Below are 72,089 nucleotides of genomic sequence, written 5' to 3' on the forward strand. Positions count from 1 at the left end.
TTAGCAACGTACCCACTACGCCACAAAGCGTAATTTTTGGGAAGTTGGGAAGCACCCAGCACGACATTATTCGTTGTTCTGCGGAGAAGCGAGGTACCATACGTAAGCGATTGTGTGCAGTTTGTTGATGCGGCGGTTGATGACGATGAATAATCATGGTTGCGCCCTTTGTAATGGGTTGGAAGCTTTAAACGACCCACTAGTTACGTAATGCATATTGTGTGACGCCCGGTCGTTATTTAACTGTCCCACCACGCTTTCTAACATACCTTAACCGGAGAAACGTAGAGCGAGAGAGAGAGAGAATTGACTTTATTGAGACCCTGAGGAAATGGATCATCGGAGCCTTATGGGCTTCCTTGGCAACCAACAGAAGTGCACTTGCGAGGAACCCACTACGCTATAAATCATTGTAATTTTTGAGAAGTAGGGCAGTAGGCACTGTGCCATTTTTCGTCATTCTACAGACAGCCGTGGTACCTGCTAAACGCATGTAAGGCATTATGCGCACTTTGTTGATGCTGTGCATGATGACGATGAAGAATTATGGCAGAGCTCTTTGTAATGGGTTGGAAGCATTCAACAACCTACTCGTTGCACAATTCGCATTTTGTGACGCCTGGTTACAGAATTCGCGTTGTGCGACGCTTGGTGCTTATTCTACTCTTTTACCATGCTATATTGCATATGATAATGTGGTTCCTTCCCGACATGATGCCTGTATAGGACCTTTTTGCAAAGCAGTTTCAAGCACCGGCATGGCTCAGAGGTTGAATACTGGGCTCCCACGCAGAGGGCCCAGGTTCGAACCTCGTTCCATCCTGGAATTTTTCTTATTTAGTTTTTTTTTTCTTATTTCGAGCGATACTGGTTACGGACACCGGCGGCGGCGGTGGCAGCGGCGGCGGCGGCGGCGGCGGCGGCGGACAACTACGGCACCAAAAACGGCCGGTGAAATGATCTCATAACAGCTTTCGCTGTAAAAAGCACCATGAAGTACGCATGTGCAGGGCATCTCCTTAGGTATAGGGCCAAGTTTCACCGCAGGGCCTCCCTCCCGGCCGCCCCCCTTTCTTTTTCGTTGTTGAGTACTAAAAAAAAGCAACGGAAAAACAAAAATTAAGCGAGCTAGGTTCTTTGATCGAAGGTCGCAAGATCGATGCTGCTGCAGCAGCATCGACCCCGCGGCTGTCGACGGGGTAAATGGGAAGTTGACAGTTCTTTGAATGCAAGATCAAAGGTTTTTCTCACCATGAATTGTCAAAAAACATGCGTAGCCATATGACCCGCTTTGACGGATCGTGTCGCGGTCAAGTGCGACACTTGCATTTGCTTCAATGATGCGCTAAAATTTTGCCTTCCGAGATTAGCAAAAATACCGTTGATTCAATGTTTATCGGAATGAGCATTCAATGCTTTGACAAGCAGTGTCTTTATTGTTATTATTTTATTACTATTTATTCATGAGAAGTACGATAAAAATGCGGATCGAACACGTCGTGGTAGCCGGCTCACGCGAAAAGACTGCGGATTCGACGAACGCGTCCTTCAATGGTCGTGCATTTTTGCTGCTCGCCCCCGTGGGGGGAAAAGGCGCGCCCTATTGTTCCGAAACTCGCCTGTCTGGTAAGTCGCGGGCGGTATTCTTTGCACGTGGCGGGGACCATGAGGGGTGAAGAATTCGGAGAACACACGTCGCAAACTTTCACTGCACAGGTGCAAGGAGGCCCGTCTACTGTTGCGATCAAGAAAATAACGCGGGTGAAGATCAATCTGTATTTTATAGGGTGCTAATATTGCGCCATGAATACTTGAAATTTAGTTCAAAAATAAGCTTCGCAGAATTTATTGGGAGTTACACCAGTCTAAATTTCTGAAGGTCACTTTAGCTCTTGTGTATCCCTCCGCGCCGCACTTTCTTCTTCAGAATTGCTCACCGGCGTCACGAATGCGGTTCGTGTTCGTCACTTGCGATCTCTCTTGCTCTGATTTCGTGGACAGCGAGTACCGCGATTTACACAGGCTATCAGCGAAAGTGTGAAGAAGTTTGTTTCGGCGGAACGGTTGGTCATCTGACCCAGCATCGCAACATTCCTGCGGCAAAATGGACACCTCAGCCTACGTGCAAGACACCATCGCAGCGTCCTTTCTGCAAAGCTGCAGAGACACACCGTCACCTTGATGTGCGATCAACATTTTCTGTTTTTGCTGGATCTCCAAACCACGTGCCTCTGTTGATTATCTTTGAAGGTAAGTTTATCATTTTCACTACCTTCGTACGTTCTGTTCGAAAGTTATGAAAACTGAAAAAAAGTATTGTGCGTTAGATGTTTTATCAGTATGCTACTACGTAACTATTGTGGTTTACATTATTAAACCGTCCTCTTCTACCTATTTTTATGACAAGATTTTCTCTCTTTTTTTTGTATTCCTTACAGGCAGGCTTCGCCCTGGTTATTCGGAAACAGGCGCAACGCAAACTAAATGATGGCATTCGTCTCTATTGGAGTTTTCGTAAAAATAAATATATATGTTAACAGATCTGTGTTTTCCATTTTGGCTTGAACACTTTGCAGAACACCGAAGGTCAGCTGCAGCTTACACAATGAATAAATCACAACATCGGCATCACTGTACATGTGCGTGTATGGTGCCGTTCATGTGGGCCCGTGTACTAATTTGCGACTTCTCTCCCAGTTTTTACCTTGTTCGTAGGATTGAACCATTGAAACATCAGGGCACGCCAGGAAGAACTCTCGCTAGGGCAAAGCATTGAAGGCGGCATGCAGAATTTCTTTCATGTTCGGCGCAGTAAATTCGAATGATCAGTCTTATAGCTAGGAAATGCCTAAAAAATACACTGATAGCATTTAATGTATATAATTGGGTACCACTTCTAAAACACATTTACGTGGCTAGTTTTCAAAAAATGTCACAAATAGCCTACGTTCCTAAACGCGGAGGAACTCAGCCACCATTTTTTACAATTGCGTAACGCGCTTGCATACCAGATGGTTTTTGCTGAACACAATAAGGGTTGAATATACACTCTCCTAAGCTGTTTCAATTGAAACTGAGTACACACAGTCAATAGCTGGTCAATAGCTCCTTTTGACTCGCACAAAAGACGCTAAATTGACAAGCAAAATATGATTTTCAATAGAAACACGGTGGCCAATATCCTTGTGTGACTCAATAGAAAAAGTCAATTGGCGCTCAATTGAAACACAATACATCCTATAGAGAAAAGTCAATTTAGCCTTAATTAAACCTCTATAAGCACAATAGCGCCTTTTGACTAGCACAAAAGACGCTAAATTGACACGCAAAATATGATTTTCAATAGAAACACGGTGGCCAATATCCTTGTGTAAATCAATAGAAAAAGTCAATTGGCGCTCAATTTAAACACAATACATCCTATAGAGAAAAGTCAATTTAGCCTTAATTAAACCTCTATAAGCATTTTTGTAAGGGCGAGCGTGGTGTGTGCCGCCTTGAGCGGCGGCGCCATCTAGTGAGCATTCTTGAAATCACCGGAGAGAGCGCAGCTGCGCCGAGCGTGGTGTGTGCCGCCGGCGGTCACGCAACGCGTGGACAAGGCGCGAGCATAGGAAGCTTGGCGAGCAGGCTCTTAAAAAAAGCATGTAGAGACACGGTTATTGCCATTTATGGGGCCGGAGCTGTATACATGAAACAGTAAAACTCATAAAGAAGCCGGCGGAAAATAGATTTTGCTGACCGGAAGGACGCGGGATCGAATCACGGCCGTGTCTGCCGCACTTTGAATTTTAGGCGAAAATGCTTGAGGCCCATGTACTTAGGTTTAGGTGCACGCTTAAGAACTTCAGGTGGTCGAAATTTTCGGAGCCGTCCGCCAAAGCGTCCTTCAAATCACATCGTGGCTTTGGGGCGTTAAACCCAAAGAAATATTATTATTGAAAATAGACGTCTTTTTGTTGACGTAGTTTACCAGCTTCTCCCGTCGTCTTGTTGTCATTGTCTTTTATGCTTTCCGCTCAATTTTTTTAGTTTGACAATTTATCAACTAGCTCAGTTCAGCGCCTCATTATGAATCAGTTTTGCGGCGTCGCATGCAGCTGCACTAACCGTAAGGTATTGTTCAGCGTTGTTTTTATCCGTACCACGCATCTGCGGGCTGACGCATGACTGATCATCAGAAGTGAAGCCCGTTTTCTTCTGAGAACTCAAAAGAATTGAAATGCCAGGCAGTCTCTACCAAGAAGTGGAGGATAGCGGGCATCTACCTTCGCATACCGAACACGTCCGGGTTCTTGGCACATCGACGGATTAGAAAGAAACAAAGCGGCCTTACATGCCCCTCTTGAAGAGTATGCTGCGCTCTGAAGCTGCACAGCTATAATATACAATATCCAAAATCCGCTGCGCCATAGAGCCTAGGTTGGACGATTTTAAGGAATAAACATATAGAGCTGTGCACAATATTGGTCCAAGTACAATTCGAGCGAGTATGCACACTTACGAGTAATTTCATAATGTAGGAGAGGAAACGATGACATTGTTGGGATGAGTACAAATAGGCTCACAAATGTACAGGAGGCATGCTTCAGCTCTGCAAAGCACAATGCGTTTCGGTGGTCGCGGGATCCGCCTTCGGGAGGCCACTCAAGAAACTGCCTATTGCTAGAAAGTTGGAACGATGAGCAGGCCATATCGATGCCACTCAATGCAGATCCAGACAGGAATTGATTTCATACTTTTGTCGAAAATTATTTGTAACATCTGTGTCGAGTGTCAAACAGCTTCTCTGATCGTTTACCTCCAGAGTCACATCTTTGAAATATACGATATGGTTCGCTCCCAATTTCTGAATTCCACCTGACGTTTCCTCGCGCACAACGTCGAAAGCTGACTCAATATCTTCAGCTGTTTCAGCTTTTCGAAAGCCTCCTATACCGACTACACAAGTGCTGATTTCTCGCATGAACACGCAGGTTTCTCTTATCTGTCTTGCCTGACTGCGGTTATCTTACAGGCCAGCAGTGATTCAAGAATAATAACAATAAAGCACGTGAAGGACGGAGAAACAGCAAGAACCCAACACGGGCGCTAACTTTCAACATGTGACATTTCCTTTTTTTGTTTTGCGAGGAATAGGGTGCTTACTCAGTTAGTACCCAAAGCTGCTATTTATTCGTATACCTATTTTTTTTGCAATATACTCAGAAATTCTCAGAAAAGGATGCCTGCTGATTTATCGAAATATCGAAAAAAGCTTCCTAAATAGCGATGGCCATATACCAGTTTTTCAGGTACGGAAAGTGTCCCTGTTTCAGTGAAATTAAAAAAAAATATCTCCTTGTTTAATGAGCCATTTGCAAAAGTCGTAAGTGTGGGCTTCAACCATAGGGACCTCGTTACCAGGCTACAGTGGTGGCAAGCCTGGAGAGCAGGTGAGTATATATTGTCTGCATATTTGCTCTCCTTGATTGTTTTTAACCGCAGAGCTGTTGAAGCCGGCCTTAATCTGCCCACCGCTAATAAAAAACTCTGTGTCACGATGACCTCGCCGCACGTTGCCGAGCAACCGGTTGCACAGCTGTGCGCCTGCTTCGCTAGCCCATACACCGCTCCGCCACCAGCCCGCCTGCCTGAACATTGCGTGAAACTAGAGTTACTGTACATGCTACCTTTAGGTAGCATAGTTGCGCGTTGGTCTTGCTAGCAGCCACAGCTCTGCGGCACACTCCGTTTTTTCAGGCGACATGCCTACCGGGTCACCGATCGACATGTCTGGCGTGCATGACCAGGTTTTAGAGACATGTGCACGTAGCGCCATCTGTCGTTGGTGACAGCGCCGGTCTGCCGTAAATGAAAGGGAAATAGGCGAAAAAAATCATAGCTCTTGAAAATACCTAGTTATCAAACACGACTCCCGGTTCTATACCGCAGATACTTATTTGAACATTCTGGTAAAACTACACTGTCGCAGTACAAACCGCGTGGCTTCCCAGAGTGCTAAATATGTAGCAATGGGGCCCCACGTGTTTCCATTGGGCGGAGGTCAATTGTCGTGGGAAGCCACACGCTTTGTAGAGCGATACTGAAATTTTACCAAAATGTTTCAGTGGGTCTCTGCTGCATATAACCCGGAGTCGTTTTTGATAACTTGTTTTTTTTTTTCAAGAGATATGTTTTTCAACTAATATTTATACAGTTATGACAGGATGCCGTTGATGTCGCCGATAGATGGCGCTACGTGCAAATGTCCCCTAGAGTCACTGGAAAATCAGAGTACCGCAAAGGTAGGCTGCACGCTGGCAACATTGGGTGGCGGCGGCCATGTCCCTTCCAGACCGTCCGGCGCGTTGCTAGCGTGTGTTGAGAAGTGACCGATCTTTTAGCCTCAGTGCCGTGTTACGCTCGGCAGAACGCCATTATGTGTGTGTGTTTCTTCAAGAGGATATTAGAAGTGATTTCGAGTCATCGACAGGTATGGATCGACTGCGCGGTTAGCGGTGTAACTGATGAAACGTACGGCGAATGTTGCCATGTGCTCGCGAACTCTCTTCATGGCTTCATCGGTCTCTTTTCGTGTCACGCCCGGGCGTGTTCGCTACACTCTAATCACGGTAACGTTTAGGACAGCATAAAAAGACATGTGACCTACAATTTATAAGTTACATGGCTGTTACAGCAATTTTATCTTTGTGTTTTCTTCATTTCCCTCTCTCATAAAGGTTACATCGACAGTAGCGTGCCAAGTTAAAAGCTAAAGCACCGCTATGAGCATTGTAACCTTTAGATTGTAACTTATATAAGCGCAATGACTCATCCGTCAGGGGACCTACACTATGGAGTGGAAGTTTATTGATCAATGTGTCACATCGCGATCTGTCTTGTTCAAGGCTGGCTTTATCAATTGAACAGCGGATGACGTACACACAGAACGGGTCTTGACAGCAGAAAAGCAAATCACAGAAGCAGCGATTTTACATTGCGGCATACTGAGGCAAGCGATGGTGGGGTATGAACTAAAACTGAAGTTCAATAAGGTGAGCCCGCTTCCAAAACCCATAATTTATGAAGTGACATAATCTGCACAGACATCGGCAGAAGCACAAGAACGAAAAACTATCGTATGTTGGTCAAATGTTTGTGCTAAACAACTTATTAAGTAGCTCTTATATCTATTTTGCTTTTAAGCCGCAGAAGTAATTAATTTGCCTCCGGGAAGCTTCGCATATGGCGACAAGATAAAGTACTGTGAGCACACGACAACCGACCAAATTATACTGACGATGCGATCGAAGAACCATCCCGTGGCGCGAGAAAAATATTTTTCCGAGACTCGCAATAAAATTTATTCGAATTTTGCTGTCGTGTTGTCTAGTTTGTTTCTTTTTTTTTCGCGTTATAATTAACGGATCGTAAAGTGCAGCAAACGTCACGGGACAGCATAGCACCAAACACGCTTAACCGTCATCAATTCGCCAACACGGGAGAAAAAGATGCCGCTGAGTTCACAAAACAGCGTGGGTCGGCCGCTCCAGTAGAGAGGCCGCGTAGAGAGATGTATGAGCTCGCGGTGAGTAACAAATGTGACGTCCTCGAGGCGCCGCTTCAACTTTATCGAACCAGGGACGGCGTCATCTCTCCTAGGTTTTGCACAGCTTGAGGTGTATGCCGGGAAGAGCATTCGAATGATTCGAATGCGAGGCGGTTGGTGCGGTTGTTGAAGTCGCGTTTGTGCAGTGCTGCTCTTTGTTTCATCGATTTATCCAGGTTTTACACTCCGCGCTTTGTTGACGTGCGTGGTCTAATCGTGTTGTGTACGTGAGTGGCGTGTAACTAGTGATACAGCACGCAAGGGCAGTCATTAACGTGCGCGATCCGCCGCAAATTAGCCACGAAGCATTGCAACGGGCACGTTCAGTGGGCTGCGCGGCCGTTGCGACGAGGTGCATTGCTGATTCTTCGCTTGAGACTGGCAACTGTCGAGCGGGTTGCATCCGTTGTTACGTTGCCCGAAGACAGTAGTAAATGTGATTTGCAGGTAAGCAATATTCTCTCTTCAGTACGTTATTTGCTTGTGTATATGTACTTATGTCGCGTGTTTACCTGAATTCATGCTCATGCTTACGCTACTGTGCGAGATGGGTCGTGTCATACTTTTATGTTTTAAATAAATCGTGTCATACTTTTATGTAATGCATTGTTATTGGCAGTATTTGCTCTGCGTTTGACATTACAAGATGAGTGTTTGGGCGTATATTATCAAACATCCGACTAAGATCATTCGTTATCATACACGTTTATGTGAGAAGAGATGAAGGACAGAAGTTTAACCCTTCTTGCTGTCGCCGTCTTGGTACCTTCAACACCTCGATGAAGGCTGCAATCACGGTGTGAAATACTGTAGGCGGCATAAACAAAGTGCCCCAGATCAGCTTTGCCCAGACGAGCTCTGCGTGCGCAGTAACTCGCTCCTGTCAATGGCAGTCTGGGCTGTTTGTCATGTCCTTGTCACCGGTACATATTTCGTGGCGTCTATACGCAACCTTTCGCCATGCTTCAAACTCGGCTGCGGTAGTTTTAGGTGGACGAGTGAGGGTTTAAGGCGGTAATGCGGGCTAGTTGGTTGTGATCACTGGTGTTCATTTCGGTAGCGCAAAGAAAATTAGACACATTAAAAAAAAAAGCCCTCGTAGAGTGATGTAAACGGGTTTTTGTGTGTTTCCTTGCAGTAAAGTCAGTTGATCTCTAGCGTCCGTCCTGTCTACGTGTCCTCTCTTGTCTTTATAAATTTTTTTGCGCTACCGAAATGAATAAAGCTTTAAGTACACGAAAGACAATGAAATGGCGTTAAGAGTGCGTTTTAAGTGTAGTTTTAAGTGTCTTAAAGGAAATCACAGCATCCTTCCGTGTGTAGCTGAATGTAGCAAACCCGAGGCACTGAGCCGACCGAAGTAAACATTTAATACACACACACACAAAAGGACGTTTATGACGTGAAAAAATAAATTGCTAAATCCAGTGCTTTGGCTGAGCACGTTTCAGGGGACACGCAATCGACTGGGGGAATGCACGTGCTCGCGCTAGAAAAAAATGACTGTCACGACGTCTTTATCTCGAGTCGCTCTTGATACCGACTACTCCATGTGTGTGAGTGCGTACGTGTGTGTGTGTGTGCACCCGTGCGCGTGTGTGTGTGTGTACTCGCGCGTGCGTGTGTGCTCGTGCGCGCGTGTGTGTATGCGCTCGCGCGTGCGTGTGTGTGTGTGTGTGTGTGCTCGCGCGCGCGTGTGTGTTTGTGTGTGCTCGCGTATGTGTGTTCGCGCTCGCGCGTGCGTGTGTGCTCGTGCGCGTGTGTTTGCTCGCGTGTGTGCTCGTGCGCGCGTGTGCGTGTGGTCGCGCGTGCGCGTGTGTGTGCGCGCGCGCGTGTGTGCTCGTGCGCGTGTGTACTCGCGTGTGTGTGTGTGCGCGCGCGTGTTTGCTCGCGTGTGTGTGTGTGCTCGCGCGTGCGTGTGTGCTCGAGTGTGTGTGTGCGTGTGCGCGTGTGTGTGTGTGTGTGTGTGTGTGTGTGTGCTTTTTGCTTTAGTCGGCTCAGTGCCTCGGGTTTTCAACGTCACCACGTATCAACCCAACTAGACGGGCTTCCGTCAGACTTCAAACTTCTGCGTCTTGACCTAACTTGGAACCTTACCACAAATATATGCTGAAGTCATCTTCATTCCATAGTTGCACTCATACAGATCACAATGTACGGCATTCAAAATTCAGATAATTCATGCTCATACGCTGCTGTAAGAGTTGGGTCGAGTCAGAAAAATAAATTGTCATGCTTTTACGCATTGTTGCCGGCAGTATTTGCTCTGCGTCGTTCGATTACGTCTAACTGCTTCGCTATCAAAACGGGGCAGCTGAGAATATGTTACGCGATAAGCGATACGCTGTGGCTTAACGATTTTTCAGATAGCACGAATGCCAGCAATCGTGCGACGTAGGAGTTCAAAGGGGGACATGGTCAGTGCGGTTGATATGTCTTTCGATGTCCTTAGTTCCTTGGCGATAAAAATTTGTTCTCTGGCACTGAGATAACTTTTTTGTGTTCTCGTTCTGTTCTAGGGTGCAAGCAACGTGTCATTGTGGTTAGAAAGAATGAATCAGTACACATGTGATTTAACTGTCAAAGCCGGAATGTTTAAAGGTACGTAGACAACACAAATGATTTTTTTCCCGCCATATTAAATGTGTTGCGTTGGAAATGTTTACAGCATACATCCCGCCCAAAACATGCTGGGATGATCTCCTATCAGGCAGCTTGGAAACTTCCAGACGCCGATATGCCTTACGTTCGGTGCAGCCGAGGTTATGAACTGTCAAGTGGAATATGCCCCTTGAGGAAAGCAATTAGGTACGAGCATATTGAAGCTCCACGTGAAATGCCAAGTATGGTCACTGAAAAATGTAAATTGCAATGTTTCTGTTTCTAATCACCTGCTGTCGTGTTTCTGCTGCTAAACTGTTACTTACATTATTGTATTGCTGACTCTTGTGCTAAACAGAAGTAAATTGCATTTGGGATTAACGTGCGTTTTCAAATAAGATTTTTGTTTTCCGATAAACGTATTGCACAGGATAGTAGATTTGAGGAACGCGTATGTATTGGTCAAGTAACACCCTTTTTTTTGGGGGGGGGGGGTTGGAGTATGTGTCGCACATTACGTGCTATCGGCAGTTGTGTGCAAAGTGGCAGTAACCGTTGGAATAGTGCAAAATAACGGTCCTCTCCATTTAGGATCGACTGTCCAGCGAGGAGATTGCGGAATCAGCAACTGACATATTGACTGATGAAACATGATGGTGCGTGCAGCAAGAGAGGGTTTGACTGCAGATCCTGACCACCTGCTCCTGTAAATTTGTACCAACCACAGGCGAAAACAAGAAGAAACGCTTTGAATACCTGCGGTCTTCTATCAGCGAGACAAGTCCCTGAAGCTATAAATCATTAAACTTTGATGTATTCTGCTTTGGAGGTATAAAGCAATGAAATATGAATTCTTTTCGAATGGGGCTTGTTTTTTTTTTTTCTTCAGAAAATTTCTTGTGAGCACGCACAACCCGAGCAACAAAAGTAAAGGACTGACAATCACCCTCTTTTTGGCTGCCCTCTGGGTTTCAGCTGTCCTGCAGTACCAGCATTTATGGTATGCCGCACACACTAGTGTCTTAAGGAGAAGCACGATGCTGATCACGTATTATTTGCAGGGGGCTCCACTCAGTGTAACAGCTCTACCCGTGGCCCAGACACCCAGATGTCGCCTAACAAAGGGTATGTGCCTCTTTTTTCTTTCGATCTTCTTTCTGCGACACATTTCGGACCACTCGCTACACGCATGATCGGCCCAGCCAAGTGTCGTCTAGCAAGAGAAGCGTGGCTCTTCCTTTAGTGCTTCTTTCTGTGCACGCCTAACCTTTTGTACTTCTTTCTGCGGCTTTATTATGCAGCGTACAATTATGTACACAGACTAATGAGAACTTTCACGGCGGTGTCATATGGCCTGCCCTGTACTGAATACACACGCTGGAGCTTTGGAATAATTCTGGTACATGTCTGCATAGATCACGACAGTTGCGGTGTCCGTGGCAAGAGATGTACGCTTCCCTAATCGCAAGAAAAAACACAAAACAATTTCCTTTGGAGTTGGCTTAGAGCTTGCATGCATCGTAACGTCACACCTTCGCCCACAAGCATCGCGTCGTTCAAATGCGGTCTGCCACTAAAACGATAATTAAGAAGAGCAGGTGATCGACAGATATTCTTAATCATGAGTTGTGCCATGTGTATCAGACAAGTATCCTCTCTTGATCTAATTACGTAGATGCTTAAGCATTACAATTTGCATCTCTCGAGAAAACCGCGTTCTGGCTCTTGATATGCGCTCTTGGTATTATTGTATGTTTTGCGTAGGCACACATTTGCATTTACTGCGTGTTTTTCTGATAATATCATTCAGCATTCGTATATAATATGCACAAACGTACCAGCCAGCTACTTATTACGCGATGATTTCAGACATTTCTTTGGGTTTTGCGAGAAGTACGTAAAACTGACTTAACGTGGCGTATGGCGAGTGGTCTGTATATCAATTTTGAATATACTCTACGCCGTGAGGAGCAGTGTTAATTCTCCGCGCACTTCTTTACCGCCTTCAGCAGCTTCCCTGCTTTGTCAACTTCCCATTTTGTCAGTATCCACGATTCCAATGCTGATCCCATATTTGAAGGTGAAAAAAATGGCAAATAGCCCTATAACAAATAGACGGCTGGTATTTATTATCGGATAAGACACAGTTTGATAAGCGAGAATCACAGAGTCAATGAAAGTGCACGAGCAGCAGAAAAATAATTGAAGTGTTATAATCACGCCAGCCTATGCTTAAACTGCAAGAAGTTGGACCAAGAGAGGATGGCCTGACACGTATACCATGATACTGTTATAAAATCTCTGGTCTTCACTGATATTGACGGGTCGACCACATTTTAATAATAATCGCGGTTCATCATTGCTGCAGTGCATGCTAACTCCAAGTCGCCTCGAATATGCGAATGTTTTGTTAGCTGCCTCTTCTAATGAGCGAAGGCGACGCGTTTGGCCTCGGTCACCGCAATTGTCACGTTCTATAAGCAGTCATGCACTTGATTTATTACAATGCGCCATCGCCTGTGTTCCGAGAAGCACCTTCCATGTGACACCTTCCGCAAAGGTTCGCATTTCTTAGCGTACGTATATGGACGGTGTATTAAAACCGCACAAGGAAGCGCGGAAAAAACACGAGGCATGCGCAGCACGAAGTGCGAAAGAGTGGAAGGTAGTGCTTCCGTTGCTGTGGCACAACTGGCTGATCCGTGTGATGAGCGTAACCTCCTGGAATGCGTCAAAGAAAGAAGAGCGTAGGAAAGAAGAGGCGCAGAGCGGTGGCCGTATAAAATCTCCTGCAAGCCGTTTTGTGTAAACACTATACCGTGTACTGTACAACGTAACCTCTATTTTTACGTGATGTGGCCGTATAAAATCTCCTGCGCGCCGTTTTGTGTACACAGTATACCGTGTACTGTACAACGTAACCTCTATTTTTACGTCATGTGGCCGTATAAAATCTCCTGCAAGCCGTTTTGTGTAAACAGTATGCCGTGTACTGTACAACGTAACCTCTATTTTTACGTGAGAATGCTCGATACTGTGAACGGGTACTAAAGGTTACTAGATGACTTCTATTTTATAAGTACACAAATTTGTGAAAATGTGCACCTTTAGTAAACGTTACCGTGCTTAGAGTGTAGGTCCGGGGCTGTAAACATAGTTGCACTAGCGCTGTGACATCGTGCGAGATGCCATTTACTTCTACCTTTGGTGAATCTTGATTCTTTGCGCTAGCTTTGCAGTCGGTGTTCAGGTTCACTGCACTCGAGAACGTTATCGAACAACATCGAGAACATTCAATATTGCGTCCTTCGACTGATCGCTGACGCATAGCTTGCTTGCGCACCGTGCTTGCTGTTCAACTGGTTGATATGTGTAATAGAAGTTGTGTGTGTACGGTAATTGGAAGTTGTGCGCGACGTCTTGATTCGGATCGCCAGCAGCCGAACGCACGGGCGAATCGGCGTGCGGTAGGTAAGGTGCATCTTATCTTGCGATACGTAGAAGGCCATAAAAAATGATTGACATCACTACTTATTTTATTTCCTATTTCTTGTCTCAATATTCTCAACGTTGCAATGAATTTGCAAATATTTTGCTCTGTTCCGACAAACAGTTCTTTTTTTGGCGTTGCCAGCGCGTAAACAGCTGGGGTTCGGTTTCTGCACTGCTGCACTTTTTTTTTTTATAATGCGCTCTTATGAAAACTTCCTCGGCACGGTGCTTTATGTTCTTTTGATCAGAAATAGCGCATCCCGGAATTTTTAAAGCGCATGCTATTGCAGCACAGTATGTATATAGACCTAGGGCTCGCATAAAATTGACTCCCTGAATGCGTGGGATCTGCTTTTTTTTTTTTTTGCTGTGACCATTTCTCACCAACTATACAGTATTTTAAGGGTCCGCTCGCGCAATGCAGCATTAGCAGCATTTTTTTACAACAAATTTAAAAATACGCTTGATAACGTTGCCTTATACCAAGTTTATCAACATCAACAGAGTTTCACGCTTCTGTTTTGTGCAATGCTAAATGACCATGCCACAATTGCCTTCAAGGTATACCAGTAAACAGTTATTATTTTAATAAATCTTCGAATTCGCTCTCGTGCGTGACACGCTTATAACTCGGATAGCATGCCTAATCTGTTCAACAGATCGAGATATAAACAGCCGAGCAAATAGAAAGATATGTAGTTTTCAATATTGCTGACCATAGCGAACCGAAAAGGTGAAGTATCCTGTCGCATAAGATTTTTTCCAGCAATCTTAGTGTAGTTCACTGTAGGAAGGAGTGTTATTCGAGGGGGCGAATTGGTTCAGGCCAACTATGTAGCCACGTAGAACGGCGCTCTTTGACATTAATTTTTCCCACACGGCAAACGAGATTCCCTGAGTAGCTCATCAGTAACGTTCGATTGATGGAGAGCTACTCTCTTCTGGCATCTGTATGCAGTGGCATAGCCAGAGGGTAACACACCGGGCCCGTGCCCCCCCCCCCCCCCCCCCCGCCGAAAAAAATGTCTGCTTACGCCCCTGTCTGCATGACGCGTTTAAAAAAGCGACGAAGTTCTTCTGGGGACCGTGGTACTGCTAAATGTCCGGCCACGCTCTGCATTTAACGCGCCTGCACCCAAAGCGCTTGGAAGGGATATGGCGGCGAAAGGTCACGTGATGCGAGTAAGCCAATCGCGTCGGCGGCGGCGCGCGGAAAACAGATGCGATACTCTGAAATTTTTCAAGTGACTCTAATGTCCCCAATTCCTGGGAATGTCGAAGACTGGTGATTAGCTTTACTGTAAATGAATAGTGTCAATCCAGTTCGCTGCAGCGGCGGCATCGAGAAATGCAAAAATTGGCCCGAGCGTCAGCATCTCGGCAACGCATGGTTGCTAGCGGCGTTCGGAAGACAGATGCGCAAATATGCTACCTAAAGGTAGCATATACAGTAACTCTACGTGAAACCGCTCGGTCGCGCCAGACGTGATGTAACGGCTAACCGCGCATGCCCTGCTTCATTCTATATAAAACAGGCGCGCGGCGCCAGATGCAGCCATGGGGAGACCGAAGAAGGTTCGCACTGCCGATGAGGCAGCCGCTTACGGGGAATCGCGGCACACTGCCAAGCGAGTATGCTGGACCCGACTCGCTTAATGTAGTCCACGACGTAGTACGATCGAAATCGCGAGAGGTGACTGTGCTGGACTCTACTGGCACTTGGCATCACTTCGTATGAACGTTGGAGGCAACGCGTTACAAGTAACCGCGTTACCAGTAACGCGTTACTGTTTTCAGTAACTTAGTAACGTACTCGTTACCATTTCAGAATTGTAAGGGGTTACCTACTTAGTTAACGTTTTTCGGTAACGTGAGGCGCCACGTTAATCGTTACTTTTTATTGCAATCACTCCAGGAGTTTTAGACAAATATCTTTCGTCTCCTAGGCGGCACTTTCCCAGAGCTCGCCCCGACTTTCTTGTGTCGCAGCGGCGGACTGCTGCTGGCCGGCCAGGCGTTGACAATAGGAGCATACGTGAAGCTTCTATTTACCGTAGGCGCGCACGTATTTATTAAGAACCAATGCAAGCATTGGGCAGATTTGAAATGCAGCTCTTAGATTTTACAAGAAGTTGTATTTATTAGACAGTTGTACAAGCAGTACTATACCGCTGTTCATCAACATTGTTTTCAAACTGAAGTTTCCTCTTTCCTACCTGCTACGGCAAGTATACGTTTATAGGTACTGGACTGCGGAGCAAACGAGGCTGGCCTTAAACACGCTCGCATCAACGCTCGTAATTTTTGAAATTATACAGGCTAAAGGGGCAAAAATTGTATAGGTGTCAAAATATTTTTTTCCCGTAACTAAGCCGTCTTGTTAGTAGGCGCACACCGTCCAAATTACCGGCAATTTGTTAAGAGTTGTATCATGCTTTCTTTGCAAAGAGCGTTGGCGATGACATCTCAATCTGTGTTTAATGCCGCATTGAGACAGATGGCGTTAGCATAACACCGTTTTTGTGTAGCTTGTTCCAAAGATTTTTACGCGTGGTTTTTACGTGTGCGTCAGGTCGCGCAGTTATCCCTTTTGTTTTATATCCATCATAGGCAGCTTCATAGGCGACTATATTATCCCTGAGGGCCAACGCATTTATGTAAAGTATTCTCATTAAACCAGAATTTCACGTAAAATTGTTGTTTGCGCTTATGTAGCGAAGAAGCACTGATTTAAATTTGTGCACAGGTTACGTGCATAACTGTTTTCCGGTAACGATAACGGTAAAGCTTATTCTTTCTTTGTAGGCAACGTAGGGCGGTAACGCGTTCTTTTTTTTGTTAGCGAAACGAGTAACTTATTTAGTTACTTTTTTTTAGGCAACGGCCACAACACTGCTTCGTATGGCCAGGATCAGCTAGGAACCGATTAGCTTCGCTGTGCCTTTGGCCTTGCGATATTAGTGCAAACCCGGCTTGCATTAATGGACAGATACTACTGGCCCCGTCTCTCCGCCGATGTTGCACGCTACGTGAAGAGTTGCCAGGAATATCAGCGCCGGAGAATACCACCAACAAGACCAGCTGGATTCCTACAGCCAATTCAATCACCGCTGAGGCTATTCCAGCAGATCGGTATGGAACCTGCTTGGCCCCTTCCCCATGTCAACATCAGGTAACAAGTGGATCATAGTGGCGACTGATTACCTCGCACGGTACGCCGAAGCGAAGGCCTTACCAAGCGGCACAGCAGCGCAAGTCGCCAAATTTCTTGTGGAATTCATTTTTTGCGACACGGCGCCCCTGAGGTACTCGTTAAATGCAGAGGAACAGCGTTTACAGCGGAGCTGACTCAGGCCATCCTTGTTTACAGTCATACAAATCACCGGAGAACAACTGCGTTTTATCCGCAAACAAATGGCCTCGCGGAACGCCTGGACAAGACCATTGCCGACACGCTCGCAATTTACGTGTACCCACAGCACAAGACCTGGGATTGAATTCTACTACCAAAATGACGCCCTTCAAGCTTGTCCGCGGGAGGGACGCCATCACTACTCTAGACGCCCTGCTGCCATGCACCGCCACGCACCGAGGAGCTAGACGTCGCCGCCTACCTCCAGCGCGCAGAGGAACCCCAACTTGCGGGGCTACGCATAAAGGACCAGCAGCGCTCTGACGCCCGACGCTACAACCTGCGAAGACGCTATCATACAAACCAAGTGAGAGAGTATGGGTTTGGACGCACATTCGCAACCGCGGATTTGGTTAAAAATTACACATCATCTCCCCCTACGGGCAACCATGGTGCGATGCGAAAGCATCGCGCGCGGTGCGCATCGAGTTTCCGTTTCTCTTATGTGGCTTATGAGACGGTGGTTGTGAAGGCGTTTGAATTACCGCTTGCCGACGCTGACGTTTACGTTCGGCTTCCCGAGCCTTCCTCTGCTTCGCGGCGGTGGCGCTGCCGCTGCAACTAGCGCCGATGTTGACGTTGTTCATGGTGTTTCGCGCACCGTTGCACAGAGAGAGAGTGACGGAAGCATAGCGAACGCGCGGTTTCGCAGCCTCGCACCTTCAAGATTCTCTTGCCGGCGTTGCCTTTTACGTTCAGCTTCGCAAGCGTCCATAGCGCCGTTTCGAAGGAGAGTGCAACGCTTGCCGGCGTTGCCGTTTACGTTCACCTTCGCGAGCGTCCATAGCACCGTTGCGAAGTAGAGTGCAACGAGAGCGAGCGCGCGCCGCATTATATACGAGCGCAGAGCTGTGGCGGAGAGGGAGAAACGGGAGAGGAGAAACGAAGCAGAGGCAGCCCTCACGCAGCCTCCTCCAAGCGAACTCCTCGCGCTCACGCTAGGAGAGGGGGGAGAGTTGGCGCATCTGCAGTATGAATACGGACGCCGCAGAACGGACACTGCCCCGAGCATTAGATGCTTTCTCATGTAAAAACTCTTGCAGTGTTATTTCGGCCCATACAAGGTCATCCGTTCAGTTCCTGAACTGGACTACGAAGTGGTCCCTTATAGTATCAGTACATAACAGCGACGCCGCGCATGACCAGAAGTGGTGCACGTTGTCCGTCTAAAGCCGTACAATGCGCGCTAAAGGACGCTCCCTGTCTGCATTTCTAGTTACTCTTTTTTGTGCGATCCCTGCTTATTTGCGTGTTCACCTCTGTAGATAGTCTTTTTAGCGTCCGGTCAATGCTATTAGGGGCGAAGCTCCTTCGGGTGTGTGTCTGTCCCTCCTCTGTAGTATGTAGTATAGAGGTGTGCGCCGCCGTGCCGCGCCGGCGCCGCCGCCTGTTTTTGGTCACGCCGGTCGCGCCGCCGCCAAAGTCCCAAGATAGCAATAATTGCGGCGCGCCGCCGTTAGTCCTCTCTTTTAATTCGAATGGGAAATCTGGAACCAAAATGCAGCACTTCACCGGAGCAGCTCTTCTCGATATGTCCATGTAATGAACTGTCCATTTCAGCGGGAGCTCGGCGAGAAGCGCGCCCCCTGTTTCCGGTTCTTGTTCTGCAGCGCCATCATGACATTACGAAGCTTTCAAACACTCTCGAAACAAATGTTACGGACGGAAGGCGCTTCAGTGCAACGAATGCAGCCCTCAGAGATCCGATTTTCGCTGCACATGTCTTCGGATCGTGTAAGCCGTCGATTTAGGTTTAATGCGGCCGCTCCTCTAACGCACCTGTAAGGTCGGTACGCATCCCCTGCATCGTTCTCAAACATCTGGAACACATTCATATGCAAATTCAGACTTCAAAAGTTCCTGTTTCTGTGGATTTCGTCCACTCCCTTCTTACGCTAGGAATGTGCTGGCGGGTTCGGTGCGGCGACGCGGTCAAGAGCGAGGTGACATCACGGCTCACCGCTTTTTCGAGTCGCTGAATGCGCTCTGCCGAAACGGACTGTGGACATCTCCTTTGGATGAACGCATCGAGAATAACTCCTCAGAAGTTGTAGTATCTTTTTCTTCTCCAGAAATATCACGAGTATTGCGTACGCTTAACGCTGCCGCGTCCTCCAGCCTTAAAGGGCGACGACCCAACTCGCTGGATAGCACATTCTTGGAGTCTTGGACCTAGTACACTGTGCATATATATATATATATATATATATGCACAGTGTGTATTAAGCAAAATGTGTATTACCGCACCGATATATATATATATATATATATATATATATATATATATATATATACATATATATATATATATATATATATATATATATATATATATATATATATATATCGGTGCGGTAATACACATTTTGCTTTCGTTCTTACTCGAGTAAATCGATAAATAAATATAGCAGAGAATGGCAAACTTAGAATATAGCTGAGCTAGTTGGTAGGTATTCATGTTAAGAAGACATGACATGGAAACCGGACATATGAGAAAGGTCGAGAGAGAGAACAAATATCTCTCACGTAGACCACTACTCGCACTTGAGTGATAGGTATGGCCTCTTATATGGGAATGTGCAGATAAATATTTGTGTGACATTCGGATCGGTCGCTGTGTGATTTTTCAGTTGTTGGCGGCGTTTCTGGTGTCTTGACTACTTTCCTGTGTCCGTGTTTGGACGCCCTGTTTTTATAAAGGGCCCCCAACAGCCTCTGAAATGACAACAAAAAACAAAAACAACGAACGCGTTATTCTCTCTTGGCGTTTCTTTTCTTTTGGTGCACTTTGTGATGCCAGAACAGTGATTCACGTGAAATCATCAGGGTCACATCAACATACTCTCGACTGGTCCATATACGAGAAATAACAGCTGTGAATTTTCTCCTATACTGCTTTGCTATGCAGCCGCCCATCCGCTCTTGCTTTTCTCGCGCGAATATTGTGCGCGATTAGCTGATTTCACTCCAATTGTGCGTTTGCGACCGCGCATGCAGAGATAACGGACTGTAGCCGACGACCGCGAAACCATGATAGTGTTCAACGCTTATTGCTGACATTGTACACGTGCTTTATGAAGAAATAAGTGGCGAGGAGATGTCTTCTGTAAGAAGGGTATTGAAGGCGAGAACAAACCCAATTTAAAAGGCGCCGGATTATATGATTGTTAGAACGGATGCACTCTTTCCAGCGGAGACGATGCAGCTTTCCAGGAAAAAGGCGAGCCCGCTTTGACGGCTTTTTGTATATTTTTTATTGCGTTAGCAATTGTATGCACAATCAGGACAGGTTTTCACCGTCGCCGTCATGTTCCGTATAGACTCTAAATCGATAACATTACTCCGCGCATTGTATGTCCTACCAGCGAGTTAAAGCTCGCTAGCTTTGGCAAGAAACATGGCTAAAGCAGAGATGAAACAAGGTGGCATCTCCGTCACACGGAATAACATCAACCCGCGTGCGAGGCCTGCCGTAGATTGCTCCTCAAGCAGAAGGAAAGGGCCCGCCCGTCATTTCCTGGGCGAAGGAGCAGGAAGGGTTGTCTGGGCAGGGGGACTCGAGCAGCAACTGTGAACTTTGACTATAAGGGAGCGGTCGAGAGCGCTGGCACGCGCGCTATTTCCGCAGACATCTCCCAGCGAACGGCTCGTATACCTTCTACGCGCTGTGAGCGCTGTGATCTCACTGCTTTGCGCTCGGACCACTGATGCGACAAACTGACCGAAAATCGCTTCTCTCCCGGGAGCGGCCGTATTGCCATTCGCCAGCGTTTTGTAGAGTTGAGATCGGAACAAAAAGAGTTAGCTGCTAGCCCTTGTTCATGTAACATTATGGCGTGTACTTATCGCACTCACTGCTTCACCCTCCCCCCCGCGCCGCGCCGGCCCGATGAACCCCGCGCCGTTTATGCGCCGCCGCCGGAGGTGGAAACTCCGGCGCGCCGCCGCCGGTGATTTTGGGTCCGGCGCACATGTCTAATGTAGTAGTTGTAGTAGGTAGCCACCTCTAGTTCTTGGAGTGTTCACTAGATGGCGCTGTCGTAGCCACCTGTAGTTCTCCGAAAGATCCCTAGATGGCGCGGAGGCGCTCGCTGCGTTGCAGATGCGTGCTCTAGTCCCCCCCCCCCCACCCTCTTTCGCCTCGCGAGGCCGACGCAGGCAGCGTCTGCTAGCGAGTTTCTTGACTGAAAAAACCGACAGCTCGCGCTGTACAACCGTTCACTGACCACCCCATATATATGGGTAATGGATTTTGACCTCCAAGGTAGTGCCTGTTTGAGATTTCTCCTGTGCGTGATTAAATAATAAAAATTCACAGCGTACATGTAAAACAAAGTGAGCTGCAAGTCGCCATGACTCTCATCGACCCTCTAGTATAAACGCGCCCGATCTCACGTCGTTGATGATGTACTGGGCAGAATTCACGGAAGATTCACATATGGCGCGTGTCATTGGTGGAAGGCAATCGTTCGATTTAGTGCGGCGACGTACGCTAGGGGGACCGTTGTAATGAAGAGACCACGTAAACCAACAGTACAAAAAATCACAGCATATCCATGGAGTGAATGATGATGAGTGGGCGAAGCTGCGGAGGTTCATCGGTAAACCGTGAATCTTCCGTGAATTCTGCCCAGTACATCATCACCGACGTGAGATCGGGCGCGTTTATACTAAAGGTTCGATGAGTTATGACGACTTGCAGCTCACTTTAATTTTACATGTACGCTGTGAATTTTCATTGTTTAGAAAACCATTGCTTTAGAAAACATCTGGCGTCTTTCGTTAAGCAGCTGGCGTCTTTTCGTTTTGCTTTAGAAACATCTGGCGTTCTTTCATTTTGCTTTTACAAAACATCTGGCGTCTTTCGTTGGTTTATTTCATCAATCAACGGCGTTTTGAACAAAATTTTTATTGTTTAATCACGCGCAGGAGAAATCTCACCAGGCACTACTTTGGAGGTAAACAATGGCTGCTAATAGGAATGAGAGACAAAAGAAGTCGGCTTTTAGCTGACACTTACACTTCTACTTCTACTAACGTTTCCTACTGGAACATGCCAATGGCTGCTAATGGGAAATGAGAGACAGAAGAATTTGGCTTTTAGTTAACGCGCACACTACGAATTTCTTATTGTTCAACAACGCACAGGAAATATCTCCCACCGGCACCACCTTGGAGGTCAAGATCTGGTACTAGCGTTACGACTGGTTACGCACTACGACTACTGCGACTACGAAGGACGAACGGGTGCCGCCTTAAGGAGCTTCGCCCCTAAAAAAGTTTCATGTTTAATATACGCACGGCGTTTCTCACGTGTTTACTTGATCATATACTGGGCGAATTGCTCGGAGTATTCACGGTTTACCGACAATTTCCTCCGGAGCTTCACCCCACTCATCATCATTCACCCCGTGGATATGCTGTGGATTTCTTTAGATGCGAAGCACCTTTTGATCTGAGCTGTCTCCGTCGTCGGTGGTGGCGTCAGCGCTCCACTGCGCATGCGCCTACTCTCTCTCCCACTCTCCTCCTTTACGCAGGTGTTCGGTCGCCTTTTCTCCTCTCCGCCCCCGCGCTGCAGCCGCGGTGCAGCTTCTCCTCCCACGTGATGCAGCCGCGCCGCAGCCAAATAAAGCCTGTAACCCACTCTCTCCTCTCGCTCCTCCATTTCATGTATATATAAGCGTGTGCGCTAGGTCGGCTTCCGTCATATTCTCGCTTCGCTCCCGTTCACATTAGTTGTAACGCCAACGTCGGAGCCACTCGTTCACTCGGCGCTAACGGAAAGCAACCCACAAACACAACGTAATGATAACACAAACACTAAATACAATCATCACACTAACGGAAACGCCGAGTGAACGTAGTGGAAACTTGGTGCGCGCCCCCAATGCTGCTTTGTATCTTCTTATGGTTGCCTTGAGTGGGATAATTTTGAGGACGGGAAAGTAATGCCGTGAAGCATTTTACTGTTTGTTTTGTGCATGACGGCAACCGCCGACCCGCAGCTTTACCGTCTAAGTTCGTGCTAAGAGGCGTGTCGCGATTTATCTGGAGTGATCGCGGCCACGCGCATTGCCTTCGAGATAGTTCCAGACCGTTGCCGAAAGTAGGGGCTGTTTCAGGAGCGTATCTCGCATGTTCCATGCCGCCTTTAAATTGAGCGCTGGTGACAGCAGCGGGCATTCCTGTTCGTTAACGATATCTGCGCACGTTGTTTGCTGCCACCGGAGAAGAGTTGTACAGCTTCTTTTAGTGGGCGCAAGTCAGCCTAATAAACGGATTCTCTTCTTTTCTTTTACAAGCCTTTCGGCCTCCTGTCTTCCGAACTACCGTCACTGCTACGCGACAATATAATTGAGGGACGCTGTAGTGGATAATAATTAACATTAATTGTTTGAGTTTAACGTCTTAAAACCAGGATTTGATTATGAGAGACACCGTATTGGAGGGCTTCGGAAAGTTTGACCATCTGGTGTTCTCTAACGTGCACTTAATTCTAAGTACACGGGCCTCAATCATTTTCGCCTCCATCAAAAATGCGGCCGGGCGCGGTAACGGGGGCTCCGGAAATTTCTGCCACCTCGTGTTCTTTAATGCGCACCTCAACGTAAGTAAACGGGCCTCAAACATTTTCGCCTCCATCGAAAATTTTGCCACCGCGTCCGGGATTCGATCCCGCGACATGTTGGGTCAGCATACGAGCGTCACAACCACTGGACCACACAGTGAAGAAGGTGGGAGCGGCAAGGGTGCAGGGGCGTAGGGAGAATTTTTTTCGGGGGGGGGGGGGGCACCTCGTTGAGTTGAAGTGGGGTCTGGGCAGGCAGATGTGGTCAAGTGTCATTTTGGACTCTGTATGCCATAGCAAAAAAATTTCGGGGGAGGGGGGCACGGGCTTGGTGTGCCCCCTCCTGTATACGCCACTGCAAGGGGGGGGGATAAAAATAATGTCAGCTAACGTTACCATTTGAAAGAAGGCCTTCGCCATATATATTATATGGATAATTTCTGAAGGGGATCTGTTGTCAAGGTTTGAGAAACATATCGACACTGATCTATAGACAATTTTACGTAAGAAAACTGGCGGTTCCCATCTAGGGCTGTTGAAGACGAATGTCTCTTTTTTTATTTTTGTATATCGCGATGTGAATTAGCAAGGTCGCGCAACGTCGAATGCACAAACCAAACCGTTTCCATGTGCATACGTCTACCGTATCAGTGTTTGTTTAGTTCTTAAATACACAAACAACCAAAGCTAAGAGCCCAATACGGGGACACCAAAACGCATCAGTAAAATAGTCTATTTAATAAACGAAACCTAGATGATGCCAATACTGAAGGATAGAGCTTTATATCGCGGTTAGGATTAAACGTATGGTGACCGCATGCGGTTTTTCACGAAAAAAATGCTTAGACCAGTCTCGCCTGTCTAGCTTATGAACATATGTATTGAAAATTAAAGGAAATATGGGACGAGGACAGTCATGTGCTTGCTGGGCCGCTGGCTAGACATACGCGGACCTCATGCTTCAGACTTTTGATTTAGTGGTGCGGGAATCTTACTGGAAGGCAACGTATTTGTGTGAATCATGTGCTGGTACTAACAGTAAGTGTGCATATATGTACAACTGGAAACGTAATTGGAGTTAGTACAGCATGTACAGATAAATTATCATTGACGGACGTGTGTGCCAGTTCAGTTACGTCATTAAGCTTGCGCATGCTGTCCTTGTTGCTGTATTTCATGGGTGTCAAACGTTAGTCTTGCCAATACATATATTTGTTTGACGACCCAAACATTTTCTCTCTAATACTAATTCTTTTAATGGTAAAGTAGCAGCATTGCTTAGAATGAGAGCTAACAGAGCTGGTTCGCAGGTATTCATGTTGCCCTGCCACGGTTGTCTAATGGTTATGGCGCTCGACTGCTGACCCGAAGGTCACGGGATCGAATCCCTGCCGCGGCGGCTGCATTTTCGGTGGAGGCGAAAATGTTTGAGGCCAGTGTACTTACATTTCTTCCTTTAAATGACGTTTAGTCCTTGAAGAAACTGTGACAGCGCCTTGAATTTCCTCCCTTGAAACTTGCATGAATCTGCCTTGCGTGTAGGACGCCAGGCAAGCTTTGTATAAGTGAAAGCGCAAGATCTATTTCATTCGTCCAGACTTAACAGCAAGCAACAAATTCGTGTATAGAACACGGAATCTCGTAGCATACACAACCATGGAAAACGAAATCGCTGACTGCAAAAGCCTGACGTTACGGGTAATTTTCGCAGCACAGTTTATTAGACATACACCTAAATAAATGAACTTCACAAACAGACAAGGGTATAACAAACGAGATCGGTTATTTTGATATCAGTGAGCAGTTTGATTGCGTGTACAACGCGCAAAGCCAATAGCACGTGATTTCTCATGCTCTCATTTAACGCTTGCTTTTATCGAGGCTATTTCGTCCAGGTGCATTTTTTGTCATCCCTGAGACCAATATTTCTAACTCACTGCCTAAAGAATACAAAGTGACATGTTGTAAAACAAACGCATTCAAAATGCCTTCGGAGCAGGCAGCCGCGGAGAGAAGCGAGCGCGGTTGCCGGCCAACAGCGACAGCAGCGTCACACCGCGAGAGGAGAAGGAAAGGGGACAGTTATCGCGCGTGGCTCGGGCGGAGCTTCTAAACTAAAGCTAATCTATTAACGTCGCGTTAGACAGCGCCCCCTAATGACGGTTCTCACGCGTTACGTGTAAAGTCCCTGAAAAAGATAGAGTAGCGCCAACTGCCTCCCTCCGCCGCTGCCTTCTCTCTTAGAAGCTGCAGCAGCGCCTCTAGGGTGTCCACCAGGAAACTATGGATTTTTCCCGCTGTAATGAAAACCTCTTTCTGCTGTTGTACCTGTTTTAGATGCGTAGCAGCTCTTTGACTAGCCTGTGTAACGCTGTCCGTCCGTCCGCACAAGCGCGAGGCAACGCGCTTCCCCCGGCGCAGGTTTTGGAATGGTGCCAAGTAGGTCACTCCGCAGCTGAGCGTTGACGTCACGCACCCCTCGCACGCTTCCCTCGCAGGTGCGCGCGTACGTCACTCTCTCCCTCACCCGCCGGAGCACCGCAGCTGCCGGCTCCAACGCCCGATCGCCTCCCGTGTCCGCGTTTCAAACAAACGTTTACACCAGTAAACGCTACACCGAGTTTCGCTTCAAACGAATCTTCCAGCGCTCACCGCAGCACCCGCGTTAGCGCCGTTCAACCCGTGACGCCACCCGTGCGCAACGCTGCTGCTTCGCATCCCATCAGCGTTCGCCTCGCGGAGATGGGCCAATTTTTTTGCTACCGCTGCAACAACAGATCGGCAGAGTGAAGCATGCAGAACCACCGTGCGAACAGACTCAAGCGCGGTCGACCACACACACTATGCGCCGATTATGTAATGAGCCCTCGGACGCAGACAAACAAGATGGCGCTTGCACGGCCTCCTTCATAGTCGGTCGCATCTCGCTTGAAAACTGGAGATAACTTAACGCTGCCGAGATTGCAGTGGCACTTTCATGAGTAGCGAGCCCTTTATTCATTTATTACGTACTGTACATTTTCACACTGTCGGACACCACGAATATACACCACTTGCTTCTGTATACATTAAATTGTCATATTTATCGTTATTTTTAACGCGTTCTTAATTTTGCGGATTTTTCGATTGCGCCGCATAGAACCGCAGTGCCCCCGGGCGCTCCAGTGGAAGAATTGCTCAAGGCCCTCCTTCCGGCCAAGTGTCATGCATCGCGAGCTTCGCGTCTCAACCAACTTCATTTGCAATTTAGAAAGCGCCAGAGAGAGGAGATACCTGTACACTGATACGAATGGCGCTAGTTTAGATATTTTTCGGGGACTATAACCCTGTGAATCGAAGTGATGCAAAGCATGCGGCGTGTACGATCCTCAAGTAAAGATATTTTTGTCATGACATGCCATTCGTGTCGCTCATGCACTCATGTCGCGCTATGCAATTTTTTGCACATATTAGGAAAAACATTTCTGCACATCTAAAGAAAAAAGAAATGAAAACAGCAACGCGCTTTGGGCGAGCAAACCGAGCACACGGTAGCAACCAACGCTCTTAACGTTGGACAGCAGCGGTAGCACCGCCAAAAAAGCAACAACATGGCGACACACGTTGACGCTGGTTCCTTGCGCCTCAAAATTATGAAGTCACCGTCGTGATCTGTGTGGCTCGTAAGTTCTAAACCAACGCTTGTGTTTGCGTTATATTTGCGTCCTGACACGTCAACAGCAATGTATCCGTGTTTAGTTTACACTGTTTCGCAGAATCATTTTCAAATTCTCGGGCTCAAGACTTAGCAGGCGTGGCTCAACAAGCAGCTAATGCCAATAATAAGGACGAAACGTACCTGATACTTGGTCCTCAGCGTGACATGACACAAAGCGATAGCTGTTTCCATCATTTATTCATTGTTGTCAGGAGAGTGGGCAAGTAGCGATCTCCAGTCCGGAGCGAAGCGGGCGATCGCGTGTGCATAGGAGCTGCCATGTTGGTTCGTCATCACAATTATCAGCTGTTACTGACACAATAAATAAATGATTACGACATGCATGCCAGTCTTGATTAGCGTATGATGTATTGCTGTGACGTAGCAAGCGCCAAACAAACGCACTTTTCTTAACCTTCTCCAGTTAAAATGCAACTAGAAATAGAACTATGTTTTACTGAGCAAGCATTTGGTTTGTTTACGGGTCATTCCATGCCAACTGTCCCAGTTTGGGCGCTCGACAAAAATCGATTTCTCTGAAAAAATCTGAGAAAATTACAGACATGTAGACATTAGTTCTACAGTATTTTCCCAAAATATTTTGAGCGGCAAATATTTTTCGGGCACGTGAGCGCCATTTGAACTTCTCGATATGGTGAAAAACCAGGTACGAAAAAAAATTCGCATAAATGGACCATTTCACGCATTCATTCGAAACTCGCTTTTTTGTGTTTTTAGAGCATTGCGTTTTTGTTATAGACAGTTGATTAGAGCAGCTTTATATTTTTCACTCCTTGGCGCGTAGGTAAAATTGAGTAAGTTTCTGCGTTTTCGGGAATTTTTTTGCAAAATAAGATTGTAGACCAAATACATCAATTATTTTTATAGAACTCTCCATAAAACGCACTATCTCCTAAAATTCTTGTTTTGCCTGTGTGCGGCGCACAGGTTCTAAAATACAATCCTGAACTTGGAAAAAACGCTACATTGGCCTATGTTCAGACGTCTGTGGCACCCTAAGGTGGTCCAAGAAAAAATAAGCAGAAAAGCGCATACGATTGAGAATCATAACACCTTTGTCCATAAAAAGTTTAATCGAAGTAGTTTTTGTTTTAGCCAAGAAAAATTTTTTTGAAGTTTAGTCCCATCATTGCATTATTTTGCTATGGGGGCAGTGCAAACCGACTGAATTTAGGGTGCCTGAATGGTTTCCCTCGCCCGCCCGCTCCGTATAGGGTGGGGACATTCCTTGAGGGGGTGCTCGCCGCCTCGACCGGTTTTTCCCGGCTGTCGCCGCCATTGCAGATCTCACTTCGCAAGGCGACGGGAGCGAGCAACGAGCTGTGGCCGCTTCCTTTTTCAGTAAATCAGTGACTGGCTGCTGCGTGCCCATGTGCACGAACAATTCCAGAAATGGTTGGAAGCTCTACCATTGTCCGACAGAGCCCAAAAGAAAGCTGCAATAGATCGTGAAGATTAAGCGAGACAAGTGGCAACCTACGAAGTCGTCGTGTGTATGCAGTGTGAGTGTCACGACATATGTCCTTTCTCCCCTCGAAAAATTTGATACGTATTTTTACACGTATGTATACGTGTCTGTGGGTCACTTTCTCGGTGCTGAAAAGGCAGCACTTCTAAGTTCTTTTTACAGCGAAAGCTGTTATGAGATCGTTTCACCGGCCGTTTTTGGCGCCGTAGTTGTCCGCCGCCACCGCCGGTGTCCGTAACCAATATCGCTCGAAATAAGAAAAAAAAAACGAAATAAGAAAAAGTATCCAGGATGGAACGGGGTTCGAACCTGGGCCCTCTGCGTGGGAGACCAGTGTTGTACCTCAGAGCCATGCCGGTGCTTGCAGCTGCTTTGCAAGAACAAGCTATACAGGCTTCATGTCCAGAAGGAACCACATTAACATATGTAATTTAGTGTAGTAGAAGAGTGAAATAACAACCACGCCCAACACAACGCGAATTCTGTAACTAGGCGTCACACAATGCGAATTGCGCAACGAGTGGGCTGTTAGATGCTTCCAACCCATTACAAGGGGCTCTGAAATAATTCTTCATCATCATCAGGCACAACACCATCAAAGTGAACCAACAGAGGCATTAGCCTTACATGTTTTTAGCGGGTACCACGGCTCTCCGTTGAATGACAAAAAATGGCATAGTGGCTGTTTCCCTATGTCACAGAAATTATGATGAGGTATAACGTAGTGGGTTCCTTGCAAGTGCACTTGCATTGGTTGTCAAGGAAGCCCATAAGCCCATCATCCATTTCCTCAGGGTCTCGATAAAGTTCTTCTCTTCTCTCTCTGTCTCTCTTTCTCACGTCAACGTATGTTATATTGCATGGTGGGAGAGTGAAATAGCGACCGGGCGTCACATAATGCGAATTACGAAACTGGTGAGCCGTTGAAAGCTTCCAACCCGTTACAAGGGCTGAGCCACAATTCTTCATCGTCATCAGTCGTCACGTAAACAAAGTGCACATACTGCCTTACATATGTGTAACCTCGCTTCTGCGCACAATGATGAATATGGCGTTGTAGGTGCTTCCCAACTTCACAAATATTGTGATTTGTAGCGTAGTGGATACCTTGCTAGTGTACTTGTATGATAGCCCCAAGAGAGTTTACAACGGGCTCTAGAAATGCCGCTCTTCCAGCTTTCGCTCTGACTGTGTTGCGCTTTTCGCGCAGGCCTCCGTGTTTTTTTTTTTTTTTTTTTTTTTTTGCGATCTCTAGACGAGCTGCGATGGAGAACAGGTGTTTGTAGGCCGCAGTATTTGAGGCTGTTGGCAATTTTTAGTCACTATAAACGAAATTGGCTGCTTGTTTGTAAACTGCGTATTCTTCCAAAAAAGGTTTTTTTGTTTTCGTTTATTGAAATTCGCAAAATTCATGGAAAGCTGTGTGGTACACTGTGCTTCTCACGTTATTTTTTTAATGCCAATCTAAGCACGAAAATTCATGGTTCACAGCAAACGTACAGGCTCACTTTAAACCAAGGAACTTCGAGCAGCACCGCGCTGACCGGTGGAAAAAGCTGAAGCCGCACGCTGTGCCAACGGTGTTCCCTTTCAGGGATGAGTTACTGTTTCATTGTGCAACCCAACAGGCAGCAACAGTACAAGGCTAGACTAAAATAGTTTCGAAGATTAAGATAAGACGTGGAGTTTCTCGTTTGTGGAGATTAGGAAAACTCAGGCTACTTGCAACCTATGATACTCCTAGAAGCCTGTCCAGGCCCCTAATTAGAGCTGACTGCCAACTGTAATACCTGCAGCTTGTGACGCTCCTTTTTTGTATTGCAGATTTGCCTCGCCAAAGAAAAGCGCCAAAGTATAGGGCAGGACCTGCTGTGTTGCCGGAAGCATGCCAAGAAACGCGCGATGACGATTCTACGGCCATTAATTGTACAAGGCTCGCAAGCGAACAGGTGGATACAGATTCACTGGCAGATACCGTTGATGCGTGGCGACCACTGAGCTGCAGTCCGCAGACGCCCGATTGAGGAGATGTACCACAAATTATGGAAGATCAACAAGTTTTGACCTCTGCCGATGCACCTGGCGGGGCATGCGAAAACAGCTAGGCAGCTAAATAAGCAGCTCTCCGGTATGGGCAGGAAATACACTCAACTTCATCAGGTCAATAAGAAAACCACCTCCACCATTCAAGCACTAAAAAAGCAGGTAAAAAATTTGGAAAGCTAAATGGAATTATTCGGACAGCGTTTGAAATTTCTCAATGATGACCAGCTGCAGGCTCTTGGGCGCCAGAGTAATAAGGGAAGCACTTGGTCCGCAGAAACGATCAAGCAGGCGCTTCAAATTAAGTTTTCGTGCGGAAAAACTGGTGACCGACCGATGTGGACGACTTTCTTTATAGTTTGCATCGTCAGCTTTTTCTTTCAGGTCACTTTAGCGTTTAATAAAGTATTTTGAGTTCATAGAGATTTCTCTTATTCGTGATAAAATATTGCCGCAAGTCTTATATTTCATGAGTTGAAGCTTCACCCACAAAGACTGTGGGCAACGCGCTGCGCAGGCCTCGCCGTGATGTGTAGGAAGCTTCGCGATTGTTTTGGAACAATCCGTTAAGATTGCGCGCCGCACGAGAATGTTCCAGCTTTGTCGAGAGATAACGCCGCCAACAGCGATATCGCTGGAAACTTCGATAGCACCTGTATAAAAGCCGACGCACTTCGCCGCTTGTCAGTTGATCGACGGACGACGCCCTGTTCGCCGCTATCATTGTACAGCGTGTATTGCTGTAGTTCTAGTTCTCATTTTCCCGGCCACAAGTTCGGCCAAATAAACAGTTTCATTCTGCAAACGCCGACTGCTTTCTTCGTCGACGTCACGACCACGTGACATCTGGTGGAGGTGCTGCTCGTTCATGTTCCGGACGCCCCCGACAAGCCTTGAACCCAGCCCACGTCGCGAAGAAGACACCGACACCATCAGCGGCAGTCGAGCCAGCCGCAGACTGGAAGGACTACCCCCACAATACGGACCCCTACCGGACAAGACCAGGATCACAACGAAGAAAACAGCCACAATGACAACCGCTGTGGCGCCTACAACGGTCGTCATGCATCAACCGAGGGAGCCGCCGACATTCCGCGGATCACCATGCGAGGATCCAGAAAGCTGGCTGGAGGCATACGACCGAGTCTCCACGTTCAACAACTGGGACTGCGACGAGAAGCTACGCCATGTCTACTTCGCCCTTCAAGATGGCGCAAGGACCTGGTTCGAGAATCGAGAGTTCACGCTAACATCATGGGACCTCTTCCGCACCGGATTTCTCAACACCTTCACGAGCGTCATCCGGAAAGACAGGGCTGAAACCCTTCTCGAGACCCGTGTACAGCTCCCCAATGAAAACGTCGGACTGTACACCGAAGAAATGACTCGACTATTCCGCCATGCCGATCCAGCCATGTCCGAAGAAAAGAAAGTTCGCTTCCTGATGCGGGGAGTGAAGGAAGAACTCTTCGCCGGACTTGTGCGCAACCCGCCGAAGACGGTCTCGGAATTCCTTTCAGAGGCCACCACAATCGAAAAGGCACTAGAAATCCGCACTAGGCAGTACAACCGCAGCATTCCTACGACGACCTACAGGGAGGTTCAGGCGCTGCAGTCTGATGACCTGCGTGACACCATCAGAGCGATTGTGCGGGAAGAGCTGCGCAAACTGTTACCTTCGCCGCAGCATCAAGTGCATTCAATCGCCGACGTTGTCCGCGAGGAAGTCCGGCAATCGCTTGGAATTCCCGAAGCACCGCAGGCTCAGCCGGAAGCAATGAGCTATGCTGCTGCAGCCCGACGTAACGCCCCACCCCCTCGCCCACGTCAAGACGCCGCGTCGCCGCAGCAGTTCCGCCGCCAGGCACCGCCGCCACCACCACCGACGCCATACCGCCCACCGACAGGACAACGCTGCGCCCCCCGAAAGACCGACGTTTGGCGCGCCCCTGACAACCGCCCGCTCTGCTGCCACTGCGGGGAGGCCGGCCACACGTACCGCCGATGCCAGTATCGACAGATGGGGCTACGCGGATTCGCCGTTAACGCGCCGCGCCCGCAGCCAGGCGAACGGCCTCGCGACATCGACTACTACCTCACCGGAACACAGTGGGAAGAACGACGAGCTTCCCACTCGCCGTCGCCCGGCCGCTACATGTCACCGCACCGCCGGCAGTACACTGGCCCAAACCGGGGCCGGTCGCCTATCCCGTATCCGGGAAACTAAGGGCAGCAACCGATGAAGGTGCGGTTGCTGTACGACGAAATGCCGAAGATCCTCCGCGGCCGCCGACGACGACAACGCGACGAGACCTTCAGAACACGACGCAAACCGGACGGAGCCCTCACAACGAAATTTCGCGGCCCGAAGAAAACCTGACGACGCAACGTCGAAACAGCGGGACCAATCGACGAAGCCGTGATCCGACGCCACGACCTAACCGCAACGCAAGGCGACGTACTAGCGACCTCGATGTTCTTATCGACGGCCACAGCGTCACAGCTCTCGTCGACACCGGAGCCGACTATTCCGTCGTCAGTGGGCCATTCGCCACCAAGCTGAAGAAAGTAAAGACCGCTTGGAGTGGACCCGAAATCCGGACAACTGGAGGCCACCTCATAACACCGATTGGTGTCTGCACGGCGAGAGTCACCATCAATAACCACACTTATCCTGCGAGCTTTGTAATCCTACAAAACTGCTCCAGGGATGTGATACACGGAATGGACTTCCTAAGTGACCACGGCGCCGTTATCGACCTGAGGTCTGAGTCGATAACACTAACCTCAGACAAAGCGCTCCCACCCCACGCGACGCCAGGGAACCATGCATTGATGGTGATAGAAGAGCAGGTGACCGTTCCGCCGCGCTCCAGTGTCATTATTTCCGTCAGCACCGAAAAACCTACGAACCTTGAAGGCGTAGTCGACGGCGATCAGCAACTACTCCTGAACCGTCAAATTTGCGTCGCAAGAGGTATCGCCGAGCGGCATGACGGTAAAGCAAAGGTACTGCTGACAAACTTCAGCCACGAATATAGGCACCTCAACATGGGTACGACGGTTGCCTACATCGACGAATGTGTAGCCGCCAGCGATGCTTTCGCCCTCTTCGATGCTGCCGAACCTGCTTCGACGAATAGAGGTCCCGAACCGGATTTTGACGTCAACCCGAGCCTTCCGAAGGTCAAGCAAGACCAGCTCAAAACCCTGCTCCTGCAATACAAGCACTGTTTCTCGTCGTCCTCGCGGGTCCGACAAACGCCCCTTGCTAAGCACCGCATTATAACAGAAGAAAATTCTCGACCACTCCGACAGAGCCCCTACAGAGTTTCGACGCGAGAACGTGAGGCCATAAAGAAACAAGTCGACGAAATGCTACGCGACGATATCATCCAGCCTTCAAAGAGTCCGTGGGCGTCACCCGTGGTATTAGTGAAGAAGAAGGACGGGACACTGCGCTTCTGCGTTGATTATCGGCGCCTGAATAAAATCACGAAGAAGGACGTGTACCCCCTCCCACGGATAGACGACACCCTGGATCGACTTCACAACGCAACGTACTTTTCGTCGATGGACCTCAAGACCGGCTATTGGCAGATCGAAGTAGATGAAAGAAACCGAGAAAAGACCGCTTTTATAACACCCGACGGCCTCTTTGAGTTCAAGGTCATGCCTTTCGGTCTTTGCGCGGCACCTGCGACGTTCCAGCGCGTCATGGACACCGTACTGGCTGGATTGAAGTGGCAGACGTGCCTTGTGTATTTGGACGACGTCGTCGTGTTTTCCTCGACCTTCGACGAGCATCTCCGGCGGCTTGAGGCAGTACTTCAAGCAATCAAGACCTCTGGACTGACCCTGAAGCCAGAAAAGTGCCGATTCGCATACGACGAGCTCCTGTTTCTCGGTCATGTGATCAGCAAGTCTGGAGTGCGCCCAGACCCGCGGAAAACAGCGGCCATCGCCGACTTCGCGCCTCCCACCGACAAGAAGGCCGTCCGCCGATTTCTCGGCTTATGCGCCTATTACAGACGCTTCGTCAAAAGCTTTTCACGCATCGCCGAACCACTGACGCTTCTCACGAAGACTAACCTGGAATTCAGGTGGGAACCGGAGCAAGTGCAAGCATTTGAGGAACTTAAACAACGCCTGCAGACGCCACCCATACTTGCGCATTTCGACGATTGCGCCGATACTGAAATACACACCGACGCAAGCAGCGTAGGACTCGGTGCCGTCCTTGTGCAAAAGACGGACGGGCTTGAAAGGGTTATCAGTTATGCTAGCCGGTCATTATCCAAGGCAGAAGCCAACTATTCCACAACAGAAAGGGAATGCCTCCCCATCATCTGGGCTACGTCAAAGTTTCGCCCCTACCTCTATGGCAGGCCCTTCAAAGTTGTCAGTGACCATCACGCCTTATGTTGGCTAGCTAACTTGAAGGACCCTTCAGGTCGTCTCGCACGATGGAGTCTGAGGCTTCAAGAATTCGACATTACCGTCGTGTACAAGTCCGGACGAAAACACTCTGACGCCGACTGCCTCTCTCGTGCCCCCGTCGACGCGCCGCCGCAAGACGACGACGATGACTGCTTCCTCGGAACTATAAGTGCCGACGACTTCGCCGAAAGGCAACGAGCCGACGCGGAACTGGGGGGCCTTATGGAGTACCTGCAGTGCAAGACCGCCGTTGTTCCGAAGGTATTCAAGCGAGGACTGTCGTCGTTTTTCTTACGGAACGGCGTTCTCCTGAAAAAGAACTTCTCGCCACTTCGAACGGACTATCTTCTTGTCGTGCCCTCATCAATGCGACCAGAAGTCCTCCAGGCCCTACACGAGGACCCGACGGCTGGACACCTCGGTGTTTCCCGCACGCTCGCCAGAATACAGGAAAAGTACTACTGGCCACGCCTTGCTGCCGACGTCGCCCACTACGTCAAGACTTGCCGAGATTGCCAGCGACGGAAGACACCGCCGACTAGGCCAGCGGGACTTCTGCAGCCAATCGAACCACCTCACCGGCCGTTCCAGCAAATCGGGATGGACCTACTGGGGCCGTTCCCGACGTCGACTTCCGGCAACAAGTGGATCGTCGTAGCAACTGACTACCTCACCCGCTACGCCGAGACAAAGGCATTGCCCAAAGGCAGTGCCGCGGAGGTAGCCAAGTTCTTCGTGGAGAACATCGTCTTGCGTCATGGCGCCCCAGAGGTCCTCATCACAGACAGAGGTACCGCCTTTACAGCGGACCTAACTCAGGCGATCTTAAAATACAGCGAGACGAGCCACCGCCGCACCACCGCCTACCACCCGCAGACCAATGGCCTCACCGAGCGTCTAAATGAGACCATCGCCGACATGCTCGCCATGTACGTCGACGTTGAGCACAAGACGTGGGACGCCGTCCTTCCGTACGTGACCTTCGCTTACAACACGGCCGTCCAAGAAACGACGCAGATGACGCCGTACAAGTTGGTCTACGGAAGGAGCCCGGCGACGACGCTCGACGCCATGCTACCCAACGTCACCGACGAAGAAAATGTCGACGACGCCGCTTACTTACAACGTGCCGAAGAAGCTCGACAGCTGGCCCGCCTGCGCATCAAGACCCAGCAGCACACCGACAGCCGTCGCTACAATCTTCGACGACGCTTCGTCTAGTACCAGCCCGGCGACCGTGTCTGGGTCTGGACGCCAATACGACGACGCGGACTAAGCGAGAAGCTTCTTCGACGATACTTCGGACCGTACAGGGTACTTCGACGTCTCGGCGCACAAGACTACGAGATTGTCCCCGACGGCATCACGAACTCTCAGAGGCGCCGAGCTCGACCCGAGGTCGTGCATGTGGTGCGCCTTAAACTGTACTATGCTCGTTAACGCACCTGAGGTCTCTAATGTTTGCTTTCTTTATTAGTTTTCTTTAGTATTGCATGTATTCATGTTCTGTTTTTAAGCATCGGGACGATGCTTTTTCAGAGGGGGGCATTGCCGCAAGTCTTATATTTCATGAGTTGAAGCTTCACCCACAAAGACTGTGGGCAACGCGCTGCGCAGGCCTCGCCGTGATGTGTAGGAAGCTTCGCGATTGTTTTGGAACAATCCGTTAAGATTGCGCGCCGCACGAGAATGTTCCAGCTTTGTCGAGATATAACGCCGCCAACAGCGATATCGCTGGAAAGTTCGATAGCACCTGTATAAAAGCCGACGCACTTCGCCGCTTGTCAGTTGATCGACGGACGACGCCCTGTTCGCCGCTATCATTGTACAGCGTGTATTGCTGTAGTTCTAGTTCTCATTTTCCCGGCCACAAGTTCGGCCAAATAAACAGTTTCATTCTGCAAACGCCGACTGCTTTCTTCGTCGACGTCACGACCACGTGACAATATCACATGCGCAGTAAAAGCAGCATTGTGATCTTTGAGCTGACTAATATTCTGATCTTTGAAAGATGGTTATTCCAAGTGAATATTGTTGTCGAAGCGATTCCGACACAGCGCCATGGAGGCGGGAATACGACAGGGATACCTCTGGACAGATTAGATCGCGCACTTATATATATATAAACGGTGTTGAAAAACGCAGCAGATCTATGGCAGCAACAACATCGTTATTACTCTATTTCATGTCGTATTCTCCAATAGATCAGTAAGAATCTTTTCTCTCAATATGGCCGCAAAAAAAACAACAATAACAACGAGAGATTCAGTCATGTGAACGCTGTTTCACGACATCCATCAGCTATAAAAGAAAAAAGAGCAATGTAACAAACTTGAATCTTCCTCCCTCAGATTTGTCAGAGCTACGAGGGCACGCATCATAGGTGCCGAAAGAAAGCAAGTTGAGGTAGCTTCCAAGCGCACAATGAGAACACTTCCGAGCGGCTGGCGCGCTGCACGGCCACAGAGGAGTGCGGTAAGCTTCGGTAACAGGAAATAGCATGCAAATACTGAATTAATGTAGATTTATCCTTCAAACAGTTTCCGAGCACAGATGCGCGTATTCAGACTGGTATCTATTGCACGAAATGCTCTTGGTTGCACAAAACTCTTGCTATACGCGCGCGCCAGTAGTGCGCTCAGTTGGGGGTGAGATATGTAATGGCGGACGCAGTAGCAGACGATGCGGTTGTCCCCACCCTGTACGGAGTGGGCGGGCGAGGGAAAACCATTCAGGCACCCTAACTGAATTTACTGCATAAAAAAAAGAGGTAAGGTATTTGTAGCACATAGTTTTCAGCTCCTATTGTTAGTACTTTATAATGTATGTTACATATCAAGGAGATGATAAACAGAGGTAAAAAGATAATAATATTGGCTTAGATGCCGGAATTCGCCAATAATGAATTGCGTTACTTATTTTACGCACATCGGAGGCGGCGGCGGTGGCGCCGGACAGCTACGCCACAGAAATAGGCTGTGGTTATCTCATAACAGCTGTAAAACAATGCATGTTACCAGACAGACAAATTCTACTTTAACCAAAACCTGCTGCCTGCAACCATCCAAATAAGGATGTGAAAAAATTGCTTGGCATGTCCCGTCCGTAGTGTCAGGGACGACGGACGGAATGCGTGAATAGGCGGCGCGTTGTCACATCATGTGCCGTTCGTTGCGGAATACTGTGATGAACTCCGTTTGGATCCGCTATAAATGACCACACTCACGCCTCCTTTCTCCGGTTTACATGAACTTTGAGACTTAACTTATTTTGACGCCAATTGATTCTCAGAGCCGCATGCAATAAGTGACGCGATTCATTATTGGGGAATTTCGGCATGTAAGCCAATGGTGTTGTTATATTTTTACCTCTGTTTATCATCTCCTTGATATGTAATATACATTATAAAGTACTAACAAAAGGAGCTGAAAACAATGTGCTGCGAATACACTACCTCTTTTTTTATGCAGTAAATTCAGTCGGTTTTCACTGCCCCCATAGCAAAATAATGCAATGGTGGGACTAAACTTCAAAAAAAGTTTTCTTGGCTAAAACAAAAACTACTTCGATTAAACATTTTGTGGACAAAGGTGTTATGATTCTCAATCGTATGCGCTTTTCTGCTTATTTTTTCTTGGACCACCTTAGGGTGCTACAGACGTCTGAACATAGGCCAATGTAGCGTTTTTTCCAAGTTCAGGATTTTATTTTAGAACCTGTGCGCCGCACAGAGGCAAAACAAGAATTTTCGGAGATAATACGTTTTATGGAGAGTTCTATAAAAATAATTGACGTATTTGGTCTGCAATCATATTCTGTGAAAAAATTCTTCAAAACGCAGCAATTTACTCATATTTACCTACGCGCCAAGGTGTGAAAAATATATAGCTACTCTAAGCAACTGTCCTATAATGAAAGCGCAATGCTCTAAAAACACCAAAAAGCAAGTTTCGAATGAATGCGTGAAACGGTCCATTTATAGCGAATTTTTCTTTCGTACCTGGTTTCCAACCATATTGGGAAGTTCAAATGGCGCTCACATGCCCGAAAAATTTTTGCCCCTCAAAACATTTTTGGAAAATACTGTTGAACTAATGTCTATATGTGTGTAATTTTCTCAGATTTTTTTCAGAGAAATTGATTTTTGTCGAGCGCCCCGACTGGGACAGTTGGCGTGGAATGACCCTTACACCTCGTAGCTTCCACCCTGCAGCAACCACCTTGTGAGATGGGTGGGCACGTCAGCTGGCCTTTGGTCAACACGGCCTCAAATCCGTTCATGTTCTTTGTACAGATTTTCCTTCTTGGCCTGACGGCGAGTGCCAGCGCAGATCAAGGCACAACATGCTTCACCATCGACGCTTCGACTTTTCAAGCCCATCATGCGCATGCGGAAATCTACGCCGAGGAAATATGGGCGGCAACACGTGGGACCTCGTCAAAGTCACCAGCACGGAGCTTAAATAGCCTGTCCCCGCCGCGGTACTTCAGTGGGCACGTCAGCTGGCCTTTGGTCAACACGGTCTCAAATCCGTTCATGTTCTTTGTACAGGTTAGTAAAACCACTTCAACATTTAAATCTAGCAATCCTTACTTGTTCCAGCTGACGTGCCCCGAGTGTATGCGTATTCTGTGTACCGTTGCTTGCAACTTCGTTTCCTCGTTGCTCATGCTCTGTGGCGATGTCGAGCTTAATCCGGGCCCGTCATCTGAGCAGATACTGAGCGAACTACTAAAAGGGCAGAAAGAGATAAAAACTAGGCTGGACGAAATCGAGTCCCGATTCAAAAAGTTTGAGGATTCGGCTTCGGCTATTGCTGATGTATGCTCCATTGCTCGAAACTTGGAAAAAAAGGTCGTTAGCTTAGAGCTCAAACTTGCTGATTTAGAAGACCGCAGCCGGCGTAATAACCTTCTTGTGTTCGGCGTCACAGAAAAACCAAACGAGACACATGCAGATCTTGAGGAATCTGTCCTAAAAAACGTCTTCTCGGAAACATTGGGCGTTCACGCCGACTCAGTAGAACGCATTAACAGGATCGGACGGAAGCGAACTGACAAAGTGCGGCCGGTGATCGTAAAATTTTACGATCATCGCGAGAAAGTAAATATCCTAAAGAACAGTTTCAAGCTAAAAAACAAAGGTATATCTGTCTCTGAAGACTTTTCCGTAACCACACGAAATAAGAGACGACAACTGTGGAAAAGTGCAACCGTTAACAAACAGAGTGGCCAAAAAGTCAAGCTCATATATGATAAACTTAAGATAGACAACGATATATTTGAATGGGATGAAGAGCGCAACGTGCGGGTACCGCTTCACCAACAGGATAAGCGTAGTTCATGAAATACGCCCGCGGACAATAAGCCATTCGTATGTATCCAGCTAAATGCACGTAGCATCGTAAATAAAGTGGCCGAACTGGAAGGCATCCTGCTTACACACAAACCACACATCGTATGCCTGACAGAAACATAGTTGCACACAGATATTAGGAGCGACGAAATAGTACCGCCCGGTTATAGAATGATCCGCAGAGACAGAAATTCTCGGGGTGGTGGTGTGGCAATTATTTTCCGTGAGTCACTGCATGTAACTAGGCTTCCTGACATTCCTGGTACTGAAAGCATAATGATTAAGCTTCACCTAACTGAGTTTTCGCTAATCATCGGAGCGTTTTATCGTCCGCCAAACAGCGACAGAACGTTTTTTGATACGTTGAACGAGTTCTTATGTTCTAGTGCTATTCCATCTTGTAACACTTTACTTGCTGGGGATTTCAATGTGCCTGCTATAAAGTGGGACAGCGAAATTCCCGAACCCCTGAGTACTACAGCGGAACCGTTTCTCGATCTAATCTTCTCCCACAATTTGACACAAGTAGTGATGGAACCTACTCGCATTCAAAATGACACGAAATCAATTTTAGATCTTTTCCTTGTAAGTAGAAGTCTGCTTTGCCACAAGCCCACCACGCATATCTATGACGGCATTTCTGATCATAGGATGATATTGTTAAACCTTACATGTGGTTCTTCTGCTCAGAAAAACAAAGATATGCACGTAGTTCCAAATTTCGGACGTGCCAATGATGTAGCGATAATAGACTTGTTGGACCACTCCTTCTCTGATTTCGTTGCGTTAAGTGACTCAACCGTTTGTGCCGTCGACGCATTATGGCGTTTTTTCAAGGGCGTTGTGCTGAAGTGTGTGAACGATTTTGTGCCAAAGATGACGAAACGAACACGAAATACTAGTCCTTGGATAAATAAAGAAATAATTCAGTTACAACGTAAAGCAAAAAGGTTAAGAAAGCGGACCAGGTTGTCCCCCTCGACTGCAAACAAAAACAAGCTTTCGTTGATACGTGCAGAGGTAAAGGACTGCATTAAGAAAAAAGTCACAGTTTCGCCGCAAGGGCGAAGCAATGAATGCGATAGCAAGAAAAGCGGCCCGCGATGGACGCGCTGCGACTACCGTGCGTCCATCACTACCCGGCAGCTACTAGACAGCTTTAATTTCACGTACGTAGGGACTCCTCATACGCAAACGTGAAAAGTACACATACGTTACGTGCACGACATCTGAAACGCTTTTAGCTGCACGCACGCGACGCGCGGTGAGAGCTACCACGTAGCTCGATCTGCTGAGAATCATGAACACTGCGGTAGTTTGTTCGAGCGCCCGCGCGAGCAGACAGCGGAAGGGCAAGGTTCTCGCTGCGCAAATATAAGAAGCGAGAGAGCTGGCCGACACCTTTAAGTGCGCCCGCGCTCCTAGCGCCATCTCGCTGGTAATGAAGAAACGCTTATAAGCGCCTCCGTCTCGGAGGTCTGCAAACGGTAAAGGGTGTGTATATAACGCTCGCCGTTAGCTGCCAGAGGGATGTACGCTTTGTGGAGTAGTGCTTAGCGCACCGCGCTGCGAATTCAGAGGTCGCTGGTTCGATTCCGCGCTTCGGAAGCATTTTTCTGGTTTATTTTTCTTTGGGATATTGATGTATATATACATACTTATACATATACGCAGCATGACGGCGGTGACGGCGACGGCAAAAATCAGCCGAGACTGTCCATATAATTGCTATCGCAATAAAACAAGGACTACTATTTCAGCGTGACAATGCGGAACTTCCTGCTCACGGCACCGGAAAAATTCTATCGGCACTTGGCTACTAAAAAAGAAACAACATACAAATTATGTATAAATGGCGAGACTATCACGTCACAATCAGAAATCGCATCAGCCTTTAATCAATTTTTTTCTTCTGTATTTACAAATGATGACTGCAGAACGCCTCACTTCATCGCACTATCCCAAAGTCAGCCCGTTGATAACGTTGTCGTATCCGAGCAGGGCGTTTTCTCGCTTTTGCTCAATATTGACACCAAAAAATGCTCAGGTACTGACGGCATACCCAATGCCTTCCTCGTCAGGTATGCCGAATGGTGCAGTAAATACCTGTGCATCATATTCAACCTATCCCTATCTAAAGCGGAGGTTCCTTTTGATTGGAAATGCAGCAAAATTGTACCGATTCCTAAAGCAGAAGATTCTTCATCAGTTTCGTCTTACAGGCCAATATCATTGCTGTGTGCATTTTCCAAGGTTCTTGAACATATTATTTTCAAACATCTTTCTACGTTTTTCGAACATAACAATATCATTGATAACAGGCAACATGGATTCAGAAAAGGATTTTCAACCGTGACTGCACTCGTGGAGCTAATTCACGATTTCTCAGCAGTTATTGATGAACAAAGCCAAATCGATGTTATCTTTCTCGACTTTGAAAAAGCGTTTGATCGCGTCTCACACCCTAAACTCCTTTCAAAGCTAAAACCTTTGTTAAATAATGATTCGCTCCTTGCATGGATCGAAGCTTATCTTTGTGGTCGAACCCAGCGTGTCAGAATTGATGATGTGTGCTCAGAACAAGTACTTGTTAAGTCGGGCATTCCACAAGGGTCCGTGCTGGGGCCCTTGTTCTTCTTAATATTTATTAATGATATAGTTAAGAACGTACCCGTTAAAATTAAGCTCTACGCTGATGACTGCATAATCTATCACCACATTCAGAGTCCTAGTGACCAGGCTCTACTGAGCAGCGCTTTAGCACAAGTTGCAGTGTGGTGCACGGATTGGCAAATGAAAATAAACGTAAAAAAATCAGTTGCGATGACCGTGACACGAAAACGACTACCATTAAGTTTTTCATATAGCATAGGCGGCAACACTCTCGCTGTTGTAAACAGATATAAATACCTCGGGGTTGCAATAATGTCGGATCTGAGATGGAATGAACATATATCGGAAGTTGTGAGGAGGGCAATGCGGAAACTTGGTTATTTACAAAGAAATTTGCGGCAATGCACACATGAGGTTAAATTAATCGCATATAAAACTTTGGTCCGCCCTGTGTTAGAATATGCATCGATAGTTTGGGACCCATACACTCAAGGCAACATAAACAAGATAGAATCTGTCCAAAAGAAAGCGGCTAGGTTTGTATATCGTTCTTATAGTTGGCGCACTTCTGCGAGTGCCTTGGTAAAGAAAGCAGGTCTAGAATGTCTACAAAAGAGGCGCCAACGTGACCGATTAAAATTTATGCACCTGCTATTCCATGATAAACTTGGTATACCTAAACACACGTACATAGAACCAGTGTCCAAGCGAGCCACCCAGTCCCACCATAATAAAAAAATAAAAGAATATTCTTGCCGCACAGAAACATTTGCAAACTCTTTTTTTCCGAGGACAATTCGAGAGTGGAACCGCCTTCCAGCCGGCGTTGTGGAATGTCCGACCACTGATTCTTTTGTACAAATTCTTCAGTTGTAATCGCTTTCACGATCATTCACGACCATTATAGTTTCGAACGCTGTCTATATGCCTTACACTAATTTTTATTTAGACCGCATTATAACCCCTTTTGTTTAACCCCTTTTAGTTGACGTGATATGGCTGTCGCGTCTCCGCTTTCTTTTTTTTTCTTTTTTTTCATCCTTACGTGAAAAGAAATACTGTCATATCTATTTGCAATCAGTTTTCGCCTACCAGTGCTTGAAAAGTTGCGTATACGGTTTTGTATCTTAATCTTCTGGAGCGCTGTTTCTTTTCTTGTTCTTGTGACACGACTGTTGTATCTTGATTTGTTCACTTCGTTTAGTGCTTGTTACTCCCACTCCTGCTTACAGCCTCAGTTAGAGGATAGCAGTACTCTATAAATAAATAAATAAATAAATAAATAAATAATAGACGCCCACGGGCACGGCAGTACAGTACGTACTGTTCAGCCTTATTGTTATCAGCAATAGTAGGCAACTGAAATACCGACCATGTACGCAAGACAACTCATGAAATGGGTCACTTATTTTACGTACTGCTTTCAGTCGCGGTTTGCTTTCAAGCTACTGCTCTTGTTGAAGACTTGCAGGTCGTCGGCGTCACCGTCAATGTGGCCATCGCGATGAGAGACCCACTTGCGCTGGTGGTACCACTTGCACACAACTTCGTTCTCAGTGATTGTATGCGGGCCAATGAACAAAATTCTTTCTGGTCGATGAGTACAGATCACCTCAAAAACACGCGCTTATGCTCGCTAACAAGCTTCCACGTGCACCCGTTGCAACCGAGCGACGCGATCGTTGTTTACTTGGGCAGGAAAACTTGAAATCGACACCAGGAAACCAAAAAACTCGGCATCGCAAACTTTCACGGGATAATCTTCGTTATTTTCAATACAACCAATCTTGTCGTCAGGTATAGCTCTTTGAAAGACGTGATCGGAGAAAATCACTGAGCAGGCACCGCCGGCACTATATTTTATAAAGGAACCTAATGAGAACCAACTGCGAGAAAATATATTTACACATAATGATATACCATTTTCGTATTTAATAATGCCTTACATCTACGAACTATATACGAAATATAAACGTATTATTCCAATATACTGCAGGAACGAACGCGTGAAACGGTGGTCCAACGTCCAACGTCACTAGGGAGGTCAGAAGGAAGTGGTGGCCAATTGCTCTAAGATGGGAGATAAGTACGAGCCGTTGCTGCAGCTTCCCTCAAAGTCGTCCAGGTCAATGTCGTACACCATGACGGGCGCAATGCCCATTCCATCATCGTAGGATCGTCTCATACGAGTGCTCACTGCGTGACGAGGAAGCAGTGTAGCAACCTGAAAAAATTATAAGACGCAATACACTGAGCGATAACAAAGACTCTCTAAGTTTTATTACGTTAGCAACTCTATGGACACTCGTGACACACTTTTGCCAACCCCGAAGGTTCCCTTTGTATACAGGTAAGTACATAAATATAAAGAAATTTTTCTCAGAATAATTGTCAGCGGCGCGCAGCGCGAAATCAAAACGCCGACCCTTCGCTCCGCAACGAGGCGCATTAGACAATACAGCCACGGACACGGATGTGCTCTTCTGTGAAAACGGCGAGCCATTTAAAAGCATTCATTAGGGTTGGCAATGCACGAGTCTCTGAGCTATTACAGTCGCAGAGGCTCGTTCACAAACTGCCCGCAAGGTGGCGCAAAGGGCACGGCCTTAGACAAACGACTCCGCCTCGGGTTCCTTTCTCTATGGCGCGGCTCGCGGGCCCTATCTTGAAAGTCATCTGCGAATCGACGAGCTCTCATGCACAAGCCAGCAGCGTTCCGATTGCGACTCGGTGTCATTGAAGAGCGCGGGAGCCCTGCTGTAAGTTCACGTAAACACGCCAACAGCCTTCCGTGGCACTGTATATGGAACATTTGCAACCTATAGCCACCATTTTCAGGTACCCGTGCGATGGCGTGCTCTGTGTATTACGTCGTGTGCATCTTATGTTTTACGAGCTAGATGACCCACCGACGGGAGACGCTTGTCATAAAAATTTGGCAGATACCACGCATTGTGAGAATCGATGTAATGCGAAGCAGCCAGCAAAGAGCTGCATACATCGCCTTGTTTGTCTTTGAGCCAAATGAAATCATTCATGCCATGGCATCTAGTCCACCATATATCGCATGTTTGCCATGCACGCATGCATGCACAATCTAGTATACACCATGTCAATGAAACGGATATTCTGGTATATACAATGCATGACCTGTCGTTTATGTTCATCAGGCGTTCGTGTCATGCCATACCAATTTTGGTATATATCCAGTTAACAAAATGGCCGGAAGCGCACCATGACAGTGGCATGTAAATCATACCGTACATGACATGCATAACATGATTCGCATGTTAAGACCTCTCATTTGTGTTCGTCATACAGTCACATCGCGCAATACCAATTTTGGTATATATCAAACGAGCGAAATGGCCGCGAGTGCACCATGAGTATGGAATGTAAATCATGCCATAGGTGACATGCATATCATGGTTTTTCATGTTACCACCTGTCACTAATGTTCATCATACAGTCACATCGCGCAATACCAGTTTTGGTGTATATCAAGCTAGCGAAACGGCCGCGAATGCACCATGAGCGTGGCATGTAAATCATGACACACATGACATGCATGTCATGGTTTTCATGTTACCACCTGTTATTCATGCCCTTCATAGTCACAACGCTATATACCAATTTTGGTGCATATCAATATAGCGAAACGGCCACGAGTGCGCCATGAGCATGGCATGGAAATCATGTCGTACATGTCATGCATGCCATAATTTTCATGTTAACGCCTATCATTTACGTTCGTGATACAGTCGCTTCGCGCAATACCAATTTTGGTGTATATCAAGCTAGCGAAACGGCCGCGAATGCACCATGAGCGCGGTATGTAAATCATGACAGACATGACATCATGTCACGGTTTTCATGTTACCACCTGTTATTCATGTTCGTCATACAGTCGAGGCGCGCAATACCACTTTTGGTATATATCGAGCTAGGAAAACGGCCGCGAATGTATCATGACTGTGGCTTGCAATTCATGTCGCACATGACCTGCATGTCATCATTTCCATGTTGCCACCTCTCATTTACGTTTGTCATGCAGTCGCGTCACGCAATACCAATTTTGGTGTATATCAAGCAAGCAAAACGGCCACGAGTGCGCCATGAGCATGGCATGTAAATCATGTCGTACATGTCATGCATGTCACGATTTTCATGTTACCACGTCTCATTTACGTCCGTCATACAGTCGCTGCGCGATATACCAATTTTGGTGTACATCAAGCTAGCGAACCGGCCGCGAATGCATCATGAGCGCGGCATGTAAATCACGACATACATGACATGCATGTCATGGTCTTCATCTTACCAACTGTTATTCATATTCTTCATACAGTTACTTCGCGCAATAACAATTTCGGTGTATATCAATCTATTGAAACGGCCGCTAGCGCACCATGAGCGTGGCATGTAAAGCAGGTCGTACATGACTTGCATGTCATGATTTTCATGTTACCAGCTCTCACTCACGTTCGTCATACGGACATGTCACGCAATACCAATTTTTGTGTATATCATGCAAGCGAAACGGCCGCGAATGCACCATGAGCGTGGCATGTAAATCATGACATACATGTTCCGGATGTCATGGTTTTCATGCTACCACCTGTTATGCATGTTCTTCATGCAGTCACATCGCACAATACCAATTTTGATGTATATCAATCTAGCGAAACGAACGCGAGTGCGCCATGAGCGTGGCATGTAAATCATGTCGTACATGACATGCTTGTCATGATTTTCATGTTACCACGTGGCAGATATGTTCGTCATACAGAAATGTCTCGTCGTACCAGTTTTCGTATGTATCCCTTCATTTAAACGGCCGCGAGCGCCCACAGACCATGTCATGTAAATCATGCTGCACATGACATGCGCGTCATGATTTGCATGTTAGGACCCGTCATTATGTTCGTCATGAATTCTTGTCACGCCGTACTAATTTTGGTGTAGATGAAATTAACGGAACGGCCGCAAGAGCCTAAGGCCGTGGAATGTAAATCATGCTGTTCATGACATGCGTGTCATGATTTTCATGATATGACCTGTCATTTATGTTCGTAATAAGGCCATGTTATGACACAACAATTTTGGTGTACATCCGATTAACGAAACGGCCAGGAGAGCACGAAGTCGTAGGCGGCTAGATAGATAGATAGATACGCTCAAAGTCGCAGAAGTTCGCTAAGAAATGCTTCGCATTTAAAAAAAGCCGGCAGATCCCACGCATTGTGGGAATCGATGTAATGCGAAGCAGCCAGCAAAGAGCTGCATACATCTTCTTGTATGTCATTGAGGAAAATGAGTGTCATGGTTTTTATGTTAACTCCTATTATTTATGTTCGTCACACAGTAACGGCGCGCAATACCAACTTTGGGGTCGATCAAGCTAGAGGAACGGCCGCCAGCGCCCCATGAGCGTGGCACGCAAGTCATGCTATACATGACGTACGTGTCATGACTTTCATGTTACCTCGTGTTATTATGTTCGTCACATTGTCACGTCGCGCAATACCAATTTCGGGGTACATCAAGCTAGCGAAACGGCCGCCAGCGCCCCATGAGCGTGGCACGTAAGTCATGCTGTACGTGACATGCGTGTCACGATTTTCATGTTAACTCGTGTTTTTATGTTCGCCACACAGTCACGTCGCGCAATACCAATTTCGGGGTACATCAAGCTAGCGAAACGGCCGCCAGCGCCCCATGAGCGTGGCACGTAACTCATGCTGTACGTGACATGCGTGTCACGATTTTCATGTTAACTCGTGTTTTTATGTTCGCCACACAGTCACGTCGCGCAATACCAATTTCGGGGTAGAGCAAGCTAGCGAAGCCGCCGCCAGCGCCCCAAGAGTGTGGCACGTAAGTCATGCTGTACATTACATGCGTGCCATGATTTTCATGTTAACTCGTGTTATTCATGTTCGTTACACAGTGACGTCACAAGACACCAATTTTGGTGTATATAAATCTAGCGAAACTGCCGTCAGCACCCCATGAGCGTGGCACGTAAGTCATGCTGTACGTGACATGCGTGTCATGATTTTCATGTTAACTCGTGTTTTTATGTTCGCCACACAGTCACGTCGCGCAATAACGATTTCGGGGTAGATCAAGCTAGCGAAGCCGCCGCCAGCGCCCCATGAGCGTGGCAGGTAAGTCATGTTGTGCATGTCATGCGAGTTATGATTGTCATGTTAACTCGTGTTTTTATGTTCCTCACACAGTCACGTCACAAGATACCAATTTTGGTGTATATAAATCTAGCGAAACCGCCGACAGCGCCCCATGAGCGTGGCATGTAAGTCATGCTGTACACGACATGCATGTCATGATTTTCATGTTAACTCGTGTTATTTGTGTTCGTTACACAGTCACGTCGCAAGATACCAATTTTGGTGTATATAAATCTAGCGAAACCGCCGCCAGCGCCCCATGAGCGTGGCACGTAAGTCATGCTGTACATGACATGCGTGTCATGATTGTCATGTTAACTCGTGTTTTAGGGGCGAAGCTCCTTATAGCGGCACCCGTTCGTCCCTCGTAGCGTAGTATGTAACCAGTCTTACGCTTTGACCTGCAAGGTGGTGCCGGTGGGAGATTTTTCCTGTGCGTTGTTGAACAATAAAAAATTCGCAGCGTTAGCTAAAAGCCGACTTCTTCTGTCTCTCATTCCCATTAGCAGCCATTCTTTACCTCCAAGGTAGTGCCTGGTGAGATTTCTCCTGTGCGTGATTAAACAATAAAAATTTTGTTCAAAACGCCGTTGATTGATGAAATAAACCAACAAAAGACGCCAGATGTTTTGTAAAAGCAAAACGAAAGAACGCCAGATGTTTCTAAAGCAAAACGAAAAGACGCCAGCTGCTTAACGAAAAGACGCCAGATGTTTTCTAAGCAATGGTTTTCTAAACAATGAAAATTCACAGCGTACATGTAAAATTAAAGTGCGCTGCAAGTCGTCATAACTCATCGAAACTTTAGTATAAACGCACCCGACCTCACGTCGGTGATGATGTACTGGGCAGAATTCACAGAAGATTCAGGGTTTACCGATGAACCTCCGCAGCTTCGTCCACTCATCATCATTCACTCCGTGGATATGCTGTGATTTTTATGTTCGTTACACAGTCACGTCGCAAGATACCAATTTTGGTGTATATAAATCTAGCGAAACCGCCGCCAGCGCCCCATGAGCGTGGCACTAAGTCATGCTGTACATGACATGCGTGTCATGATTGTCATGGTAACCCGTGTTTTTATGTTCGCCACACAGTCACGTCGCGCAATACCAATTTCGTGGTAGATCAAGCTAGCGAAACGGCCGCCAGCGCTCCATGAGCGTGGCACGTATGTCATTCTGTACATGACATCCGTGTCATGATTTTCATGTTAACTTGTGTTATTTGTGTTCGTTACACAGTCACGTCGCAAGATACCAATTTTGATGTATATAAATCTAGCGAGACCGCCGCAAGCGCCCCATGAGCGTGGCACGTAAGTCATGCTGTACATGGCATGCGTGTCATGATTGTCATGTTAACTCGTGTTTTTATGTTCGTCACAGTCACGTCGCGCAATACCAGTTTCGGAGTAGGTCAAGCTAGCGAAGCCGCCGCCAGCGCTCCATGAGCGTGGCATGTAAGTCATGCTGTACATGACATGCGTGTCATGATTTTCATGTTAACTCGTGTTATTTATGTTTCTTACACAGTCACGTCACAAGATACCAATTTATTATATATAAATCTAGCGAAACCGCCGCCAGCGCCCCATGAGCGTGGCACGTAAGTCATGCTGTACATGACATGCGTGTCATGATTTTCATGTTAACTCGTGTTATTTATGTTCGTTACACAGTGACGTCACAAGACACCAATTTTGGTGTATATAAATCTAGCGAAACTGCCGTCAGCGCCCCATGAGCATGGCACGTAAGTCATGCTGTACGTGACATGCGTGTCATGATTTTCATGTTAACTCGTGTTTTTATGTTCGTCACACAGTCACGTCACAAGATACCAATTTTGGTGTATATAAATCTAGCGAAACCGCCGACAGCGCCCCATGAGCGTGGCATGTAAGTCATGCTGTACACGACATGCGTGTCATGATTTTCATGTTAACTCGTGTTATTTGTGTTCGTTACACAGTCACGTCGCAAGATACCAATTTTGGTGTATATACATCTAGCGAAACCGCCGCCAGCGCCCCAGGAGCGTGGCACGTAAGTCATGCTGTACATGACATGCGTGTCATGATTGTCATGTTAACTCGTGTTTTAGGGGCGAAGCTCCTTATAGCGGCACCCGTTCTCTTCTGTCTCTCATTCCCATTAGCAGCCATTCTTTACCTCCAAGGTAGTGCCTGGTGAGATTTCTCCTGTGCGTGATTAAACAATAAAAACTTTGTTCAAAACGCCGTTGATTGATGAAATAAACCAACAAAAGACGCCAGATGTTTTGTAAAAGCAAAACGAAAGAACGCCAGGTGTTTCTAAAGCAAAACGAAAAGACGCCAGCTGCTTAACGAAAAGACGCCAGATGTTTTCTAAGCAATGGTTTTCTAAACAATGAAAATTCACAGCGTACATGTAAAATTAAAGTGCGCTGCAAGTCGTCATATCTCATCGAACCTTTAGTATAAACGCACCCGATCTCACGTCGGTGGTGATGTACTGGGCAGAATTCACAGAAGATTCACGGTTTACCGATGAACCTCCGCAGCTTCGCCCACTCATCATCATTCACTCCGTGGATATGCTGTGATTTTTATGTTCGTTACACAGTCACGTCGCAAGATACCAATTTTGGTGTATATAAATCTAGCGAAACCGCCGCCAGCGCCCCATGAGCGTGGCACTAAGTCATGCTGTACATGACATGCGTGTCATGATTGTCATGTTAACCCGTGTTTTTATGTTCGCCACACAGTCACGTCGCAAGATACCAATTTTGATGTATATAAATCTAGCGAGACCGCCGCAAGCGCCCCATGAGCGTGGCACGTAAGTCATGCTGTACATGGCATGCGTGTCATGATTGTCATGTTAACTCGTGTTTTTATGTTCGTCACAGTCACGTCGCGCAATACCAGTTTCGGAGTAGGTCAAGCTAGCGAAACCGCCGCCAGCGCCCCATGAGCGTGGCATGTAAGTCATGCTGTACGTGACATGCGTGTCATGATTTTCATGTTAACTCGTGCTATTTATGTTCCTTACACAGTCACGTCACAAGATACCAATTTTGGTGTATATAAATCTAGCGAAACCGCCGCCAGCGCCCCATGAGCGTGGCACGTAAGTCATGCTGTACATGACATGCGTGTCATGATTTTCATGTTAACTCGTGTTATTTATGTTTGTTACACAGTGACGTCACAAGACACCAATTTTGGTGTATATAAATCTAGCGAAACTGCCGTCAGCGCCCCATGAGCATGGCACGTAAGTCATGCTGTACGTGACATCCGTGTCATGATTTTCATGTTAACTCGTGTTTTTATGTTCGCCACACAGTCACGTCACAAGATACCAATTTTGGTGTATATAAATCTAGCGAAACTGCCGTCAGCGCCCCATGAGCATGGCACGTAAGTCATGCTGTACGTGACATGCGTGTCATGATTTTCATGTTAACTCGTGTTTTTATGTTCGTCACACATTCACGTCGCGCAATACCAATTTCGTGGTAGATCAAGCTAGCGAAATGGCCGCCAGCGCTCCATGAGCGTGGCACGGAAGTCATGCTGTACATGACATGCGTGTCATGATATTCATGTTAACTCGAGTTTTTATGTTCGTCACACAGTCACGTCGCGCAATACCAATTTCGGGGTAGATCAAGCTAGCGAAGCCGCCGCCAGCGCCCCATGAGCGTGGCACGTAAGTCATGCTGTGCATGTCATGCGAGTCATGATTGTCATGTTAAGTCGTGTTTTTATGTTCGTCACACAGTCACGTCACAAGATGCCAGTTTCGGTGTATATAAATCTAACGAAACCGCCGCCAGCGCCCCATGAGCGTGGCACGTAAGTCATGCTGTACATGACATGTGAGTCATGATTGTCATGTTAACTCGTGTTTTTATGTTCGTCACACAGTCACGTCACAAGATACGAATTTTGGTGTATAATTCTAGCGAAACCGCCGCCAGCGCCCCATGAGCGTGGCACGTAAGTCATGCTGTACATGACATGCGTGTCGTGATTTTCATGTTAACTCGTGTTATTTATGTTCCTCACACGGTGACGTCGCAAGATACCAATTTTGGTGTATATCAAACTAGCGAAACGGCCGCCAGCGCACCATGAGCGTAGCATGTAAATCATGCTGTACATGACATGCGTGTCATGATTTTCATGTTATGACTTGTCATTTATGTTCGTCATACAGTCATGTTACGCCATACCAATTTTAGTGCACATTCGATGAACCAAGCGACGAGGAGAGCACTAAGTCGTAGGCGGCTAGATAGATAGATAGATAGATAGATAGATAGATAGATAGATAGATAGATAGATAGATAGATAGATAGATAGATAGATAGATAGATAGATAGATAGATAGATAGATAGATAGATAGATAGATACGCTCAAAGTCGCAGAAGTTCGCTAAGAAACGCTTCGCATTCAAAACTCCATTCCACACACGGCTTGTGATCATCAAGTGTTTCCGCTTGGGTGCTGGCGACGCCGCAATACACCTCCTTACTTAGCAAGCTCGTGTTTACTACACTTCACATTGGTCCTGTGAGCATAGCGCTAGATCGTATGAGATTCTAATTTGTCGCTATCACATATATTCCTTCTCCCATGCGGCGCAACAGGAATTTTCAATTAATAATGAATGGTTGCATTTTGCATGCAAAATGCATGCAAACACGAACACATTGAAATCCCTGACGTCACACTGGCATGAACGTGCAAACATTTCGGCGCACATGAAAACAATGATACTTTCGCCTTCATGAGGCAAGCCGTATTGGGGGATTGCGGATGAATTTATGACACCTGGGCTCTTTCTGGGGCACCGAAGTACAGACGTACGGGTGTTCTTGAATTTCGACCTCGTTGAAATGCGGTTGCCCTGACCGGCAATCGAGCCGGTGTCCTCGAGCTTACAAGCGCTACACCTCACCTGCTAAGCTCCAATGGCGGATGCCTGTCAAGTCCTTTGGCACAAATTGTTAATGTGCTGTTTGAGTACTTAATGTATTGGTAAGAACAACACTGACAAGCCAATAGCGCCCTTAAAAGGACAAGAAAAGGAATACTCATTGTTCCCGTATTAGTACATTGCTCTTTTACAGTACCAAAAGAACAACTCTTGCTACGAAAAACGCTCTGTAAGCGAGAAAACACGGGAGAATATTATCAATGTGGCGACTACACCTTCGAGTTCCCGCAGCTCTTTGCTGTGACGTCATTGGTATTCACGGTGTCTACTGAGATCTACATTTCTCTTACTATGTGAAAATGAAGTACATTGTCGTCAGAAGGGGCCACATTGAACGTGCCAAGCTACAGCGAATTTCCTTGAGCTGATGTGGCGAGAACACGAACACATTGAAATCCCTGACGTCACGCTGGCATGAACGTGCAAACATTTCGGCGCATATGAAAAAAATGATACTTTCGCCTTCATTTCCTATTTTATTAGTAAACCTGTTGTGGCGTAATTAGAGACAATTGAATTCGCAAAGAATAATTTATGACTATAATCTAATTCATTGTTCAACTTTAGAGGAGCTTCCATAAATATCAACAATAGGTTTTCGTAGCACGAGCACCGAGTAAAATTCTTGTTTATCCTCTGAGCAGTTCTGGTCGAACTGTTACTGTCGATTTCCCCAATATTCACGAAGAGTATTTCACAAAGTACAAATCAGTCGTTCTAGTCCAAGTTAAGGACTATATTTGCTCCATATGATAATCGAGCATACATTGAATAAAGGTAAATTATCTGTCACGATAATTAATGAAAATTACCGGTTCAGTTCATCGAAATTTGTGAGTAGATGGTATCATTGCGACACCTGGTGGAGTGGACCTGAACCACGCACCTCTTGCCATGGCCGGGCCAGGCCGCACGCGCGCTCGCTTCTTACGGCCTTCGCATCGAGTGTAGTAGATGCCTCTCGCCGCTGCTTTGAGGGGGGTGCTGCGACCCTGACCCTCCTAGGGTGCTCTAGACCCTCCTCCGCCGATCCGCGCACGCGCGCAACGCTGACACATGAGTTCGGGCGCGCTTCTTCACTCACCGCGCGTTGAAAAACAAGTTGCCTAATCCTTGAAGGCGCACAAATTCTTTAGTTTGACTTCTTATCTGCACAATGTGCATCGAGCTTAAGCTTATCGAAAAACGTATAAATGCAAGGGCCGGGAGTACAGCTCTCCGCCATCAAACGTGTAGACATTCTGAGGTCTAGAAATAAATATTAATTGCTCGTAAACACTCGCAATCGTTGAGCACTTTTAAGTGAAATCTTTGCCGGACTTCACAAATGTCTTGTTCACAACCTAAAATGCTTCCTGGTCGGCCTGTGTGCGTAGGTGGAAGGCTTGTCGTGTGCGTCAGTCAGTTGGTTTGTGTGATTGAGGAGGATAATTCTTAGGAATTTTTCGGCTATGAGATCTGCGGATCGTCGGGAGTGGCTGTCGTCAACGCCTTCAGGGCTGCTTAAGATGGGAGCGCGTTGCAAGTAGGGCTGGACTGCTGTTTCCAAAACTTCTAGCACATTCCTGCGTGGCAGCTTTTCAGAGACCATATCGAAATAGACCGCTATATTGTCCAAAAGAGCTAGAAACTCAGGCCTCGGGTAGTGTAGTTCGCTCCTGCCTTGTGCTCGCAGTAGCTTGTACAGCTGATGCTGCCTGTTGTTGGTCGTCAGCAGCGCAGCGCATGTCACATCCGAGGTCTGTAATAAGCTTGGCGATGTAACCGACGAGCTATGCCAAGCCGGAGAAGGTGACAGATGGAGACGGACAAGCCTTGTACTCCAACAAAGACCTCAGGTCTTTATCAAATATCTTCGATAACATCGCGGCCTCTTCCTCAACTTCCACATCTGATTATTTGATTTCCTTCGGTCTTCCGATGTTCAACTTAACGATGTGGTCCAGAGCATCGGTGACGGCTCTAGCATCCTGCATGTCATTCCCGCCGCACATTGACCGCACCCTTCCGAAGACTGCTTCGATGGGGTCGCTGTTCAATTTCTTTGTCAGGACATAACTGACGTTTTGCTCCCGAAGGAATTCTGTTGTTTTCACCGTCGACCTTGTTGTAAAAAGCAAGGCTTCGTACGTCTCGTCCGTGAAGCCAGCACTCACTGATCCAATGGAACTCTTGTGTATTTTTTCCACATATGAGATAAACTCATCCTCCGGCCACAGTAGGCGATTGTCATCGCTCCTAAATATGGGTAGCTTTGTGGCCGCTTCCATTGAACGAAGTGTCATGGATGTCAAACCATTTCTTCATGGACTTCATGAAGAAAACGGTGAAACTTGCTTCCTCGAAATCTCTGGCATCACCTGTGGAATTTTGCTGAAGGTGCTCTACGGCTGCAGACATTTGAGGGGCGAAAAGTTGAACTGCTCGCAGCACATTGATTTTTTCCAAATTGGAAGGGTAGACATGCTTCCTCGTCAAATTTCGGGCCATCCGACTTCGTGGAATCATTAGTGTGCGTGTGTATATGTGTGCGTGCGTATTTGTGTGAACGTGCGCATTTGTGTGCTCGGACCTGTGGCCGGGAAAACGAGAGCAAAAAGCGCAGGAAGGACGAGACACACGGAGAAGCGCGAGCGACCAGGAGAGTCTGCGAAGTGCGGGCGATTTGAGCGGTTGTGCGTTTGAGCGGTGCGATTTGAGCGAATATGCGTATGCGACATTGTGTTATAAGTTTTGCGTTGTAAACAAGTTGTTGATAATTAAATGTAAACTTCTTTTTCATTTTTAACTGTGTGTCGTACGTTGCGTTTCCTATTGCGTCTTATTTTACGGCCCAGCCATCCTGACGCTAACAAAAGGAACGCAAAAGAGCTTGGGGTCCCCGGAATTAATGTTTACAGGTGGTGTTAACACCTTGACAATGCACACCACCACTCTCAGGGCGTGCCGTCCGAAGGGGTTATTCGGCAGCAAGAGTATAGCTCTTCTGTTTTTTTTACTTTCTTTCTCCCTATGAGCAGTTATTTTCAACCATTCGAGATACAACTCACGCACGAGTTTCAAAGAGCTGTCAAGCTGCAGACCGCAGCTTTTAGCCCTGAAAATCACTCCAAATGTATTTGGAAAACTAAAGAAATAGAAAATAGCTAGCAAAGGGAAGGCGTGCTCGTCATTTCTGTAAGCGACCTCTCTTAATTGCGGCTTGGTTGTCCAAAGAGACCAGGGGCCAAAGGTATTTGGTGCTCTCTGCTTGCAGAACGGGCGCAGCGTTGTTTATCTCTCTTCCTGATCGATGCCAGTGCTTTATGCCTCCTGCATTATGCCTCGTTAGCAGATTCTTCCGCAGTTTTACTGAGTTTCAGCTTGTATTATCCACATGCTCGAGCACATGCATACCTACGTTATGCGGCGAGTCGTCTGATAACATTAGTTTTTTTAAAAGAGACGATCCTCCCTCTACCCCCGACTTCTTGAATAATCCCCCTCCCCCTCTCTGTCCAGAACCCCTATTCCGCGGTTTTACATCGAGCAACGCTCTTGTGCCGTGTGCGCGGCGCAGGAGATGCAAGGTCAGGGTCGCAGCGCCCCTACCGCCGACGGCCGGTGAAACATACTGAGAAACTCTCTCATTGCTTTCGCGACGGGTGAGAAGGCCGTAAGGAAAAGCGCGCGTGCGGTCTAGCCCGGCCGTGCTCTTGCTAAATGGCCCCTATGATCCACTTCAGGAGCGCGCGAAACAGAAAGCTGCCCAAAGGAACACACCGGAACACACGAATGCCGGCGTTCGAATGCCGCTACCGGGCACCCAAGTCAAATATTAGCGTCGCCTCCAGAGTAATGCATTTTTCAGAGAGCGCAAAGGCGGAAGCTGAAGTAAAATAAGACGACAAGACGAGGCGCTAAATTAACTACTGAAGGGTTGTTATTTGTTGGAAATCAAAAATACACAAAAACGAACACAGACGCTTTCCTCCTGTGAACCATTGTGTGAAAAAACGATGTCCAAGAAGAGTGACTTCGCAATCCATTAGACTGATTAATGAAGCTGACGTCTAAGAATCATGTTTTTTGTTCATATGGATTAACATCAGTTTATTTTTTCATAATTTTACTTACAACCACAAGTACGACAGTAGGAAGACAGATACGATGAGGGTAACCATTTATGTTGTCATTTTGCTCATCCAACCTTTCATTGAGGCATGCTATAGCGTGGTCGATATATTAATAATGTAATTGGTTGCAGTAATTGTCGTTGTTCTGCTACAAGCTCAAACGTAGAATAGCACTTTTACTCTATTTCACATGATAACCTAATGTTGTGTGTAAAACACTCCATCATATTCCGCTGGGCAGCGAAGGATTTCACTTTTCCCAAGAACATCAGTGCTTCTTCAGCAGAAATTATAAGGCACTTGGTTGCAAAATAAATCCAGTTGTAAGTCAGCGCCCGTTTGTGTTGTGTGTTCTTGTCCATTGTCTCAGTTGCGCTGTGCCTTCCCATTACTCCATCACCGACTTAAATTGTTAAAGTTGTTTTGAAAACAATTGTGGTGTCACTGCGAAAGCGTTCTTGAGACTTTTGTTTTTACCCTAAAGACATGTTTCTTACCTCAGAAGGTACCCTGAACAGTGAATACCACTTGTACGAACGTCAGTTGAACTAACTAGTCGGTTATACGAACGTTTCTAAATCCCCCGCCTAAGTGCCGTAGGACCCAATGCCAGCGCATTTCAGTTTTACGAAATTAGTGCAGAGCGCATTTCAGTTCTACGAATATATTTTGCGGCATCATCCAATGCCACTCACGTCATATTGATCGGAAGTTGCCTGAATGACTGGGTACAGACAGCGCTTTGCGTTTTGAGGACTATGTCGCCTGTGGCTCTCGCATTGAGACATGCGTCACTCTGTCCGCAGAAGAGATTGTAGCGAGTGACCTAGCACAGGAAGAGGAAGGGGATGAGGAAGAATTAACCCTTGTAGAGAAAGCACCAAGAATTTCTGCTGAAGAAGCACTGATGTTCTTGGGAAAAGTGAAATCCTTCGCTGCCCAGCGGAATATTTTGCTGGAGAAGGTTTATGATAGCTTGGACACAGTAACTCAATTCATGACCACTGCACTCCTAAGTGCACAAGTGCAGCGAAGGATTACTGCGTTCTTTAAAACATGGTAAAAAGCAGAAATTCACATTCAAATGGGCAGCACCGCAAATAAAATGGTTCAAATTTAATTTCAACAGCCAATGTTTTCTTCAGCTCCCGACCAGTTCCAACGTAGCTATTTCAGTTCAGCGAAGTTTTTCCTGGGGTCCCCTGCAGTTCATTCAGGTGAGGCTTAACTGTATACCCATACGTACGGTATATACATTGGTTCTAGAGTGGCGTCTCTTTTGAGTAATGTATTCCTGTCGGCTGTGGATGACAATGTACGAAGTGAGGTGCAAGGCTTTCTGATTGCAATTTCTCGCTACTTTAAAGATTTTTGTCATTTAGCTACCTAATCACAGCTCTTTTCTTATGACGAAACCTTGAATGTTTTGAAAAAATAATCTTTAGGTCTAACATTCAAATCTGAGTTGCCGAAGAATGGCTGAATTGCCCCTCCACGGTGGTCGAGTGGTTATGGCGCTCGACTGCTGACCCGAAGGTCGTGGGATCGAATGTAGGCCGCGGCGGCTGCATTTTCGATGGAGGCAAAAATGTTTGAGGCGCGTGTACTTAGATTTGGGCGCACGTTAAAGAACCCCAGGCGGTCGAAATTTCCGGAGCCCTCCACTACGGCGTCTCTCATAATCATATTGTGGTTTTGGGACGTTAAACCCCAGATATTATTATTATTATTATTAAGAATGGCTGAATTCAGCGTTTAGGTAAAGATACCTATTTTGCACTTCAGCATGGTTGCTAGTGCTGTCTCACGAGATCAACAAAAATTACTGCTGAGGTATACTGCTCAGTCCACCGTAATATTGTGAATAACGGTAGTGTCGTATAGAGGGGCGTTCATTAAAGATTTCCCCTGACTGACTAATTTATTGCAGGATGCCGAAACTGCGCCTGTGTAATGACATAAGTCACTGTAGGTCACGTGCCAATTTGCAACTCTAAACTAGTAACGGTCTTTCTTTTAGAGGTGCTGAAGTGGTGTGAGGTGAGATAATGGATGCAGTGGAATACAGAGCAGCCGTCATGTTACCGTACTTGAAAGGCCGCACTCCAAGGGAGACGTTCGATGAGATAAAAGAGGTTTATGGGGAGGATTCCCTATCATATGATGCAGTGAATAACTGGCATCGCCAATTCAAAAACGGTCTGATTTCCGTGGAAGCGGCTCCGATTGCAGGGCGACCCCACTACGCTGTCGATGAACACGCCATCCAGCAAGTGGAGGCCGCCATTTTGGAAAATAGCCGCGTTAGCGTTCGAGACCTAGCCCAACATGTCAAGATTAGTGTGATGTCCATGTAAAAAATCATTCAGGACCATCTTCATATGCGTAAGGTATCCGATCGCTGGGTTCGCCGGCTGCTCAAACCTTTTCAAAAGCAGGAACGAGTCGAATGCTCCCAGGCTCTTTTGACCATGTGCCATGGAAACCAGCAGGACTTTTTCAACAGACTGATTACACAGTATGAATGCTGGGTCCATCACTATGATCCGGAAACTAAAGTCCAGTCGATGCAATTGAAGCACTTGGACTCACCGCCTCCAAAGAAGGCAGGCACCCAGACCTCGGCGGGCAAGGTCATGCTCACAGTCTTTTGGGACCAGCACGGAGTAGTCTTGATGGATTTCCTAGCAAAGGGTGCCACGATTACTGGATTCCGCATACCGCATTCCCCTTATTCACCCGACCTCGCACCGTCGGACTTCCACCTCGTTCCAACATTGAAGTCATATTTGAAGAGCAAGCATTTTCCAGATGATGAGACTCTGATTTCTGAAGTTACAACATAGATTTTGCAGCAACCTGTCGACTTCTACAAGCGAGGTGTTTACAGTTGCATAAAAAGATGGGGGAAGTGTGTGTCCCTGGGTGGCATCTATGTAGAGAAGTGCTAATAAATCTGCAAAGTTTCGTTGCTCTCCGTCCACAGGAAGTGGGTCAGGGGAAATCTTTATTGAACGCCCCTCGTACGTCCTGAACTGTCCTGATGAAATGGTGCCACTGGAAAATGACGCAGAGCTTCCAGGAATAAGTATCTCGCTTAAAACATAATGACTTCCCAGTTCCTACTTCATGTGGTTCTTACAGACAGCGAAAAATCTACGAAGCTCTTAGCATCTCGAATCTAAGCACGCTCAAGCACTAAGCAAAGGAATCTACCAACTGTACTATATGTGCACTGCCTTTCCTTTCGCCTTGAGAAGATTACTAGGGATGTTGATGTAAACTGTTGTTTATTTCTGCTGTGCTAAGGGAACTACCGTAACTGCTTTGTTATTTATGATTTCTGAGTTTTTTGCAGCATTCCACTGTGTCCTGGAAAGAAGTATACTGGCAAGACTAGCGCACACCTTAATCAAAGGTTGCATCAGCAGAATAGCAGTTTAAAGGCTACCCCCTCATACCACCTGTCTTCTCATTGTCGTACTTATGATTGTAAGCCACTTTTCAGAAAAAAAAACAATGCCATTTCAGGCACCCGGAAAAAACGCACAAGCACTCATCGGGGCATTCCGAATTAACAAAACTCATGCTTCTTGCATCTCATTTCCACCCGTCAGCCTAATGAATTGTGAAATCACCATTATTGAACATATTGTCACTCAACCACCTAAACCACCTCCGATCACTTTTAACATTTCAAGTAAACGCACGCATCGAGTTCACAATGCTGCCACGATCAAAAGTGCCAAACGCGGCTGCGCTACGAGCCGCGGGCGCTCCGCAAGAAACAATCCCTTCTCCTCTCCGGGCCTTTCGGCAATCCTCAGCCCCTCAGCGTTCACCGTGATGTAAACATTGTCATCTGCTCAAGTCATACACCAAAGGAACCTGTTTGTCTGCACATGCTCGCCTCTCTTCCTCCTCGCACGGTGAGTAGGAGCACTCGGTCAGGAGGAGGGTCGAGCCGACGAACGCAGCTTCGCGAAGGAAAGAGCGAAGCGAGCGAGGGCGTCTTCTGTATGACCAAACGCGCGTCACTCACCGTTTCGAAAAATTCTCACGGCCGCGTGTTCGTTGTAGACTCGTGCACTACCGCAATGCCACAAATAAATTTCGACATCTGGGTGGATAAGGGACCCTTTAATGGCGATATTGAATGCGCGCGCATATGTTTGTGTTTGCTTTTGTATTCCTTGCAGTGTGCAAAAAGCCCTTCAAATGTTAGTTAAGCGCCTTGTCATGTGGTCTTCTTTGTCTTGTACTTTCACCTTTTGCGCTGCCTTAAAAGTGAACCTTTACCTCTCTTTCAATAATTTTTTTATTAGTCAATTACACATTCAGAATGCTTTGGTCGCTTAGGTGCCGCTTTTTATTGGCCGGAACACTTGATTCTTTGTGCGACAGTAGGCATGTCTTTAACATGCTTACAAGTAATAGTATTTTTTTTCTGAAATAAATGACCTAGTTACTTGGCGTCCATTCTCATATGTCCACCAAGTAACCGACAAATGGAGTGGATAAAACTAAATCATCATTTCGCTACCGTCAGTCTCTCAACGCGAGCGCACGTATCACTCCTCCTGAGCGCATTATATGAACAAAACCATGCCATATTTTAAAAAGAGCGCGTTTACTCGACATGCTAGTTCAGCGCAGAAAACATAAATAGAATGTACCGCGAGAAGCGGAGCATTGGAATTCAAGCACTAGCATAGGAGATAAGCTATTTACTTATTTAAAGAACCTGCCTCGCGAGCAAGCCTAAATTACCGCATCAGTTATATATCTCATGTTGCCGTCGCAGTGGCAGTGAACGTACGGCATCCGCGGTGTTCGAGTCGGCAGGAGATTACCTAATGCTTCCAGCGCTTTTTCGTTTACACTAGCATTGTTACTCGAACATGTACGCGTATTCAACTAAATAGGCTTTACATAGGGTTAACACGGGATTAGTAATTATCGTCAGTAAAGCCCGGCTCGATATATATTGATCCTCCGGTGCACAAGAAGATCAAAATTGTGCAGACTCATAGGAAAAGCCGATCCGAAGAAGCGCCGACCACGACAACTTGGGGAAGTTGAATGTCGTGATTACATTCGCAATTATGCACAGAAAGGTTGAAATCAGTGCTATGCGAGCACTACTTTAATATAGACCAAATAGAAGCATTCGCATGTACTTGGAGCGTGTAGATAGTTTCCAATGTTGATTTAGGGTATCTAAGAAATATCCGACAGGCTATTAATGTTGTTCACAGTGCCCAGCAAGGAGCGCTTGCAGGCGCCACTGCGAAATGACGCCGCCATATCTACTTGAGTTCTAGGTCGCACGCGATTGTTGCGCTTGTCGCCGCTCCCTACGAAACCTGGATCCCACTCATGAGGGGGATTGGCCACGCCTGTAGTTAATAAGAGAAATGAATGAAAGAGAATCAAACGAAATAATGCCAAACACTATGCAACATCACAAGCAAAAAAAAAAAGGAAACATGAAAGCTGACGTAATTGAAGCATATACAGCTATTCTTATCTATGCAGAAATGAAAGAAAGATTGAAAAAAAAAAAGAATATCCGAAAGAAAAACTTAAGACAGGTTTCGTGAAACTTGTTTCAAATTTCTTGTCCACACATTTCAAGCTTGCGAAACGCGGAGTCGTGCTATCATGCATATACATACTCAGTCTTGGAAGAAAGCTGCTTGCATATGTTGCACAATGGTTTTGTAGCGCAGTTAGAACGCTTAAGAGCGAGTGCATACACTTCCTACTTAATTGTTTCAGTATGTGATCGGCTCTTGCGTACGAAAAATTAATGAAAGAGACGCATGTAGTTCTTCAAGACACAACAAATAAAACAAAAAGTGGTTGTGATCCCTCATGTTCATAAAATGGCGCACGGACTAAAAAAATGTGTGAAACTGGCTTGGTGTACGCGTTGTCTTCGCCGCAGCCATTAAATTTAGCTGTATTTATCCACTGGCACGTGGGACGGCACAGGTAATGTCAAAAGGAAGGAGATTCCGGCTAATACATCTAGCACGGCTAGAGGAATGCAGCTGAGGAGTTCTATAAGGAGCTCTGTATGCACGTATGCACATCGGCCATGTGTGAACGCCGAGGCGTTCTTTAAAAAGTTCCCCCTTTTAACACTTATCGTCCACTTGCCACTCCTGTCATAGCCAACCCTCTTCGAAAAGACAGCTGTCTTGTTCCGGCATTGATTGCTTCAACCTATGCGCGATGTTTCTGAAGCGCATCACATTTATGCGAATGCAGATCTATGTATAAACCGCCCATCCATGTCGCTACATGGCAATGCATTTCACTATATTGATAAAATTAGACCAGTGCCTTGATTACACGCTTCGCATGCTGCTCTTGTTGGCATGATAACCTTTTTGACATGTGCACTTTGTGTATAAGTGTAATCTTTGCCCATGTAATGAAATAAGTTAATGAGCTCTCGTCTTCTTTGGTTCCTCCTCGCCCTTGGTCCTGGGCTCACAGTTCTTTGAACACTTCAAGCAGTGGTCTTTGCTTTGAATTTGTTCTTGCTGAATTAACGACGCTGTGAACAGCGGGAAATTGTCGCGTGTATGCTACATCGCATGTTGTCATGTGTTGTGTGCTGAGTCGGGCGTAATCAAGATGGGACATTTCACGAGTGTCGTAGGTATATGAAACGCGCACTCTGCACGTTCATTTCATTCGTCATGTTTAATATTTATCCACACCTAGCTTCCTGTAAATCATCTGTAAGAAAGCAGTGGCGTAGGCAGAAGTTTTTTTCGGGGCGGGGTGCACTTCCTTGATCCGACATTGGGTCCGGGCAGATAAGTGAGGTCAAGTGTCATTTTTTCCTCTGTATCGCATGGCGAAAAAATTTCTTTGGGGGTGGGGGCACGGGCCCGGAGTGCCCCCCCCCCGCCTGGCTACGCCACTGAAAAAAAAGCAAGCGTGTAAAGTCAGCCACAAATCCCAATAAAACTACGGAGGAATTGATGGTACCTGTAAGCGAAGACGGTACTTTCTTCACTAAATAAACTGGCTACGACGACTAGTGAATGCGATTAGACGAAGGGAAACATCACTCGCTCTGGTAAGCATTCTTTAGAGAGATCGCTATATATGTCCGCGCTATTGTCAATTTCAGATTTCAGTGTTATTAGATGACTCTTGAAAGCAAAAATGCCTAATCATACTCACGCGGAATCGGCCATCGTTGTCGGTTTGCCAGCTGAAAAAGCACTCAGGGTAGAAGCGATAAGATTGAGAAGGTTGCTTGCACACGCTGGCCAGGTGCGCCTTACCCGGCTGCCGTGTGTAATTATCCCAGCTCGACGGTCCGGATGACCGTACCCATAGCTGCGCGGATGTCGTCGTGAACGTATCAGGACCAACCTTTCAAGCAAAAAGAGCAAATGTGTCAAAATCTTATTTCATTTTTCGAGCTACCTCATAGGAATTTAGACCGGCCATCCTATTATTTGGCGACGAAAGTCGTCGCAAGTACAACCTAACACGTGAGTACGTCAGTGACGCTAGCGCAGCGCCTACCTACATCAGATAAACATAAATCAAGGAACAAAAATGATGTACTCATTGTGGCATTTGAACTCTGAATCGAAGCTCAACGGGCTAAACACTGGTGCAGGCGTGAATCTGGTGAAATAGAGCAGTTATTCACACTCTTGAAGCGTTCTGCGCAGCATTAATGGTTTAGGAATTTCCTTCGTTTACAGAAAACTGATTGCATGTCGCCGAGTCGCCGTTCACTCTAATGCGGGATGGGATAAGTAACGTTCCATCTTCTACAACGATTGGATTGCGTGCTCCCCCTTTACCTATCTCCTTTGCGTGGTGTTGTATATATATGTGATCACGTGCAATAAACACTGAGTGAGTTGTTAGTAAGCGCTGTGTCCCGTAATGCTCTTCCGCCGTACGTGTTATTCTTTGCTCTATTGCCTAAAACATCTACTACCACTGAGCCCGTCCGTATGTCCTTTCGGACTCCATCTACAATAGCAATTTCTACACCTTTACGGCGATATTATTCGTAACATGGTCTGATTTTTTTCCGCTTGTGACAAAACCAATAATAGCCCTTTTATTTTCACCCTTCAGCGGAAGCAAACGATTCGTTGGTATACAGGTTCATAAGCACATTTTGCAAAGGCTGCTAAATTTGTATTTCCTCAACAATACGGATGCCAAAATGCATCGAGTAAGGTAACACCAATAATATAAGCAATGTACCACCGCTTTATATGCGCCGTTGTCATCCCACATTAGCTGTTTCATTTTGATGGCATGTAGTATGTCTTTTTGAGCATGTTAGATTTTATGTGTAGTTCGATCCAGGGCGCGAAATCACCTTTTGACGGCATGTGACACTAATCTTGAGACGCTCGCATCAAAAGACCTAAAATTATTAGAATAAGTTTAATGTTTTGGGGAACGTGGAAAAGGCGTACTGCCTACCGGTCCCAAGCTCTGCCCTTTCTTTAGCTTCGCAAGACTGCCGATCCCACATTCCTTTCTAAAAAAAATGGCGTGTAAATTTAATCTTTCCAACGCGAGAATGCAAACATGAAGTTATAGCCGTGCAACTAGGCCTCGAATGGCATGTATTAAAACTGATATTGTGCACGATATTTTTTTAGAAAACATTGGCCTCTTTTTGTACTTTGATATTTAAAGTAACCCGCATTAGAATGACACCCTGAGACAATGAAAAGCAAATAATGGGTGCTCCTTTTGGCTTTGATGTGAAGGAGCCTACAAACGTGAAAATATGAAATACATTTCCTGCAAGTTCACAAACAGACTTTGCATATATACGTTTCAGAAAGAAGGGTAAAGCCAAGCTACAATAGAGTTTAGCGTATATACATAATTTCGTCTAATAAAAAAAAATCCATGTAGAATGCTGCTTGAAGAGCGGCCAAAGATTGCAACTTCGTAGAGGGTTTAGTTGGCGAATACTGAGATGTACTGTTAAGAAGCTTCGCGGCTCCTCGGATTATTTCAGGGCGGTAATTAACACGACGATAAAAGACCACTACCTGGAATGCTCACTCACAGAAATGCTGTATCCGAACTTGTGCCTCAAAGTTACGTTCATCGGTTCGACAATCTTGTTGAACACTCTGGTCGCCGACGCACGATCCCCGTTGCAAGCGACAATGCCGGGCATGACCAGCGTGTGAGTCTTGACAATCACAAAGCGCGCGATATTCACGGTGTTTTTGAGGTCGTAGAAATGGAAGCGGCTCTCGTCTGGCGGCACGCTGACCATCACGGATATGTTTTCTCGGTGCAACTTCTGAAGCACTTGCGAGAAGCTCGAAACGGAAGTAGGCAGGCTACAGGCGTCTCCCGGGTAGTCCCAGTCTATGTGCACGCCCTGTACGAAGCAAGGACGCAATTATTATATATTGGTCACAGAATGGCGTCAACGCAATCACTGAACGCAGAAAGTGAGCTCCAGTTACCTCGCGCGTTGCAAACGTCCTCTACACTACATGTCACGAGGCCTGAGCAGCTACACATGTCAGATAAGCGATTCCACCTGACAGATACCGCTGAGGGAATTTTTTATTAATGCTGTCTTTTTTGTTTGTGGAGTTGAGCCTCCCATACCATACCACTGTAAAGTAGTATATGGATATACAATATGTTATTACAGTGTGTTGTTTTCTGTCATGGCGTTTTACTGCATATATGTGCACGTTTACACCGTTAGCAGTCGGGAAAATAATTTCGGCGGCGGAGGGGTGGTCGTGGAGTGTTAAAGATTCTCCAAAGTTACGCTGCTCCAGACCTTTCATGCATTTCAAACCTTTTGCGGATCTGAAATATACCTATGTGATTGTAATGCTACTGACTATCATGATTTTTATTAGTGAACATAATGAACGACGGACAACTAAAATGCAACGTATACAAAGTTGGCCAACTAACTGACCCATTTTTTCGCACCTAGCTGTTAGCATTCATGCAGTACCACTTAGCATCCATCTTTCAATACCTGTTAAGAATATTTTCATAAATACTTTCCGAATAGCATTCATGATTGGGTGGTTGGTAAAGAATCGGGCTTCTTGGTGGAGCAAAGCTTAGTTGTAAACAAAAAAACATGGCTGATCCCTCTGCCATAGGAATCGGTATAACACGAAAGTGAAACGTGCCTTCACAGACGTAGTTGAGCGTTTATTGTGCATTCTTTCGCCCCAAGCGCGAAGGAATGAATGCTACAGCATCTAATTGTAATGTTACGCCAAGCCGCTCGAAACTTGCAATGCGCCGCTCAATCAGAACGGACGCGCGGAACGAACATACACAGGATGAGCAGGAACTGTCACAGTTGTAACTTATTTCTGTGTGAGCAGCGCGCTCCTTTCGCAAAAGCGGCCGCTGTAGTGAGCGAGCTGACCTTCGTGCTCTGAACGGAAACTTGCAGGCAGAGCGGAATACGTACAAACCACCGAGATCGCGAGATAAGCGCCCGCACGAGCGACCACGCCCTGTCGAGGCGCGCGCTAATACGCGTGGGGGGACGACTTTTAAAGCGCGCTCTTCGAGCCCTTCGCGCCATCTGGCTAGTGTGAACGAAAACACGCTGTACCGCCGATCTCCGAGTACCGCCACCGGCAAATGGTGTACATAAATAGCTCGCCGTTAGCACCGCAGGGAACATGCCGTCTGTGGCGGAGTCGTTTCGCGCTGCGCGCTGGCGATCGAGAGGTCTTAAGTTCGACTCCAGGTGACGGAATTTTTTCTTTGCCATATGTTAATCTTTATATTTTACAACGTCATATCCGTGACGGAAATGCGTCAGTGGAGCCGTGGTGGACCCCGGCATAAAACACTTTCGTGTTAAAAAAGATCGAGGCCGCTTGAGCTTCAAGAGTAGAACACGACAGCGTAATTGGGCCGTGTGCGCATCGCCTTCTGAACTGCTAGCCTAGCTTCGATTCTCGGTGGATGCGCAACCGCGCCACGAGAAAACTAACGTCTGTGCGCGTAACATCGGCCACTTTATACTATCTTCGAATGCCTACTGTAAGAACAGTTGCAAAGGGCCCCCTACGCCATCATTTTTCAAGTTGTTTTGCCTGTGGTTTATGACATTTGGCAATACTCATTAAGGCTAGAGCCTCAGATGCCTCATTAAACGCGAAAACTGACCGTCGGCGTCCCGCGGCGCCGGTGCCAACACGAGTGATGCAAAAAAGGTTCATCACCTGATGATGTCACCACATCATGTCATCACGCCGTCACAGATCGCCAAAATTGGTGAGGTCACTATGAGAATCTATGACGTCATCACATCACATCGTCGCTTGATCAAGCGTGGGCCGGTCACTGAGGCGGTGCAAAACAAAGTGAGGTACAAAAAACTTGCGATGCCTCCGGTGCTGGAGGCAGTGCAAAACCGCGTTAGGTGCAGAAAGCTTGCGGAAGGGGAGCGGAACAGCATCAATACATCGACAGAGAAGAGCAAAAAAAGACGGCTTTCGCCTTCGAGTCGTCTTAGGCAAATGCAATAGGTACCCTGTGAGAAAACTAGTAATGTCGCTTGTTCTGCTGGACTAAAAATTAGTCCAGTGCGGAACAAGCAAGATTACCCGTTTTCTCGCGTTAAGTGCACCGGTTGAAGAAATTATGACAGTGCTGACAGAGGTCGAAGCTGTAATCAACTCTAGGCCTCTAACCTTTGTCGAGACAGACGACAAAGCTTAGAGGCACTTTGACTCCAGCCGATCTACTGCTTGGACGTCGACTAACTGCTATGCCATATGACACGGTCGAAGTTCACGCCAACTCGACACGATCGGATATCATTCGCCGACATGCCTACAGAAGGCTTCTAACCGAGAATTTTCGGAAGCGATGGCGGAATTTAATATTTGCGACAACTCTGATCTACACATTTCGCAGCCAATCAACGAGCCACAGACTTAAAGGAAGGTGACATCGTTATCGTGCATTCCGAGACGTCACGTAGACAACTATGAAAACTTGCGAGAATCCTTTAAGTTTTTAGGAGTTTGGATGGGCATGTCCGTTCGTGCAAGTATAAATAGCAAGGAGGTCTCATCGTGACAAGGCCCATAGAAAAGTATACCGGCTGGAACTCCGTCATTATTTTAATTCCGCGGCCGGGGATGTTGTTTCCATCGCGAGCGCCAGCGGGCCGACAGAAGAGGAAAAAGAAGTACCAGTGAGAGAAAAAAACGGGGGCATCGGACTACTAGCAGTGTATGAATGGCCTCACTCAGTGTCAAATAAAGCCCTTTTAAGAGCTTGCTCGCCAAGCTTCTTATGCTTGCGCCTTGTCCATCGCGCCGTATCCGCTAGTTCTCTTTGCTCTCGCTAGAGGTGCACCTGTGCTCCCTCCGGTGATTAAAGCGCGCTCACGATATAGCACGCCGTCGCTCAGGCGGCGCCGCACACTTTGCTGCACACTCGGCAGGTGCTCTCGTTAGACAGGTGACCGCTAAAGGGCCGCGCCCATATACAGCGCTTGCTCTCGGCGCGCTTCCTTCACCGGGAGCTCACTCAGTGCACTTCGCTACCGTTACTCAGCCTGAACACCCAACAAGCCAAGGCAGCGACGCCGCCTTTGACGTACACATCAAGCGCCGGCTCGTTAACAACCCTTCCTACAGGAAAGGTCTCGTGAAGAAACGCCACGTACACGTCTGGCTCAAACATCTAGGATATTCGCCGCTGCCTAAATACCTCAAAATCAAGATCGACTGGAGCTGCCTCATTGCAGAAAAAGAGGACGACGATGGAAAGGTCAACGATGACGAGATCGAGGCGGCGCCTGAGGTTACTGACCTGGAAGATCCTTTGCAGGCTGCCATCGCACTCAACGTCATGAGTCATACGATGTTGATTGACAATGCGGTCATTGTGATCAAGAAGGAGGACAAACTTATATCACAATAAAGAAATTTGTACGGAGAATTCACGGGTTACCCGATCATCTCCGAGCAAGCTCCTCTTACATCATTCACTTCGAGGATATGGCGTGATTTCTTTTTTAATCACCTCGACGGTATCTAGATCTTCAACGGCTTCTCCACGCCATATCCCCCACGCCGGTCATTGCCCCGGAAGGAGACAATCATAAACACGCATGTGGTAATCAGCAATAGCTGACGCTTTTTTCCATTCACAAGTTATGCAGCGTTTGGTTACTACAAAGGCATAAAGGCATATCACTGCGATACATGTCAATTCAATAGCTTTTGCTCAAATTATGTTGACTAATATTTCGACACAGTACCCTTGGGATAGATACCTTTCTCTGGAAGCCTTATTCCAAGTACAAAGGGCTACATGAATTGCCTGACAGCTGAGGAAATGGTTTCTGGACATTAAAAGCTGCGTTTCATGATATGCGCAAGGAGGTTACAGTGTAAATATTTCGCTTTTAATGACTTCATGAGACATTGATTCG

The sequence above is a fragment of the Rhipicephalus sanguineus genome, chromosome 4 (assembly GCF_013339695.2).
Source record: "Rhipicephalus sanguineus isolate Rsan-2018 chromosome 4, BIME_Rsan_1.4, whole genome shotgun sequence".
In the NCBI taxonomy this organism is placed as follows: domain Eukaryota; kingdom Metazoa; phylum Arthropoda; class Arachnida; order Ixodida; family Ixodidae; genus Rhipicephalus; species Rhipicephalus sanguineus.